This window comes from Indicator indicator, chromosome 34 (genome assembly GCF_027791375.1).
Source record: "Indicator indicator isolate 239-I01 chromosome 34, UM_Iind_1.1, whole genome shotgun sequence".
Classification (NCBI taxonomy): domain Eukaryota; kingdom Metazoa; phylum Chordata; class Aves; order Piciformes; family Indicatoridae; genus Indicator; species Indicator indicator.
Window position 1 is genome coordinate 2,014,348 of NC_072043.1, and position 66,843 is coordinate 2,081,190.

General features: G+C 54.4%; 5 protein-coding genes across 5 annotated transcripts in view; 4 read left to right on the forward strand and 1 right to left on the reverse strand.

Moving 5' to 3' along the window:
* Positions 1 to 5,157, forward strand: part of POU2AF1 (POU class 2 homeobox associating factor 1) — a gene marked incomplete at its 5' end in the record, with an annotated part of 15,263 nt that extends 10,106 nt beyond the window's left edge. Inside the window, 3 exons of the mRNA XM_054395564.1 lie at positions 1 to 89; positions 4,275 to 4,439; positions 5,140 to 5,157. The exon at positions 1 to 89 is cut by the window's left edge and continues 28 nt beyond it. Coding sequence (XP_054251539.1) covers positions 1 to 89; positions 4,275 to 4,439; positions 5,140 to 5,157 — 272 coding nt within the window. The remainder of the gene's footprint in view (positions 90 to 4,274; positions 4,440 to 5,139) is intronic.
* A 17,711-nt stretch (positions 5,158 to 22,868) lies between these two features.
* On the reverse strand, positions 22,869 to 35,561 carry POU2AF2 (POU class 2 homeobox associating factor 2). The gene is made up of 6 exons (XM_054395566.1): positions 34,852 to 35,561; positions 30,895 to 30,963; positions 29,626 to 29,785; positions 25,097 to 25,139; positions 24,050 to 24,348; positions 22,869 to 23,270 (listed from the first exon to the last, which is right to left on the reverse strand). Exons 1-6 carry the CDS (start codon positions 35,559 to 35,561, stop codon positions 22,869 to 22,871), a joined length of 1,683 nt encoding a protein of 560 aa, XP_054251541.1.
* Positions 35,560 to 41,653, forward strand: HINFP (histone H4 transcription factor). Its single transcript, XM_054395625.1, has 9 exons — positions 35,560 to 35,722; positions 35,937 to 36,163; positions 36,550 to 36,661; positions 37,674 to 37,826; positions 38,744 to 38,821; positions 38,915 to 39,035; positions 39,132 to 39,270; positions 40,161 to 40,285; positions 41,121 to 41,653. Exons 1-9 carry the CDS (start codon positions 35,560 to 35,562, stop codon positions 41,620 to 41,622), a joined length of 1,620 nt encoding a protein of 539 aa, XP_054251600.1. The 3' UTR covers positions 41,623 to 41,653.
* A 7,451-nt stretch (positions 41,654 to 49,104) lies between these two features.
* ABCG4 (ATP binding cassette subfamily G member 4) lies at positions 49,105 to 58,617 on the forward strand. Its single transcript, XM_054395634.1, has 14 exons — positions 49,105 to 49,333; positions 52,165 to 52,282; positions 52,467 to 52,599; positions 52,816 to 52,866; positions 53,573 to 53,718; positions 54,064 to 54,187; positions 54,426 to 54,540; positions 54,816 to 54,955; positions 55,246 to 55,344; positions 56,444 to 56,612; positions 57,555 to 57,655; positions 57,835 to 57,993; positions 58,160 to 58,278; positions 58,392 to 58,617. Exons 1-14 carry the CDS (start codon positions 49,105 to 49,107, stop codon positions 58,615 to 58,617), a joined length of 1,929 nt encoding a protein of 642 aa, XP_054251609.1.
* A 3,931-nt stretch (positions 58,618 to 62,548) lies between these two features.
* Positions 62,549 to 66,843, forward strand: part of NLRX1 (NLR family member X1) — a 7,489-nt gene continuing 3,194 nt past the window's right edge. Inside the window, exons 1-6 of the mRNA XM_054395567.1 lie at positions 62,549 to 62,554; positions 63,388 to 64,074; positions 65,005 to 65,128; positions 65,318 to 65,378; positions 65,515 to 65,612; positions 65,822 to 66,438. Coding sequence (XP_054251542.1) covers positions 62,549 to 62,554; positions 63,388 to 64,074; positions 65,005 to 65,128; positions 65,318 to 65,378; positions 65,515 to 65,612; positions 65,822 to 66,438 — 1,593 coding nt within the window. The remainder of the gene's footprint in view (positions 62,555 to 63,387; positions 64,075 to 65,004; positions 65,129 to 65,317; positions 65,379 to 65,514; positions 65,613 to 65,821; positions 66,439 to 66,843) is intronic.

A 66,843-nucleotide genomic window follows, 5' to 3' on the forward strand; every position in this document is an offset into this window, starting at 1 on the left:
ACTACACAGTCCAGGATGGGAACATCTCCCTGCTCAGGTACTTCTTGGAGCTGAATGCTTTCAAGTCCAAGGACTTTGTCAACAGCAAGGTGAGCCAGGCCCTTCATGGGCAGGATTTGTGTGTGAGCTCCCAGGCAGAGGAGGTGCTGGGAGCAGAGCTGTGCTGTGGTGGGAGCCTGCATGCAGAGAGAGATGTTAAGGGACCTGTGGGGTCCTGCAGAACCCAGGTGTTCTCTTTTCCTGGAGGGAAAGAGCCACAGTTCATGAATCTGAGCTTTTAAATTATTATTATTAACCCCCAACTGCATTTTCCAGCAAACAGACACTTCCCCTAGAAAGCAGTGCCTGGCTTCAGCTCTGAGTTGTGCCATCAAACACAGTCCCCCCTCCCAGCAGGCAGAGACTTACAGAATGAGACAGTGGGATACCCAGGGAAGAGGAAGGACATGGGAAGTGGTTACCCGAGGAGGAACATTAGGCTGAAGGTTGACAAGACAGATCTTCAGTGGTGCAATGGTTTGCTGCTGGCAGCAAGGTAATGCTGAAAGATGGCAGCCCTGGATCAAGTGATCTCTCTTGTCACCAATGCCATCCATGGGGAGGGTGAAGCTGCAATTTCAGGCAAGGGAAATGGTGATGCTCTGCCTTAAATGTTATTTACAAGTCTCCTGGCTCTGCTTGTGCCTGAGCACAAACTGCTTATTGTGGTGGTGGCCTGAGCCTGGAGCATCAAAATGTTCACAGGGTACACAAAAGCTCTGACAGCTGCCAGGAGCAGCAACTGGAGCAGGCAGATGCTGCAGGCAGGGAAGCAGTGACTGCCAGTGTCAGGCAGCTGAAGCAAGGGGACAGCAGCTCTCTGAAGTCAGAAACCATCCCTGCTGAGCATGCTTGAGCCTAGGCACTGTGGCAAGCAGACCACCCCTGACCTTGGGTGCTCAAGACCTTACTTCAGGCATTCTCTGCAGCCCTGCTTTAATGAGCTGAAGTTTTGCTCCCACTGATTCCTCAGTGCAGGCTTTCTGTAGGCACAGCCACCCCTAGACTGTGTCCATCAAGCTGCAAACCTCCCCAGTGCTGCTGTTGTGTCCCCCAGCCCCTTGCTGCCCCATGCTTCACCTCTCAGCAGATACCAAGCAGTGAGGCTATCTTGCAGAGATATCATCTCCCCCATGCTCCAAAGCAAAGCTCCTGACATTCCTGTGCCTCAGCTGAGACTGCACCATCAGCCAGAGCTTTGGCTCTTGGCTAGCTGACTGCTCTCAGCAGGCCTGAGTCATTCTGGGTGCTTCTGCACAAGGGTGCCCTTGAGCAGAGCAGGACAGAGAGCTCCCTGTTTTGAGAGGATCACTGCAGCAGCTTTTTGTTTCAACAGCTCCAGTCTCTTAGCCTTGCTTGTTCTCCTCAGAGAATCCACATGCTTGTGTTCATCAGAAAGGAACTGAATCACTGAATTGTTTGGGTTGGAAAAGCTCTCTAATATCATTGAGTCCAACCATCAACCCAACCCCACCATGGCCACAGGTTTCTTGAACACCTCCAGGGATGGGGACTCCACCACCTCCTTGGGCAGCCTGTGCCAATCCCTGACCACTCTTGCAGCAAAGAAATTGTTCCTCATCTCCAACCTAACCCTCCCCTGGCACAATTTCAGGCCATTTCTTCTTGTTCTATCACCTGAGACTAGAGAGAAGAGACCAACCCCCACCTCACTGCAGCCTTTTTCAGAGAGCACTGAGGTCTATCAACCTCTTGTTTTCTATCAACCAACTCAATTACTCCCTTGGGAGGTAGATGCTGGGCAGTTTCATTTGTGTTTTTCTTTTCTCTGCAGATCCCTGCAGGCCTGGAGCAAGCTTGTTTTTCTCTGTGTATGTGGGGAACAGCCCTGAGTTTCTGTCTTGCTGCCTTTTCACTGCATTTTTGCTGTATCTTTTAGGAGTCATTAGGCAGGTGCTAGCTTGTCTATGGGAGTCTGCTGCTGTTTTTTCATCACAATCCAGTGAGAGCTTCCTACTGTGATAGGATCACTTGGAGTCTTTAGTCTTGTTGGTGAGCTGTCTGAGACAGTGAGGAATATGCTGGCAAGGTTGTGTGATACCCATCCTGGCTTTTTAGCTCTTCCAAGTATGAAGATGGCAGGAAAGCAGGGATGCTGTGGTCCATGTTTTGTCTTTCCTGCTGTGATTGTCTCATTCCAAATCTGTTTCCTTGTGGAAGCTGCAGCACAGGAGGTTCCACCTCAACACAAGGAGGAACTTCTTTACTGTAAGGGTCACAGACCACTGGAACAGGCTCCCCAGAGAGGTTGTGGAGTCTCCTTCTCTGGAGACTTTCAAGGCCTCTCTGGATGTGTTCCTCTGTGACCTGAGCTAGATTCTATGGTCCTGCTCTGGCAGGGGGGTTGGACTTGATGATCTCCTTGGGTCCCTTCCAACCCCTGACATCCTGTGATTCTGTGATCCTGGATTTCACAATGAGAAAAATCACTGAAGCCTTTAAGGTATTTTTCACCTAAAGGCTTCCCAGAGACTCTGTATTGGTGCTCTGGCCCTGCCAAAGTCAGTGAGGGGCTTCAAGATCAGGCATGGTCAGATTCCTTTGTGTTCTCTAGTCCCATGCCTAGATTTCACAGAATCACAGAATGTTAGGGGCTGGAAGGGACCTCAAAAGCTCATCCAGTCCAACCCCCCTGCCAGAGCAGGGTCACCTAGAGCAGATCACACAGGAAGCTATCACCAGATCACATTTGGAAGCTATCAAGTGCTCCTGCCACAAAGATGCAGCAAACCAGTGCAGATGTTTCCATTTTAACAAGAAGTCCTATAAAGAGCTTGTAACCATCCCTTGGCTCTACAGGATGATAAAACTGACAAGGATCTGCCTGGCCAGGGCTTGTAAAATTGCCTTGTCTGAGAGCAGCAGCTAAGATTTTCCTTACTTCCCCTCGTGCTTTGATGTTTCTTATGTCTGGGTGGCAAATAGGAGCTGCAAACCATGAGCACTCCTTTTAAAAAGTGGAAGAGCAACAGGCAGTGCAGTTTGTGTCCAACCATTCCAAGTTCATGGCAGGTATGTGATTGCTTCTGGAAGATAAAATAAATATATATCTCTATATATATATCTCCAGCTGCCTAAATGAGCCTTGCTGCAGACTAAAACTATGAATTGTTTTTAGCCTGATGCATTTGGCTTGCTAGGTTGTGCTCATTTCAGACCCTTAGCAGTCACACCTGACTGACTAGGCAGGGACACTGATTTCTGCATGGTCTGCTGCCACCAGAGCTTCCCTGCAGCAAACTGTCCCCATCCTGCACCCCCAGCTGGCATCACAGCCACTTATGTCTGTGGCTGTGGAAAAGCTGCAGTCAAGAGAGGCTTAAGCACAGCCTGGATACCAGGACTCTGCTTAATGACAGCACCATGAAAATAAAGCAAAGCATCTGCAGCACTCTGAGAAGGGACCAGGAGAAAGCTTGGAGTGTGGCATGATTTATTTTTTTTTTGCCTCCTGCAGCCCTGTTTGGTGCTCAGTACACAAAGTCACTGAGGGACAGTGGCTGCTGGGCCTCTGGCTCAGCTGAACCAAAAGGCCAGCTTGGTACCTTACAAAGCATTGCTGCTTCATGCTATCAGTTTGGGCCAGCACAGCTGAAGATGCCTGGTAGCCAAGAGATCAATCTGAGCCTCACAAGCAGCACAGAAGGCAACCATGTCCTGGGCTGCAGCAAAAGTGGGACCAGCAGGAGGAGGGAGGGGATTCTGCCTCTCTACACTGCTCTGGTGAGACCCCACCTGCAGCACTGCCTCCAGCTCTGGGGCCCCCAGCACAAGAAGGACCTGGAGCTCCTGGAGAGGGTCCACAGCAGGCCATGAAGATGAACAGAGGGATGGAGAACCTTTCTTGTGGGACAGGCTGGGAGAGTTGGGGCTGTTGAGCCTGGAGAAGGCTCCAGGGAGACCTTACAGCAGCCTTCCAGTTCCTGAAGGGGCTCCAGGAGAGCTGGGGAAGGACATTTGACAAAGGCTTGTAGTGACAGGATGAGAGGGAATGGATTGAAGCTTGAGGAGGGCAGACTGAGACTGGAGATTAGGAAGAAATTGTTTACAGTGAGGGTGATGAAACTTCTTCAGCTTTAATTTCTCAAGATTCCATTTCTAGGACAGTTCAGAAGTGGCTCAGCTTATCAGGAGGTTTCTCTCTCTCTATTTTTTTTAATCTTTTTTTTATTTTTTACCTTCTTTTTCTTTTTTTTTTTTTTTCCCTGCATTAGGCACATGGCAACACACCTTTGCATATGGCAGCTGCACTGCCCTGTGACAAGAACCAGAAGGAAATCATTCAGCTGCTCCTCGAGCACGGGGCAGACCCAAGCGTCCGAAACCTAGACAACGATCAGCCCATCCACATGGCTCCTGCTGGGAAAGCTGGGGATCAGGTACATGAGCTGCACTCCTGCTGCTGCTGCTGCCCAGCACATCTGTGCACACCACAGCTGCCTGTCCTCACCAGGGGAGCAGTGAGGAGGGCAGGTTTAGACTGGAGATTAGAAGGAAGTTCTTAACAGTGAGGCTGGAGAGACACTGGAACAGGTTGCCCAGGGAGGATGGGGATGCTCCTCCTATGGAGGTGTTCAGGGCCAGGCTGGATGAGGCCTTGAGCAACCTGGGCTGGTGGGAGGTGTCCCTGCCCATGGCAGGAGGTTGGGACTGGATGATCTTGAAGGTCCCTTCCAGCCTAAGCCATTCTATGATAGGCTTATGTGTGTATTCAGTTACACATATGCCTGTATGCAAGGGGGTCTGCAAGCACTGGGGGGTCTGCAAGCACTGGGGGGTCTGCAAGCACTGGGGTGTCTGCATGCTCTGGGGGGTCTGCATGCTCTGGGGGGTCTGCAAACACTGGGGTGTCTGCATGCTCTGGGGGGTTTGCATGCTCTGGGGTGTCTGCAAGCACTGGGGGATCTGCATGCTGTGCAAGGGTGTCTGCATGCTGTGGGGTGTCTGCAAGCACTGGGGTGTCTGCATGCTCTGGGGGGTCTGCAAACACTGAGGTGTCTGCATGCAGTAGGATGTCTGCATGCAGTAGGGTGCATGCTCTGGGGGGTCTGCATGCTCTGGGGTGTCTGCATGCAGTAGGATGTCTGCATGCAGTAGGGTGTCTGCATGCTCTGGGGGGTCTGCATGCTCTGGGGTGTCTGCATGCAGTAGGATGTCTGCATGCAGTAGGGTGTCTGCATGCTCTGGGGGGTCTGCATGCTCTGGGGTGTCTGCATGCAGTAGGATGTCTGCATGCTCTGGGGTGTCTGCATGCTCTGGGGTGTCTGCAAGCACTGGGGGGTCTGCATGCTCTGGGTGGTCTGCATGCTCTGGGGGGTCTGCATGCTCTGGGGGGGTCTGCATGCTCTGGGGTGTCTGCAAGCACTGGGGTGTCTGCATGCAGTAGGATGTCTGCATGCTCTGGGGGGGTCTACATGCTCTGGGGTGTCTGCAAGCACTGGGGTGTCTGCATGCTCTGGGGGGTCTGCATGCTCTGGGGTGTCTGCAAGCACTGGGGTGTCTGCATGCTCTGGGGGGTCTGCATGCTCTGGGGTGTCTGCAAGCACTGGGGTGTCTGCATGCAGTAGGATGTCTGCATGCTCTGGGGGGTCTGCAAGCACTGGGGGGTCTGCAAGCACTGGGGGGTCTGCATGCTCTGGGGTGTCTGCAAGCACTGGGGTGTCTGCATGCTCTGGGGGGTCTGCAAGCACTGGGGTGTCTGCAAGCACTGGGGGGTCTGCATGCTCTGGGGTGTCTGCATGCTCTGGGGGATCTGCAAGCACAGTTTCAGACACTGTGTTATGAGGTTCTACATTTTCTTTTCTTTTTTTGGCAGGTAAGGCATTTGCTGAAGAAAGGGAGAGTTGCAGCTGCATTCCTTTCCTGCCACCAAAATGCCAGATTCTAGGTTGCCTGCAATGTCTGGAATGGCTTCAACTTCAGCCCTGCTGATTGCACAAGGCCCTCTTAAAAAATATTCAGAGGATTCTTAACCTCTGCTCCTAGAGTCCCTGCTCCTGGAGGCTTTATAGCAGAGGGAGACAGCAGCATTTCTCAAACTGTAGACCACGAGCAGCATGTAGGATGCCAGAAGATCAGATCAGAAGTGGCTGAAAACTCCATTTTGTTAACAAAGAATACTCACATACCTCAAGCACTGCTTGCAAGCAAGGAGGCAAACAAAGTAAGTGACTGTCACATAAACAATCAAATGTTCCACTGGCAGCCAGCCTTTGATTTGGTGCCTGCTGAAACCATGGTGGTGATGGAACACAAGGTGGTAGTTTGGCTCTGAAAGGTTGGGAAATACTGCTCTAAACCCTGTGCTACTTGTGGGTCCTGGACAGAGGCACTGCTTGAAATGAAGCCTTTGTGATGTGCAGTTGCCTCCATGGCTCCTGCTAGCCTGGGAATGGAGGAACCTGAGGGGAGGGAAGAGGCTGGATGCAAGAGGTGAAGCCAGCCTGAGGTGCCATTCCTGGCTGTATTTCACCTGTGTGAATGGACATCCAAACTCAAGAGCTCCAAGTGGTGGTTCCTACAAGCTGCTACTCCCCCACTTCTTAGCACTTTGTGGAAGAAAGCTGAAGCAGCTGCCCATTGCCACACTCCAGGAGAAGAAAAAGGATGTTCTTGAGAGCAAGCACATGGGAAAGTTCTCTGCAGGACAGGTTTGTGTGGCTCCTGAGAGCTTCCCAGCAAAGGGATTCCTCTTTCAGACATCTGATCCAATCCAATCCTCCCTCTCTGATGGCAAAGAATATCTTTGGAAGCACCTCAGAGTGGGGAGCTGAGCCCTCCCCTGTGTAGGGGACAGTGACTTCCTTTGGGTCTGGATGCTATTGAAAACCCTTGAGCCATGCAGACCTCTACACAGCAGCATCTGGGTGCCATGTGGTGCTCTCCTATTCCCCTTCTTGTCCAAGGGAGCATTTTAATAGATCCTTCTTATTCTTTCTGTGAAATGATTTGTGAATTGCTGTGCAATCAGCTGGCAGCAGTGCCTCTGCCAGGTCAGCCTGGTTGGAGGCAGATGCCTGGAGGGAGTGAAAGCTGTGTTTTGACAACCCCCTCACAAAGGCTGTCTCGTCCTCAGTGTCTCATCCTCATCCTCTGAATTCCTCCATGTTGCACAAGTTCTTTTCCCTCACAGGACTGAACAAAAAGATGAAGAGCAGACTTCAATCACTGCAGTGATCACCCCACTGACTAACTCAATGGGATGGAGTTTTCTAAAGCACTTTTGGCAGCCTTGCAGGCTTGGGCTGTCCAAACACCTCTGTAGCTGAACAGAAGCCCTTTCAGAGATGCAGAAAGGTTCTGCACTTCCTCAGCCCTCTTCTCTGCTGCTTTGCTGTTGCTTCTCACTCTGTCATATCTACAAACTGCCAACATCCACTGCCACACACATAAAACCAAGAAGCAGGAGTGTATTTACATGTGTTTGCATACATTTGCATGTCTCTGGGCACCAGCCAGCAGCAGCTTGTGCTTTCTTACTTGGAAGGGATGTCATAACAAGCCCTGAATTGAGTGCTAACCACATTGGTGTTTGTCAAGAGAAAAATGGTCAATAAAATGCTCATTTCCTGAACTTGCCAGCAACAAAAGTGTACAACTGTGACCAGCACGTGGCAGGTGATGAGTGAGGAGGAATGTAGAAAGCTTTTAGAAATGCCCCTGGGATGGCACAAGTCCTTCTGTAGCAAGTGACAAGCAAATACACAAGCTGGTTTCTAGAGGGGCTTCTCTCCTGACTGTTTCCTCTGTCTGCTGTTGGGTATTCAGTGCAGAGCAACCACCACCATGATGTTGGAACTGGATGATCTTCCAGGTTCCTTCCAGCCCAAACCAGTCTGTGAATCTATGACTTGTAGGCTGTGACCAGCACCTCCAGAATGTCAGGGGAAGTATCAGTGTGGGGAAAGATGGATGTGGCTCTTCCATTGAAAGCAGCACCCTGGTGTCACTCAGAGCAGATTTAGAGAGGAAAGGACTCGTGACAGGCCCAGGAAGGATTTGTTCTCTCATCTGTGCACAGCTTCCTAAAGCTGAGAGAGCTCTGAAGCCAGCCACAATTACCAAGCTGTTCATATTGCCTTTGGGCTGGATTCATCAGGCAGCTGGAGGCTGCTGCTTCCCCTTTCCCTGCACCTTTCCCTATCAAGCCAGCCAGTTCCTGGTCTCTGTACCAAGGAAATCCCTTTGCAGGCTCAAATCTTCTCTGCTGGGATGAACTTAATTGTTTTGAGCAATACTCATAGCTAACCCTTCAGTTTCTTCTGCCTGTTTCAGGGGAAATGTATCTTTTATAGCCTTAGCAGCACTGCCTTATTTGCTCAGCTTATCTCTTCCTACCTGTGGCTTTGGAAAAGTGACTCATAACAAAAGCTCCTTATCTCCAGACAAATGGGCTGAAGTGGAACCACAGAAAAGTCACCAGCAGGTTGGCAAGGAAATCTTTCTGATCAAATACTCTGTGCAGCTGCTAAAGAACCTGAAAATAAAAGTCCATTTTTATTCCCTCTGTAACTGTGAGGTTACTTCTGGAGTTGTTCAAGACTGAGGTGATCCTGGGCTTTGTGTTTATATAGGCTGGCAGAGCTTCACCTGGCAGGGGTAGATGAAATGCCAGCATTTCAGTAGTGCTGTGCCAGCTCTCTTGGAGATATGACCCAAGGTACTTTCCTTTAACCCCTCTTTTTTTTTTTTTTTATTGGAGGGAGTGGGTGGGCAGGGATGTGGAAGGAGGAAAGAATATGTTCTCCATAGCCAGAAAATGCACAATCAACCTTTGAATAGTCCTCCTCTGGCCTTTTTTTGGTTGGTTTTATTGTTGTTGTCTCTTTTCTTTCTTGTGTCAACAAGACATCCTTGTGTCAACAGCCAGCAAGCTTTTACTTGCACTGATGTGTCACCTGGAGCTATTGATGTGGAGCTGCCTGAAATACATTCCCAGTCCCTGGCATGGGAGGTTGCAAAACAACTAGAAGAACAACAGAGAACCAAGAAGAAGCTGCAAGGGATGGAGGGCAGCACTGCTTATTAATGGAAGCTATAAGAGTCCAGAGATCTCAGTGCATAGAAATATTTGAGTGGAAATATCCTCAGCCCAGCACTGCAGTTGCTGATGATATCAGAGCAGCTAGTCCCATGCAGTGTGAGGCCAGCAGCTGTTAAATATCTGCTGTCTGTAAGAGCATAGTGCATGCTCCCCTCTCAGCACCTCAGCCACCTGCAAGCCCTGGAAGTGGGGAAGCTCAGTGCTGAGGGCAGGCAGTCCAGGATGTAGTTTAGGGGTCTTGGTAGCTGGGTTACAGTTGAAGTGGAAAGTCTTAAAGGTCTTTTTCAGCTTTAATGATTCTGCCAGTCCATAATTTTATGATTCTATAAATTCATTGCAAGAGCCTCTCCATCAGCCCTTTGGCCTTTGCCATAGCAGGCACCTGCAGACTTGCAGAGACCTGCATCAGGTGATAGAAGGAGAGGAGATGGCCTGAAATTTGCCAGGGGAGGGTTAGGTTGGAGAGAAGGAAAAACTTATTTGCTGCCAGAGTGGTCAGGGATTGGCACAGGCTGCCCAGGGAGGTGGTGGAGTCCCCATCCCTGGAAGTGTTCAAGAAACCTGTGGCCATGGCACTTGGGGCCATGGTTTGGTGGCCATGGTGGGGTTGGGTTGATGGTTGAACTGGATGACCTTAGAGGCCTTTTCCAACCCAAACAATTCCATGTCTCTGAGTGCTCTCCTTGCTGAATGCTCACCCTTTCCACCTGCTCCTTGCTGTGTAAGAACACCTCTGGAGGCTGCACTGGAGGTAACAGCTCTGGTTTCAGGTGAAGGTGAGGACAGAAGGTTGAAGCAACTGGCTTGATATAAACACTTTTTCCATGTCTCATTAACAAAATGTCACACTGAGCTCTTCACAGACTTCACAAGGTGAGGAAATACTGGTTGGGGTTTTTTTGGTCAAAGCAAGGAAACCTCCCTACTACCACCAGATATCTTTGTTGCCTCCTTGGCCACGTGAGCAATTTCCTCTCTGGGCAGAGGAAAGCTTTGCAGTTAGCTGCAGCAGTGTCTGGAGGAGAAGGTGAGTGCACTGCTGGTTAAATGATGTATTTCTCCTCCCAGCTGTAGTTAGCCCTTGTTTGCTGTTTGTTTGTTTGTGGTGGACTTATTATGGAGAGATTCTTTCCCTTTCCAGTCTGGTTGCTCAGCTGAGAAACTGGTGGCTTGGCAGCCTGCCTCACCAAGTGCTGTTAAAAGGAGGTGAGACACAATCATAGAAGGGTCTGGGTTTATGCAAAACCCAGGGAATCCTCAGCTATGTTAACAACCAACCAACAAATGTTTAGCTCCTGTTCAGCTGATTATGCAGAAAACCTGATCTCAGCAGCTCAAACTTTACAAAAGGCAGCCCAGCTGCATCAGCCTCTCACTGCAGCTCTGCCTTCACAGGGAAGCTGACATTGAAGCAGCAGCCAAGGTAGTTTGGTTTGAAGCTCTGTGCAAGCCTGAGGGGCCCTTCTGGCACAGGAGCCATGGGCTAAGCCCTGAGCTTGCATGGCAAGCAGCAGCTTTGTTTCTCTGCAAGAATCACTAGGGACTGTCATGACAGCAGCCTCAGCAGGAGCAGGAACTAAGAAGCTGTGACCCATCCCAGAGCTGAGTGCTGCACAGTGGTTTTGGGGGTGGTTTTGATTGTGTGCTGAGTGCTGAGCACTAGAATTGATGGAGCTGGCTACTGGTTGGACTTGAGGATCTTGAAGGTCTTCTCCAAGCCAAATGATTCTATAGGTAAAGACTTTTTATCTGCTGGAAAGGGTAAGTGAGACCTTCCATGCTGCTCAGTAACTGTTCCTTGTGTAGGCTGCTGCTGAGAGGCTCAGGGCCAGGATCCTGATCATTAGCAGAAAGAGAGACTCAGGGCCAGGATCCTGATCATTAGCAGAAAGAGAAAAGCACTAACACAGAATCATGGAATTCCTCTGTTAGGAAGCTGGGTGAAAGGGAAAATAGGAAAGGTTTGGGGGAAATCCCTGCCAAGGACCTCCCTTTTCATCATCATCAACAGCAAGGCTACAGGTTTGTGTACCTCACCTACAGAGCTACTCAGGCCTGAGGACAGTGGGAATTAGAAAGCAAGAACTGGTCCATCTTCATTTAGATCTCATGCTTAAGAGAGAGCAGAAGATTTTCTAACTGACATCACAGAATTGTTTGGGTAGGAGAAGCCCTCCAAGATCATCCAGTCCAACCATCAGCCCAACACCACCATGGCCATCAAACCATGCCCCCAAGTGCCATATCCACAGGTATTTTGATCACCTCCAGGGATGGGGACTCCACCACCTCCCTGGATAACCTCCTCCAGTGTCTGACTATCACATGAGGAATGAAGAGGCTTCAGCTTGCATACCAAACTATTTATTTGTATCAAAAAGAGCTGGCTTAAAACATCTCTTTGGTAAGAAAAATAAACCCAAACAACCCTCCAAACCAAACCCCCCACCCAAACAGCCACAAGAATACCCCTGATCATACAAGACAGGACTAATGTAGTGACGGCATCATGTAGAAAATGTGTGAGTAGTGAAGAATAAACTGGCTGGTGCTAGGCAGTGCAGCTTTGCATAGTTCATGGGTAATTAATCTGATTTGGATACAGTGGATGTGTAAAACCACAGCCCCCACTAGCTATAGCAGATGTCACAGGCCCTATCCCTTCTGAAGAAGTCATCAGCCATGGGTGGGAGGTAGTCCATGCAGTCCATGCTGGGGCAGGAGAAGTACTGTGGGGCCCTGCTGTCCACTGGCTGGGAGCCACAGGCTGTGCAGCAGCAGGCAGAGGTGGGGTATGGGGAGGGGGTATGGCAGGACCACTCCTCTGCAGGGTAGCCATAGGTCTTGGTGTCGAGAGCAGAGGGGGAGCTGTGGGCTGGTGGAGTGAAAGGAGAGAGCTGAGGAGGAGAGCAGCTGTGGCTCAGTGGGCTGGGCAGGTCAGCTGAGCTGGGGGATCCTGCAGCCTGCAGCTGGAGAGGAAACAAAACAAACCAGGAGGTTTCAGGGAGTCCTGTGGGGAAATGTGGAGAGCAGCCAGGACCACAGGATGCCAGGTTGGAAGGGACCCTAAGGATCATCTGGCCCAGCTGAAACAATTCTATGCTTCAGTACCAAAATGATGACAAAAGGAGGGACAGAACTCAGCCACACTCTGCTTTTTGTTTACTTCTGCATCTGACTTGGGAGAACTTTGATCTTCACACAAAGGATTTCACTCCAACATGCCTCTGCCTTCCTCAGGAGGGTCTGGCTGCTCCAGGAGAACATTTGGCCCTATCAGGCCTAAGCCCAAAGGGTAATTTCTGTGACATTATTTCACTGGAACCTTCTCTGCAAGTTAGATGTCCACTAGCAGGACTGAGCTATTCCTTGCAGAACATTACAGGATCTGTAGAAGGGACATTCCCTATCCTACAGCCTCTCTCTAGATGTGGCTGAGCCTCCTTGTCCCTTGATCCTGATGGAAATCCAGGTAGAAGCAGCCTGCCCCCCAAAAGCTGCCACATTTCCAAACCATTTCACTGCTGTTCTGGCCCTGATGTGATTCTCTTCCCTCTGAGTGCTGCTACCCTGGGACACAAACTTACCAGGCCCTGGTTAAAGCAGAGTGGGACTGGCTGGAAGGCATCTGAGGTGTAGTGTGAGGCTGTCTGGAAAGCATTGAAGGCTGGGTCTAGAGGTGCTTCTGTCTGCAGACAGGAATCCACCAGCTGCTCCAAATAGCTGGGGCTCTCTTCACAGGAGAGGCAATTGGAAAACTGCCAGGATGGGCAGTGGGTGGGAACAGAAGAGATGGGTTCTGCATCAAGAGGTGCTAGGAGAGAAGGTAAACCAGACAGGGTTTAGTGGCTCTGTGGATTTAGACAAGGACAAAGATCCTTCAAGTTCAGTGTGAATTTTCTAGGGCAGCAGACACCAGGAGAAAGATGCTCAAGAGCATAGACAGAACGTGGGGAATTTTAGTTTCCCTGGAAAGCTCCAAAGCTCTTTAAATACTGCTAGGAACCCTTCTGGTCCCAGCCATTTTGGACAGGAATCCATCTGGAAGCTCCCTCAGCCTCTTGATTCCCTGACTTCCCTTCAAATGCCAACTGCTGACAGACCCAGGAGCTTGCCATGCAGTGATTAATGCTTTACAGCTTTGCCTCACCCAGACTCCAGATGCAAGGTAGCTATATCTGCTGGAAGAGGGGGAGAACAGAAGAACAACTTGCTCTTACAGTCTCAAAACAGCCATCCAGGAGGCAAAGCTTTGAGCAGACAAAATGAAGCATTGCATCCATCTAGGGTCACTGCTGGAAGTGCAAGTTCCTAGGAAGCTCTCACTGCTGCAGCTTGCTTGCTGGGGGATGAAAGCCCACAGCAGATCTGACTTAGCAGAAGTATTATCTTTTCATGCTCTGATCAATAATGGCTAAAAGAAAAACCTTGTCCAGGTGGAGGGGGACAGGAGTGAAGGCAATGGGGAAGCTCTGGAGGCAGTGGGGCAGCCTGTGGGCAGAGTCAGAGCCATGTGTTTGCAGGTGGAAGCTGGCAGTGTTTAGCTGGACCTGGGCAGGAAGTCAGAAGCACCCAAAATACATCGACAGATGGAGACTTTCCAGCCTGCAGAAGCTGTGCTGTGTCTCACATTTCTGTATTAACATAAGCAAATTGATTCCCAAAGATTGATGATTTAATGGTTTCCTTGTCCATGCAATGTATATATTCACACCTGCCCAACCTTTTAGGTCTCTCTGCTTTGGCTGCAGAATAATTGAAGGACCTGTGAACTAGTCCCTCACTCCTTTCCCCTCGTCCAGGAGGGGAAAACTTTGTCTTGCTGAAAATCTGAGGCTCCTCTCACTCCTATGGATGCTGCAAGGAGAGTAAGAACAGAGCTCAGCAAAGTGCCCCAGGGCCACCTGACCCTCTAGCTCCAGTTGGACCCACAGACTGCAGCCTGGAGAAGGGGACACCAGCAGTGTTATTCCTTAGGGAAGGAGCGTTCCTTCCTGAGGGGAATCTTCCTCCTTGCTGTGGGGAAAAAAAAAAATAAACTGCAGAAATGAGAGCAGGCTCCTGAGCAGAGTGATTTGTACCCTGCTGGCCTCACGGCATCCTCATCTGCATTTCATGGGCTCCTTTCAGGTGCTGATTGGCTGCACTGCGGTTATCTGGAACTGCCTGCCTCAGCCAAGGGCTGGGAAGACGCTGGGCTGTGAGGAAAAAAAAAAACAATTGGGAAGGGGGTGGGAAAGGGGCGATGTGAATAGGCTTTGTACCAACCTGGGTGAGGAGGAGACACAGACTCTGGAAACTGGATGCTGCCACTGCTGCTGCCCCAAGAAACCTGAGCAAAGCCAAGGGAAGAAAAAGGAGCTGTAGATACAGTTAGCCATTTCCCTGCATGCTGAGGTAAGTTAGGACTTTTCTTCAACCTGTTTGTCTAACTCTTATTTACCTGTGAGATGGAAAACTTCCCCGGCACTTAGAGAATGAGATTAACATGCACAGTGTGATTGCTCCCTCAGCCTGAAAGGACACTGGAGGAGCCATCAACCTGCTGTAAAACCTTTGACACAGCACCTTGCTGGAGTGCTCTTCCTCCTGTATTATTGCAGTTAATTCGGGGGAGAGGTGGTTTGCCCCTAAAACTAACAGGTGGTAATTACTAGGATCACTAATACCACAGTGGAGGGATCCCAAACAATTTGTAGGGATAAGTATGATGGGGAATAACTAAAATTTGTAGTGGTAACTCTCCAAACATGACTGAAGACAACTGCCCAGAGCTGGGCATCAGACTGGGTTGCCCTGTTTGGTGTTGATGCCATTGGAGAGGCAGCTCTGACACTGCTCCCCACAGCCTCTGCAAAGCCAGTCAGTCCCATTCCCCAAGGGATGCTGGAAGCTGAAACAACAGATCAGTCTGTTCTAGGAAGCTGACCAGCTGGAGGGGAGAAATCCACCCCAAAAGCAACTGGAATTTTGATGCTGCTTCTTTGGGACCAGGTTTTTACTCTGCAAATACAAAACCTGTTTTACTTCATAGAGACTTCCCCTGCATTGCCTTTATTCAAAATGCTCTCAAGTCAGTGACTCATTTCCCTGGCAACACCTTCCTAGCAGATCCCCATGCATTTAATTAATTAATTAATTAGTGACTATTCTGGGCTGGAATTGCCTGCAGGGTTGCTCTTGTCTTTGGCTGCAGATGTGTCAGAAGGCAGACACAGCCATTCCACCAGCAGCAGAAGCTTTCAGGTTGAGCTTTTCCTGCTGGCCCCAACCTTTGGAGCCTCTCCAGGACAACGTGTACCTACTGCAGATCACAAAGGTAATCTTCTGCTCTGCCACTTCTCACTTTTGTGTGAGCAAAACAAGCAAAAACCAGTTGCATGCAGCCCTGTGCCACCTGGCTGTGATGAAGAGGCTGCTCCCATTAGGGCTGGAGGGGGAGGAGTGCCCCAGCACTCCCAAAGCCCAGCAGCTGCACACACAGCTCAGCCAGGCCTCCCTTCCTGTGCCTTGTAGGCTGAGCAGCTTTTTGTGCAATCAGCTGCAGTGAGGTGCAGGAGGTGGCAGACGAAATCTGAAAGGCATCCAAAGCTGTAATGTCATGAACCAGGAAGAAGTGCTGATTTACCAACCTCTTCATGCAAATCCCTGGAGTGGCCTGAGCTAGAGGACTCCTACAAAGACTGGAAGAGTGAGTGAGAGAGTGTGTGTGTGTGTGTGTGTGTGTGTACACAGATCTCTATCCCCTCCTTTAGAAGGGTTGGGGCTAGTTTCTGCCCAGGTGGCACTGGAAAAGTTGGAGACCTAAATTCAGTCAGGCACTGTTGAATCTTGTGCTAAGGAGCCCTGATGGAGCAGGATGGAGCCCTGCTTAAGAGGTCTTTTCCCATACCTTTTTTCCCTTCCTTTCTGCTAGCTAAAATCTGGGGCTGTTGCTGAGTTTCCCAAACCCTCTCCACTGCCTGGGAGCTGCTGGAGCTGTGGCACCCTTGTTGCCCTCATTTTCTGCTTGATCCAACTGGACAAGAGAAAGCCTCCATCAGTAAGGGTGGTTGAAAGCAGCTTCCTGGAAGGCTGAGACTTGGGGAAAAGGGGGAGGCTAAGGGAGCTTTAGTGTGACAGAGCTCTGCACTGATGGCTCCTCAAAGCTGCACAGCTCGAGTTGAAAGCATGTCCTGGACATGTGCCTGACTTGATGCTGTAAAACAGTGTGGTGCATGCTTCAGCCTGGCCAGGCCACATCTTGAATGGGAGGCAGCTGCTATGATAACTGAAAGGGGATTGAATAAATATCTGAGGGCTGAGGGTCAAGAGAGAGGGGACAGGCTCTGCTCAGTTGTATCCCGTGACAGCACAAAGGACAATGGATATAAACTACAGCCCAGGAGGTTCCACCTCAACATGAGGAGGAATTTCTTCACTGTGAGGGTCACAGAGCCCTGGAGCAGGCTGCCCAGAGAGGTTGTGGAGTCTCCTTCTCTGGAGAGTTTCAAGCCCCATCTGGATGTGTTCCTGTGTGACCTGTGCTGGATTCTATGGTCCTGCTCTGGCAGGGGGGTTGGAATTGATGATCTCTGGAGGTCCCTTCCAACCCCTAACATCCTGTGAGCCTGTAAGTTGGGCTGAAATTTGTCCACCTGGGCTTCCCTCCCAGAGTGAGTCATATTTCTGGACATCCAGCTCTGCTTTTCCCCTGCACTAATGCCTCTGAGCATCACCTGTTTAGATCACTGCTGCAGCTACCCTGGCTGAATGTTCTTCCCCTCCATCCTGACCACCCTGCTACACTTGGACTGACAGTCTCCTTGGCCCAGAGATCAAGGGAATAAACAAACAAAAAGATGAAGAGAGAAGAGACAAAACAGACCCCAAAAGAGTTTTACTTACTGCTGCACTGGTTGCTGCTTGCCTTGCTCTTCTCTGCTGCAGTAACTCCTTCACTGTAATCTTGACTCTAACACCTTGATACACCTTGGGCTTTCCTGAAAGGAATTTGTGGGGAAACACTTTATAAGGTGGGGAACTTTCAGAGCAAATCCAGCAGGTTTCCAGGCAGAGTCTCCTTGGAGCTCACCTGTTAAATCATTTGTAATCTTTAACTCCTGCTATTTAAGCTTATGAAGAACTTGGTGTTGATTGTATTTCATAACCATAAATGTTTTGTTGTCTTTTATCTCCTTCTCTACCCCCATTTCCCCTCAACTTCCAGGTTCCCTAATGCCAAGCTCTCCTCTGGTGCTACTGTTTGAATTTATTTCTATTCCTATCATATTTGCCACACTTGGGACCTGAAAATAACTGTGGGAAGCACTTCAGCTGGCAGAAGATGAGGAATGAAACAATGGAAGTGTGTGGGCAGAGATTCAGAGAGCTCCACGAAGCACAAATAAAAGGACTTCTTCCATTCATCACTTCTTGCACAGTGTAGATGATCTCTCTGTGTTTCCTTCACTCTGCACAACTGCCTTTCAATTTCAAACACGCATTTAGGAAGTCCTTAATCCACCCCAAACCAATCAGCAGCCAGGCACTACCTGATGGAGCATTTTTAGTACAGGAAATAGTAAAGAATTTACCTCCTCTGAAAATTTGCTGTGCTCATGGTAAAATACTTAGAGCCCCTGGCAGTTCTGCTTCTGTTCTAACTTCCTGCTGTTATTTTTATCCAGCAGCAAATCCTACCAGCACCAGTGCCATCTCAGCCTGCAGTCAGCTGGTCCCCAGCAGGGGCAGCTGCTTGCAGGCTCCCTGTCCTGGTGTTGCTGCCTGCAGCAAGGTGACAGTGCTGGATCTGCAGGTTCCCTCTGCATATCCAGCAAATTCCAGGCTGCAGGCATTGTCATTTTCTGCTCTAACCTCTCCCTGGTGCTGATGGCTATACAGCACCCTCAGCCTCCTGTCTACCCCTTTGGGGCTCTGCTTGAGAGCAAGCTTTGGCAGGCACACAGGTCCCTGCAGGAAGGCTGAGCTGGGTTTGCCTTGAGGGGGTTTTGCTCTCAGCATCTGGGGATTACTAAGGTCACATTTCTTATGTTTTGGGGGTTATTTAGCAAAACAAAGATGAGGAAAATGACAGGAGGGAAGGGTTGGATTTACTAAGAATACCTTGTTAGAGCCAGCCAAGACCCTGACCTAGCACCCCTTCTGCAGGTTTGGCTTTGTGCTGCCAACAGCCTCTTAGCTCTGATCTACTTGGAGAATCCCCTGCTCCCTGCAGGGGATTTGGGCAAGATGACCTTTGAGGATCCCTTCCAAACTGATGCAATCTGTGAATTTGCTCAGGTAGCTGGACCAGGCAAGGGGCTACACTATGACTAACTTAAGCTAGCAGGTGAGGTATGGATGCATCTGTGAGCCAGGGGCTGGCTGGCTGGCAGCCCCCAGCTCCAAGGCAGATCACTGTGCCCCAAGGATCCTGCTCCTCAAAGCACCCCGAGTCTGTGTGCAGCTGAAACATCCAGAGCAGGGCTACCACGGCCAGCACTCCTGCCCTGACCACGGGGTGGGTGGAAGTGGCAGGGTGGTGAAGCTAAGGTCAAGGAGCAGGGTGGTCAGGCTGGGCTGGGAGTCAGGCGATCTGGTGGGCTGGGAATTAGGAGCAGGGTGACAAGGCAAAGCCTTGGGGTCAGGGAGGATATGGGGTCGGGGAGCAGGGCGGTCAGGGCAAGCCGAGGCTCAAGAGCAGCGTGGCGAGGGCAGGCTGTGTGCGGGGGAGGGGGAGCCACGGCGCCCACCGAGTCGCAGGGACTGGGGACCGCAGCGCTTCCCCGCCGGGAGCGCCGGGGTGCCGCAGGGCTGGCAGCGCCGTGCCGTGCCGTGCCGTGCGGGTTCCGCTGCGCCCCGGCTCCCCCCGCCGGCCGCTGCGACCCTGCCCGTTGAGCTCCGCTGCGCCGCGACCCGCCGGAGGTCCCACGGCGGCGGCGGCGCCGGGGCTGGCACTTGGCAGGCAGCAGCCCTTCCCTTGCCGCCTCCTCCCCGCCCTCCCCGCTTCCTCCTGCCTTGGCAGGCGAGATTGCCTCACTCGCGAAGTGACCCCGGCAACCCCCGAAACAGCCCCGAAACGGGGTGGCGGGGGCGGGAGGGGAGCGGGGTGCAGGGGGGCTTACCGGACATGCTGAGCAGGAGCGGGCAGCACCTCGTCGGCTGCCCGGTGCGGCGGCAGCAGTGGCCCCGGCCCTGGCCTCAGAGCAGGTTGAAAAGGGGGCAAGAGGAGACAGGCTTCAAATTTGGGGGCGAAGGGGACCTGCTTGCCCGGTGGCAGTGCCAGGTGGATCCCGGCAATATTAAGGTTTTATCCCCACGGGTATAAGTTTGAGTTTTACTCTCCTAATGCCAAGTATTTAAAACCTCTAGAAACCAATGATTTGACAATCAATGATTGCGCGATACTTTCAATTTGAATATTCAAAGGCTCCACAAAATGGGCTATCTTTTGGTGGAACTGAGCACATCCCCATCTAGCAGAGGTTCTGGGGGAATAGGATTCGGTGGGGCCACCCTTCCCACCCTCTGCTTTTGGGGACATTTGCAGGGTTTTAGCCATCTTTCCCCTGAATGAAGCAGATGCCTTCGAATCAGCTCAGTGTTTTCCCCTCAGATGCACAGGCTGGGCTCCAGCCCTCTCGTATTTCATTTGCTACCTGCAGAGAAGGCTCTGCCAAGGACTCAGCTGCTTTTTGCACCTCTTTGTCATGTTTTAAGGCTAAATGCTAAGGTTTTGGGGCCCAGATGGCAATGTGTGGGCATGGTGTAAGGAAAGAGGCTGCCCTGGGCACCCAGGTGGCTGTAGCTACCTGACCCCCACTTCTTTCACAGCATTCCCTTTCCTCTGACCAGATTCTGGGCTCATTTTAGAGTTTATTTGCATTTCCCCCCCCCCTTATTTCAGACTGTTTGCTCTTGCTTCACAGGTTTGTCCCTCTCTTCTTGCATGCTTCAGTGCTGGCCTGCCCTGAGTGCTGTGCAGCTCCAGTGTGGCAGGATGACACAGGGTTTGGGGAACTTTTCATCACTCTAGTGACGTAGCTAGGATTTTTTTTGTTGTTGCTGTTGTTGAGGTTACAATTAAACTTTTCCCCTGATCTCCACAGTCTTTGCCATGCCCCAGGAGCTGAGGCAGAGAGCAGGCCAGGCTGTTAATAATCTACCAGCAGCTCAGTCTGGCTATTGTTGCAGCTGGATTTTTTTCCCCCTCTCTCTCTCTTTTCCTTTAAGCTGAAGGAATATATTTGACTTCTGTGGGAAGTGGTCACAGTGGCAATGTCATCCCTTGAGCTGAAACGTGTCCCTGCAGCTCCTGGTAGGCCAAGCCTTGCTCAGTGCAGCTCTGAGGGATGCTTCCCACTGCCCCCCGTGGAGAGAAGCCCTCTCCTCACACCTGTGATACAGCAAAAAGGAGAGTGCTGTGCAGGGGTCTTGCAGAAGGGGGGAGGGTCACAGGGGAGGACCAGAGGTTTGTCCATGCTGAATGGTTTGAGACCTAAAGTCTTCATGTTGCTGAAGCTTCTTCAAGCTGAAGCATGGGTGGTGGGTGGGTAGAGCCCAGGGAGGCCATGGGTGCTGTGCTGGGGAGTTGGCACTCCTGGGGTAATGTTTACCTCTGTAACCAGAGCCCAGAGAGCAGACTGTGCAAGGCTGCTCAGCTCCAGTCCTGCCTGAGCTGTGTGTGCCTTAAGGAAATATGAACCACCCATGCCCAGGCTGTTCCCACATCCCCTGCCCAGGCTCACACAAACCCTGCCTTAGTCAAGAGCAGAATGTCAGAGTGGGTCAAAGGTTTCCAAGGCAGCTCAGAAATGTCTGTCCCTGCTTCTCCCCCAGAGTCTGGCAGGAATGCAGGCAGCCCAACCCCCTGCTCCTGTCCATACAAGGCCCTTGCAGAAGGCACAGCTGAGATTGGTGATGGCTGCTCTGCCACTGTGTCAGACAGCAGCTGCAGACAGCAATGCAGCCTGGTGGTGCTGTTCTTTCTGGTGTGGAAGAAGGCTGAGGGCTCATGCAGGCCTCAGGTTTGGGAGCATAGGGGCTGAGTGTGGGGCAAGGAGACTTTCACACCCCCTGAGGTACTCTGGGGGTCTGTGCCTTGCCATGGCCCATACTCAGGGGAACAGCCTGAGTGAGTGAGTGCTCCCCAGGGTTGCTCTGCACCTACCTTTAGTGCCCATGGACCAAACCAGGAGGCAGCCAGGCTCAGCTCACCCTGCACTTAGAACACATGCAGAGGAGCTCTGGCTGCTGGCTCTTTCCCTGGGCTGAGCTTTCCTTATCCCTCCTGAGCCTAACCTACAGCAGTGACCCTGAGATGGCTCCCAGGCTGCTGTGGGGCCAGTCCCTGATGCTGCAGGATCCATGGGAAAGAAGTGGCAGCTGTGCCAAGCTCCTTTAGGCACAAACAGGCTCTGCCAGGCACGTTGCAGCAGGGCTGCTGGTGCTCTGGCTCTTGCAGCTGCTGCTCTGCTGTGCTGTGAAGGGTCAGGGTGAGAGGCTATCAGGGCAGGCTCTGTGGAGCCTTCCCTTTTGGGGCAGCTGCTGAGAACTCTGGGAGCTCCCCTTCTGATGCCAGAACACATCCTGGATAGGCTGCAGGTGCAGGAACCTTCCTGGGCTGCAGGCTGAGGAGTGCCAGGGCTGGTGCTAGGTGGTGTCTGCAGAGGGAAGGGCTTTGCGTGGAGGGCTGGCCTGACTCTCTGAGCAGCTCTGCAGTGCTGATTCTAGGGGTTCTGGCTGCAGGTGTAGGGCTGTGTGCCCGCCTTCCCCTGCAGGCAGCATGGCACGAAGCAATGCTCTCGGCCTGGTCCTATGACCCCAGTGCCACTTGTGATGCATGATGGGTGCTGAGAAGGCTCCCAGTGCTCTATGAGGCGAAAAGGAAAGGTGGGCCTTAGAGCATCTCATCAAGACACACTCTCAGGTCCTGGAAAGCTCCTGTTCTTCCCCAGACAGGCTTCCGCGGGTGCCAGGTTGGGGCCTGAGCTGGGCAAAGGGGGTGTGAGCGCAGCGGGTGGCACTGGCGGCACCCAGGGAGGCTGCAGGGCGCGCCGGGTGTGTTCGCGTGTGCAGAGCTCCCTCTAGTGGCCGCCGGCTCCGGGACTTCAGCCTTGCTCCAACCTCCAACCCCGGGGGGTGCTTCTTGGCAAGGGGCTGCCTCATGGCAGCTCACTGGCACAAGGCTTTGGGGCACATCACTTGTGTTGATCTGTAGGTAAGAGGGAGAACAGCTCTGTGTTTTCTTCGGGGCAAGAGGGACATTGGAATCATCAAAGAAAGAAATTCTGGACAGTGAGGGTGGGGAGACACTGAACAGGCTGCACAGGGAGGTTGTGGATGCCTCCTCCCTGGAGGGCTTCAAAGCCAGGTTGGATGAGGCCTTGAGCAACCTGGGGTGGGAGGTGTCCCTGAGAGGGCTGGAACTGGATGATCTTTAAGGTCCCTTCCAAGCCAAACTATTCTGTGAAACTATGAAAAGAAGTACCCGAGGTCCTTGTCTGTAGTTCCTGAGATCCCTGCCTACAGGCTGCAGCTATTTTTCAGGCTGGGTATTTTACTTGTAGCACACTGGGACTGTGAGCAATGACTTTGATAAAGCACTAGAAGGCACGACCAGAAGCTAAATGTGCTATTTCCAAGTGATTGTATTTCTAAAGAGAGCATAAAGCATTGCATGTTGTTAGCATCCTCTGCTTGATGGACCAGCTTTAAGGAAAAAAAAAGCAGACAAGTAATTAATTTGCTTCAATTTCTCCTTTCCTCCAGCTATTACCTCTCATCAGTAAGTTCTCCTGCCTTCATAAGGCCCCCAGGTGGGACTCCCATCCTCTTTTGCCCAAGCAGAGCTATCATGAAGGGGTGGTGTCTCCGAGGACTGCTCTGGTGAGAGGTGGCTCATCCTGGGGGGAAGCTCATTTGCCACAGTCATGAATGGTGAGAAGGAGTAGGGTGAGGTGGCAGAGTAGCTGGGAGAGTAGTGGACATCTTCAAGAGGGTGCAGAGTGTAAGGCTGGGCTCCAGGGATGGCTTGGGTCCAGCCTGAGCTTCGGTATGGGGAAACACCTCCAGAGTCGTGTGGGGAGAGGCAGCTGGCACTGGCAGGCAGTGCTTGCAGGGGGTCTGGGCAGGCACTGTCTGACTGGCTGAGGCTGTCTGGTGAGCTTTGCTCCCAGGGCTCTCTCTGCATGGAAGAGGGGAGAAAAGGCAAGAAAGACTCTTAAGAATAAAAGCTTGTCCTGGAGGTAATGGTACATCTAGCTTGGCTTCCCCAGGCCAAGCTCTGCCTTCATCAAGCTAAGCTATCCCCAGAGCCTAGCTGAATCTGACAGAATCAACCAGGATAGGCCTCCAAGACCATCAAGTCCAACTGATCACCCAACCCTATCTAATCAACTAGACCATGGCACACTCAAGGACTTCTATTGCTCTGGAGCAGTATTTGGTGTTATAACTGCTGAAAGGAATCCTCCATGCTGTCAGTAGGGGTGAAGGTCTACAAGAGGCTCCTGGTGAGACTGACCAGCCCTGGCCCTACAGGCCCCAGGAGCTTTGCCTTGGGGATGTGAATGGAGCTGGCTCCTGGGAAGTGGCAGGCATGGGGATAGGTAGCAGCCTGGAGCTGACAAAGGATGTTTCTAGAAACATAAGGAGCTTAATGGAGTAGTTGTGTTGGGGAGCAGGGAAGGTTGCTCGTTTAGGAGCTGGTCTCCTAAGGGACAATTACAGGGAGGGTGGCAGAAAAGAGGCAAAATGTTCCTCCTCAGCCTTACCCTGGCTGCTGTGTGCTGGATGGCAGCAAAGAGGCAAAATATTCCTCCTCAGATTTGCCCTGGCTGCTGTGTGCTCCTCTGTGGCTGTGTCCTGCCATACTCCCATCTTTGCCAGAGGAGTGCCCCTGGCTTCACCCCAGCCCTGGGTTGGGTCCCCTTTCAGTGGGGACAGAACTGCAGGCTCACTCACGAGTAGGCAGTGCGCTGTGTCACTGGGGAAGGATGGCAGGAGAGGGGGCACAGGAGAAGGGCTGAAGAAGGAGCTGGGACCAGCTGTGAGGGCAGCTGCACGGTAGTCCCCATAGTGGTCGCTGAGATAGGGGTCCAGGAGTGCTGAGTGACCCTGAGTGGCAGAGGAGTCACAGGAGAAGGTCTTGGGCCCTAGAGGGGATGAGTAGGCATCACTGACAAATTGCTTTGTGTGGGAGAAATCCAACTCAGCTGTCAAGGATCTCCTGATGCTGTAGTAACCAGCCATGGTAGGTGAGCCTGTGGTAGGCAGGGGGGAAAAAAAAAAAAAGAGTTGGCTAAAGGGAAATCAAGACAGCAGCACCTGGGGAGCCACAGAGCTGTGGGAACCTCTGCAGGTGCAGGGCAGAGCCCTTTTCTCTCTAGCATCAGCCAGGGCAGGAATCAATCCTGACTTGGAACAGGTGTGTCAGGCCAAGAGCTTTTAGCACCTCGGGCTGCCCTGATCCATCTGATGACCTCCATCTGCAGCAAACCAAATGTGTCTTGGGAGGCTGCAAGTATGAGGCTAGGGGGACTGAGCTTAGCCTTTGCTTCTTCTTTGCTCTGCTACCACCCTTGAGGAGGAGGATGAGGATGGGGCTACAGCTCCAAACCCATCTGCCTCTGGTCTGGACTTACTCCCCATTCCCTGCTCAAGAGCTGAAGGTACAGAGCAGCTTCTGGCTTCCTACTTTCTCTCCAGCTCCATGGGAAACTGCAAGATGAAGAGGGAAAAGAGAGGATTCAGTGCCTATCAAAAGAGGTGGGAACTGCTTTAATTACCTCTCTTTCCCCTCTTTGGGAATGTCATACAAGATACCAGGAGTCTTTCTTTTATTATATTGTTCCTGTTTTGACTCTTTCAATTACTTTCCTCCTGGAACTTTTTTTTCAAGGGGGGGTCCTGCCCTAGTGTTCCTTTGCTCACTTTGGAGAAGGAGAGACAGGAGCAGTGTTAAGTGTGCAAGCTGCATGGAAGGGATTTGTCAAAGGAGGAAAACCTCACCTGGCATTTGGACAAAGGGAGACTGTGGTGTGCTGGTACTGCCCTGCAAAAGATGAAGACATGTTAAAAATGTCTTTCCAAAGCAAGTCAGCTCTCTGAGCATGTGGTTTGGGAAGATGGATTGAAGCTTGTGGAGAGCAAATTTAGACTGGAGATGAGGAAGAAATTCTTGACAGTGAGGGTGGGGAGACACAGGTTGCCCAGGGAGATTGTGGATGCTCCTTCCCTGGAGGTGTTCAAGGCCAGGATGGATGAGGCTCTGAGCAACCTGGGCTGGTGGGAGGTGTCCCTGCCCATGGCAGGGGGCTGGAACTGGATGAGCTTTAAGGTCCCTTCCAACTCAACCCAGTCCAGGAATCTGTGCTGGTATAATTCAGATGCACTGTTTGAGCTTTGGTGTTATCAGGATGAAGATCTTAACTGTAAGATCTCATGACTGATGCCTCTCAGGTACTGGCAGATGTAGGCTAGGGAGGTCTTGTGTAGAGCTGGTAGCAGCTGGCTTCTTACTGCTGTACTGCAGGGTCCCTTAATGCAGCCATAATGCTGAGCAACCATTCTGCTGTTGGCACAAAATAAGGGCTCAAGAAGCAGGCACCTAAGCCCTCAGCTGGTCAAAAGAGGCAGATCCTGCACTGCCCCTGTTCTAGCCTAGCTCTCCTGTGCTATGCCTACCTGCACAAAGCCACCTTAGCTGCCCTGTCCTAGCAGAACCAGCTGGCAGTTGTGTCTAGCTCCTGGTTGGGTGCTGCAGCAATGCTGATAGCAATAACCTTCTCTTGGTCTCTAGGGAAGGGAGAATTGGCTCTGAGTGACCCTGGTGCTCACGGTGGCTCACTTCTTACAAAGCAGTGTGGCAAAGGCATCTTCTCCTCTGGGGCAGAGCTCATGCATGGGAGTCTCATTAAGTTCTGCCTGCAGACCTCCAAAGCCATAGAGCAGAAATGCAGTGCCCGTGGCTGCAGCTCCTCCTGCCCTGGCCAGTGATGGTGCCCTGCTATTTCCAGTTTGCATTGTGCAAACAGGAGGTTCCTGCCATAGCAAGCAACCAAATTTAGAGGTTTAGATTTGAATTAAATTTGCCAGGGCTAGGACTTCCTTCTACTGCTGGGGGAGGTTTGCAGCTGCTCCATCATGAAAATGAGCCCTGAGCCCACACCAGTCACAGAGGTTGCAGGAGTGACACAGAGGTGTCAGGAAGGAGCCCTTTGGCTTGTGGGCAGATGAGAGCATTCACACTGCAGGGTCAGGCAGGGGCTTGCACCTGTCTCCATCTGGGCCCTTTTCAGCCTCAGACCTCAGTGAGGATCAGAGCACACTGCCTGGCAGATCTAAAGCCTCCACATGCAAATCTGGGCTCAGCAGACACTCCTCTCATCCATGCCCTTTTAGTAATACCTCCTGCTGCTTCAGGGTTCTTCCCCACTGTCTCCTCTGCCTGCCCATGCCCATCATGTCCTGCAGCCAGCTTCTGTCTGCACTCACTGAGGAGGAGTCCCTTTGACAATGGTGGTGCAGAGCTCTGCACTGGCATTTAGAGCCCAATCTAAACACCCCCCTGGGAGGCAGTCTAATGCTGTCCCCTGGCACCCTTAATCCTGTATTTGAGGGGAAGCTATTTGAGTTAGGAGCTGCAGGAAGCACAGATGCTGCCTGCAGGTCCAAGGGCTGCAGTGATGAGAGCTGGGATGCTTTGCTGGTGGGACAGGAAGGTCTCTGGGTACAGCTTCCAGCCTCTAGTATGGAGCATTTCAAATTCTCAGTGCATCTGAAGTTCATCTTTGATTCATCTGTTTTTCAACAGCCACTGAAACTCTCTGTCACAGGCAGCAGCCCACCTTGCACTCAGCTGTGATGCACAGCACAGAGCTGACATTAGCTGAAGGGCTTGGCCTGCCTGAATTCCATTGCAAGAGCCTCTCCATCAGCCCTTCTTTGGCTTTTGCCATAGCAGGCAGCTGCAGATTTGCAGAGACCTGCATCAGGTGATGGAAGGAGAGGAAGTGACCTGAAACTGTGCCAGGGGAGGGTTAGGTTGGAGAGCAGTGGTCAGGGATTGGCAGAGGCTGCCCAGGGAGGTGGTGGAGTCCCCATCCCTGGAGGTGTTCAAGGAACCTGTGGCCATGGCATGTGGGGTCAGAGTTTGATGGCCATGGTGGTGTTGGGTTGAAGGTTGGACTGGATGATCTTAGAAGCCTTTTCCAGCCAAAATATTCTATGATTTCTCTTGTCTCCTAGTTCCATATCAGGGGATGATGGCCCTGGCTTAATTTAAAAACTAATTAATTCATTTCCTCCCTGCATTGCTTCCTTTCAGTGCTGTAGGCCTTGGGCAGCTGGACCTTCTGCAACACATCAGTGTGTCTGTTTAGCATCACTTGAGTCCACAGCAGATTCAGCTGTTGAAAAGCTTGGTCTCAGCCTGCCTTGCACGTGACTGGGCAGAGATACTGGGTGGGAGGTACTGCAGAGAGCTGTGTTGCTTTATTGCCTCTCTAACCCAGGAGTGGTCACCAATGAGGCTGCCTTGGGGGCTAAATGCAAGAATCCAGGTCAAAATAATGACCTGGCCCTGCAGTGAGGCTCTGTGGTGCCCTCTGACCACACTTTGGCTTCAAATCTGGGTTCAATCTGTAGCACAGCAGCTGAAGTAACAAAAATTGATACTAAAAGCCAAGCTTAGTCTGGGCAGGGCACCTCACTGGGTTGCTTGACAGCAAGTTTGTCCCTGGCCTATGAGTGCTGCTGAGCATAGTGCTTCATCCACGTGCCTACCAAGCTCCCCACCTGAGAAAAAATATCAATGCCCATGGCAGGGGGGGTTGGAACTAGATGGTCCTTGAGGTCCCTTCCAACCCTAACAATTCTATGGTTCTATGATTATGCAGACAGTAACTGCAGATTCATGCCTATGGATGAGCCAAAGGAAAAAAGCCAGACACTTTCTCCAGCCCAGGACCAAGCCTCTCTGCCCTGCAGTTGGTGGGGAGCCCAAATTGTGTGGCTTTCATCCCAGCACACATAGAATCATAGAATTATTAGGGTTGGAATGGACCATGGGCAGGGACACCTCACACCACAGCAGGTTGCTCACAGCCACATCCAGCCTGGCTGCAAAAACCTCCAGGGATGAGGCTTCCACCACCTCCCTGGGCAACCTGTGCCAGTGTCTCACCACCCTCATGGTGAAAAACTATGATTTTCCACACTGGTTTCCTATCAGGGCCTGTCTGCCATCGAGCTGTTGCTGTTCTGCTGCTTCACTAAACAGCCCAGCAGCTCATCCCTGATCAGCAATGTCCTTTCCTCAGCAGCATGGATTCTCCTCCATGGACCTCCCCTTGCACACACACACACACAAAACAAAACAAAACAAAAGCTTAGTGATTTTTTTGGAAGCAAAGATCAGGTTGAAACAAAAGATGCAGCTGAATTACTCTGCACCATGAATATCCAAAGGTAAAGGTTCAGTTCTCTCCTGTTTGCTTTGATTCTGGGTTGCATTGTGCCAGCCAAACAGAGCTGCCCTCACAGCTGTGCTCTTCCTCATCCCGGCAAATACGGATGTTTGCCCTGCACGATCATTTGCCATCTCTCGGAGGGGAATTAGCAACAGTGCTGATTTTGCATGAGATACAAAGGCAACTGTAAAGCTTTGGAATACAAAGCAAAGGGCAATAAAGCAAAGCAGCAAGGGTTCTACAGGTCCTGAGGGCTGTGGTGTTCAGCCGTTGAAGCTGCCGCCTCCAGAAAGGGGACAGGTAAAGCACAGAGTCATGGACCTACAGAATGGTCTGGGTTGGAAGGGACCTCCAAAAGGCATCCAAGGCCAACCCCCTCTGCAGTCAGCAGGGACATCCTCAACTAAATCAGGTTGCCCAGAGCCCTGTCCAGCCTCACCTTGAATATCTCCAGGGATGGGGAACCCAACCACCTCCCTGGGCAACCTGTTGCAGTGTTCCACTACCCTCACAGTGCAGAACTTGTTCCTAACATCCACTCTAAATCTGCTCTGCTCTAGTTTGAAGCTATAGTTCCCTGTCCTATCACTCCAGGCCTTTGTAAACAGTCTCTCTCCATCCTTCTTGTAGCCCCTTTCAGGTACTGGCAGGCTGCTATTAGGTCTCCCCAGAGCCTTTTCTTCTCCAGGCTGAACACCCCCAGCTCCCTCACTGTCATCACAGCAGAGGTGCTCCAACCCCCTGATCATTTTCATGGCCCCACTCTGGACCTGCCTCATCATAGAATGGTGTGGGTTGGAAGGGACCTTAAGGATCATCCAGTTCAAACCCCCCTGCCATGGTGTAGTGGAAGGTGTCTTTGCCCAGATGGCTCAAGGCCTCATCCAACCTGGCCTTGAACACCTCTAGGGAGGGGACATCCATGACCTCCCTGGGCAACCTGTGCCAGTGTCTCCCCGCCCTCACTGTCAAGAATTTCTTCCTAATCTCCAGTCTCAAGCTGCCCTGCTCAGGTTTACAGGACAGGACTCCTCTGGCTTAGAGACCCCAGAGCTGGAAGGGACTTACACTGCAGTGGGAGCCACTGCTCTGCCTGGATCGTTTCTCAGCAAGCAGGTCCTTGACTGTGTGCTTCACTCTCACTCCCTGGTACACACGCTTGCCAAAGTCTGTAGGCACTGAGGGGATGAAAGGAGCATTAGAAATGGTTAGTGAAAGCAGGGAGCAGCTAGGAGGGGTTGTTAGAGAAGCAGCAAATGCCTCATTTTCTGTAATAAAATGCAGTATTCCTGTAATAAGCAAATGCAGCACCTCTGGACACTGAGTCAGGAAGTGTGTAAGACTGCTAATTAGTAATGCAAGGTCATCCTTTAGGATGCCTCACAGCAGAGGCTGCTTGTTTATAGAGGACGAAGACAGAGCTGCCCTACCCCCTATTTTAGCATCCAATACCAAGTGGTTTCCATGCAGCTCCCTCTGTACCAAATGCATAGAATGGTTTGGGTTGGAAGGGACCTTCAAGATCATCCAGTTCCAATCCCCTGCCATGGGCAGGGACACCTCCCACCAGCCCAGGCTGCTCATGGCTTCATCCAGCCTGGCCTTGAACACCTCTAGGGACAGGGCATCCACACCTCCCTGGACAACCTGTTCCAGTGTCTCCCCACCCTCACTGTCAAGAATTTCTTCCTAATCTCCAGTCTCAATCTCCCCTCCTCAAGCTTCAATCCATTCCCCCTCATCCCATGACAAGAAGCCCTGGTACAAAGGAAGATATGGCTGGCTGATGGAGTTTGGCTTTTGTTTTTCCAAACAGAGCTCTGGAGGATCCAACACTTCCCCTTTGTGTCAGCAAAAGTGGATTTCCCCACACAACCTCTGTTGCTTTCAGCAGAGATGCTGTGGCTTAGCCCCTTCTTGCCCTTCTGGTGTTGCTGGCTTTCAGCACATCACTCTGTGAGCTTTGATCTCAGTGCAGCAAAGGTGGAAACACCCCAGACAGTTGGAGAGGCTCCTCTGAAAAGTGATGTGAATCAGAGTGCAGATCTCAGCAGAAGAAAAGGAGCTGACTGCCCAAGTCTGCTTTGTTTCTCCAGCAAACAGAGAGAGGTGCCCTTGTTGGTGATGGAGGAAGGCACAAAAGCAGTGTCTCAGCCAAGAGGCTGATGGCAAGCCTGGCTCTGTGTCCTTGCTGTGCCTGCAACACAGGCAGCCTGTCTACAGGCTTTGTGTGACTCTTGGTGAGAGGCATCTGCTCTCTTGCCCTGCCTGGATAAAGCTTTGTGAGGCCTGCCCTTGTGTGCAGGCATTCTGGCAGGAGGGAGGGTGGAGAGGTACCCAGGTACAATGTCCAGGATGGCTCTTTTATCCTGGCTGGCAAGCTGTGCCTGAACAGAGAGCTCACACCTGTGGAGCCAGAGAAACGTGCCCACGTGGGCTTTTATTGGGATCTTCCAGGGAAAAACTTAGCTTTGAAGTTAATCCCTTGGAAAACACACAGCCGTATCCTCCTGGGGGAACACAAACAGCCACTCCACAGCTGATGTGTTTGATCTCTAAGCCTGTGATTTATCATTCTGCCCTTCTGCTTTCCAGGATGTGTCATTTGGCTCCATTTATCGCTTTCATCCATGTCAGATTGTGTCCCCAGGTGCACATACACATGGAGAGCTTAGAAAGGGAAGAGCACAGAATTTAGACAACACAGAATCTCAGTGCTGGCTTGGGATTAGTCCAAGTGTTTTCTGTTGGGCCATGGAAATTGCAGGTTTGGAGCAACTGCAACTTGGCTTTGGTGTTTGAGTACTAACCAGAGAGACTTCAACTAAGACTGGGCACAAGGCAAGCAAATTGCAAGAGGCAGTGCCCCAGAAAGCTTAAGATGAGGGTGGTGAGACACTGGAACAGGTTGCTCAGGGAGGTGGTAGAAGCCTCATCCCTGGAGGTTTTTAAGACCAGGCTGGATGTGGCTCTGAGCAACCTGATCTAGTGTCAGGGGGGTTGGAACTGGATGATCCTTGAGGTCCCTTCCAACCCTGACAATTCTATGATCCTATGGAAACAGCCAAGACAGAAGTGAGTGCCCAGTGTGCACTGCAAGCAGTGAGCATCTATGGACAAGCCAGGACACAGCCAGGAGCAAAAATCAATTCTTGCAGCTGAGAGGAATCTATATGCTGAGGATGCCACCTTTTCATGGCCCCAAGAAGGAGATCTCCCTCCTCTAGATCCTTTTCAGGGCTCTTTTTCCTGAGTGCAGTTGGAAGCACAGGTACTCAGTGTGCACATCTAGCTGGAACTCCACAGCTGTGAGCAGAGCAGGGGAGAAACAGGATGGGAAGCTTCACATCTTTGCATGAGAGTTCCTTTAGAGGAATTCAAATCCTTCTGAGTAAGAAATGGAATGGCTGTGTCCTCTAACCCTGATTCTTAACTTAGCAGCCCAGCCTCATGTAACTAAACTTGGTGCTCTCAGTGGAGCTATTCAGACTCTATCTAACTCTGCTGTTGGCAGCACTGGGGAAGAGAATGTTCAGTGAGGCCCAAATTTCTATCATTTTCAAGCAAATTGAATCTTTTTCTTTTTTTTTTTCCCCACATCACTTTGATGCCTTTTGGAGAAGTGCTGCTTTCTGAAGGAATATAAATTCAGCCTCTTCAGATGCTATTAAGTCCTTGAAGCACTGAAGATGCCACATGGAGATTTTTGACACAATTCTTGTTTCTGATTTGTATTTCCTGTGAAAAACTGTGAGCCCAAGGCTGGCACAGTTTGTTCATTCCCTGCTTATTGCCATGCAGATGCCTCTTAGTGCTTGTGAAAAGCCAAGCTGCTGAAACTCACCTGTTTCCATTGTGGTCACTGGTGGCAAGTCCCAGCTCTCAGATCCTGCAGGGCTTTGCAGCAGGGTTGCCTGGCATGAGCTTTCCAGAGCAGAGTGAAGTCAGTGCTCATACTCCACTGGTAAAGTTCCAGCTGAGCCTGGCAGAAATGCGTTTTCTACATTTCAGTGGCATTTCCATGATACCTCTTTTGGGATTTGTTTAAATGCAAATCTCTTGCTCTTGTCTCTCACTCCCATTTGCATGGTCAGTGTAGATCATTCCCCAAGAGCTTCTTTCCTGTCAGAGCTGGAGGAAAACTGAGCTGAGGTTTACCAATGGAAAAAAAATCTTGGGTCCAAGTGAAAGCTTGGTAAGTCCTGCAGTGATGAACCAGCTCCTGGCAGAGGAGGAACCTGGCTGGGAAAACAAAGCTTGGGGCATGAGCATCTTGTCCTGTGTAAGGTGAGGCATCTGTGGAAGATGCACACAGCAGGCCCTGCCTGGGGAGCAGCACTGCCTGTGTGGGACACCATCAGGACAGAACTGGAACTGGATCTCTGGACACTGTGAACCCAGGAGGCTCTGCATGGCATCCACCTTGGAGGAGAGGGATAGCTCTCAGCCAAGGACAGCATGCTCCTGGGACTGGCAGGAACACCCTTCAGCAAACCCACATGCTCCTGGAGGGGAGGCCAGGCTTTGGCTCTCCATTATCAAGCACGGAGTCTCCTTTCTGAAGGTCTGAGGTGCCAGGAGGGGAAACAGCAGCCAGGAAAGGACCTTTTCTTAAACTGCTGTTGGACCTAGATTGAAGTGACCTTTGGCCAGGCCTGCTTTAACCATTCCTCTGGTCTCTGCTTCCAAATGACAGCAGGTCTGTTTCTGCAAAACCAAAAAGCAGAGTTAAGCCTTTAGACTCTTCTTTAAGCCCTGCAGCTCATCTCCTAGTTCTGAGACACATCTGCATTTGCTGCCAGAGAGCCATTTTCCCTGCAGCATGGCCAGCACCCCCTGCTAGCGTGGTGAGGGCAGGCTGGGCTGAGTCAGATGATCTCTGGAGTATTTTGTGCACCAGCAGAGAGGGCTGGTGCCCAGCTTTGCCTTGCTCATCTTACATGACCAGGACAAGACTGGCGCCAGTGCCTTCCTGATAATTAAATATTGCTCTTCTTGTGGAGTCTGCTGCCAGCTCGTGGGTCTGTGAGGTAAGATCCATCCCTCTCTGTAATTCCAGGCATATCCCCCAGCATTTTCCTGGAGAAGAATTTGACCTGTCAAGTGAACTGCCTGCCTGGGGAAGGCTATTAGGATTTTAAGTAATTTTTTTCCCCTTTTTCTTTGGAGGAAATATAAAACACAAGGAGCAGCAGCTGGCAAAGGCTGCATCTGCTGAGGCTGTTGAGGCACTTGGGGAAGGCAGAGCTAACATCCTGAATACCTGTAGCCAGGTGGGGGTTGGTCTCTTCTCCCAGCCAACCAGCAACAGAACAAGAGGACACAGTCTCAAGGTGTGCAAGGGGAAGTTTAGGCTGGTCTTAGAAAGAAGTTCTTCCTAGCAAGAGAGATTGCCCCTTGGAATGGGCTGCCCAGGGAGGGGGTGGGATCAACATCCCTGGAGGTGTTTAAGAAGGAACTGGATGAGGCACTTAGTGCCATGGTCTGGTTGATTAGTTAGGGTTAGGTGATCAGTTGGATTTGATGATCTTGGAGGTCTCTTCCAACCTGTTTGATTCTGTGATTCTACAAGCCCTCTTATGTAAAACAAATCTTATTTCAGCCTGGCCACTCCTGGCCACCCCCTCCTGATACCCACAGGTGTCTCAGCTATGGTAGGTGAGGTACCAGAATGGGCAGGAGCACCAGGCAGGTTGCAGAAGCCTGGGCAGATGTGAAGTTGCAAGAGAGGAAGGCTCTCTTGAGCAACAGCTTCTTTGCCACCTGCCTCCTGGCAGGCTTCCCAGATGGTTTTGTCTCCTGTGCAAGATGTTTGTATGCTTTGGTGAGGGTATACAAGCTGAATGCCAGTCCAATTCCAGCTTTGCACTCTGCAGCCAGTCCAGGAGTTTTCTGCACTGATTACAAACAGAAACCGACAGATTCCACAGAAAACTAATAAGAGGGAGACCAGAAAGTCATTCAGCCTTCTTTGAGATGAGATTCGTCTCTTACCACACATTTTTCATTTGGAAAAGCACCAGACCTTGATTTTTCTCTGTGTTTTAGTGAATCTGGGCATGTACTTTCCATCCCTACCAGAGGGGAGAGCCAGTGTGTGTGGCAGGAGCTATAGAAGCAATTGTGCACTGGCAAGCAGGCTTTGGGAAGTATTTTACACAATCCCATTTGGTTTTAGCATGGCATTTACCTGTGCCAAAGCAAACTTTCTGAGAGCTGTGTCCCGATTTTGTGTTACAAAAGCCCAGGAGAGCAGAGGTAACAGTCAATGTGTATTCGTTTAATTCAACCTGCCATTCCAAGCTGTCTTCTCGTTTCTGAGTCAAGAGAACATGCCGCATGGATGGGGTTTGTGTTCGCCATTTGTCCGAGGTGCTCAGCTGTGTGGATTTTGACCGCAGTCTTTGCACTGCGAGGACTTTCTTGTTTACGCAGGAACGATCCTGGAGGCAGCAGCAAAGCCTGTGCTGTGCCAGCACCGCAAAGCCAGCTGCCGTGCAAACATGAGATGAACGCATCTGTTGCCGGTTCCTGGGATTGGGGTTCCCTGAAACCAAACGGAGTTCCTGGCGCTGCTGTAGGAGCGGATTCGGCTGCCCCCAGCGGCTTAGGAACCTTTGGGAGCTGGCGCCGTTTCCCGGCGGGTCTGCCTGGCCGCTGCACGCCTGCAGCCGGGTCCTGCGCAGCGATTGGTCGGCGGCTCGGCACGGGCGGCAGCTATTGGCCGGCCTGGCTTGGTCCTTTGGGTTGCGGCGCCCCCCCCCCGGCGGAGCAGGGGCGGCCGGAGTGCAGTGGTCTCCAGCGCCCCGGGGCTCGCTTCTCTCCGCCCGCTGCTTTGGTGCCGCTGGGCCGGGCTTTGACCACCGCTGCGGGGGCTGGGGGTCGCTCCTGACCTCGCCAAGGCCCGCCGGACGGTGCCCGGTTTCGGGCAGCGAGGAACCGCGGCGGGGAGGGGAAGGCTCGGCGTCTCCTCGCTGCGTTTCGGGGCCGGTGGCCCCGGCCATGCCTCCCTCCAAGGCCGGCGGCAAGGGGGCTTTGGTGCTGCAGTGCGAGTGGGGAGTGTGCACCTACGTGGCCTCGAAGATGGAGGAGTTTTGCGAACACGTGTCCCAGCACCTGCAGCAGCACCTTCCCGGAGAGTACCGGGACGAGATGGATCCTCTCGGTAAGGAGTTCGCAGCCTCCACTGCTGCGGCTCATCAGCCCTCCCTCTTCTCCGGGATATTCCGTGTGAGAGAAGCTTCCTGTCCTGTCCCTGAGGAGCACATCGCTGCCTGTTGCAGGACCAGAATCTCCTGTTTCTCTCCGTGGGAACCAGCTTTACCTGGAGAGTTTCCATCAGAGCACTAAGGCCTATCTGTTTCCCGTTTGTGTTGCAGAGGAATACACGTGTCTGTGGCAGGAATGCGGTTTCTGCTCCCCAGAGAGCTCAGCTGACCTCATTCGCCATGTCTATTTCCACTGCTACCACACCAAGCTGAAGCAGTGGGGGCTGAGGGCCCTGCAGAACCAGTCAGAGGTCAGCCATTGCCAGCTGGACTTCCAGAGCCGCAACATCATCCCTGAGATCCAGGAGAACTTTCTGTGCCTGTGGGAGTACTGTGAGGTGAGAGAACAGGAGACCTGGGTTTGCTTTCCTATGTGCTACTTAAGCTGTGGCAGCCAAGGAAAGGAGAACTGCAGTCGTCCTGCAGCTTTCCTGCACACTTGCCTCTTTGTCCTCCACTGAGCATGGAGAGACACTGGAACAGGTTGCCCAGGGAGGCTGTGGATGTTTCCTCCTTGGAGGTGTTCAAGGCCAGGTTGGATGAGGCCTTGAGCAACCTGGGCTGGTGGGAGGTGTCTCTGCCCATGGCAGGGGGTTGCAACTGGATGATCTCTAAGGTTCCTTCCAACCCAAACCAATCTATGCAAGTATCTGCTGTGCTCTGGCTGAGGCCAGCTCATGCTGATCTCCGCACCCTGTTCTGTCTGTCCTTGCTCCCCTAACAGAGATCATTTGATAATCCTGAGTGGTTCTACCGGCACGTGGAGGATCACAGCTTCTGCTCTGAGTACAAGGCATCAGGGAAGGAGAACCATGTGGTCCTCTGTGGCTGGAAAGGTTAGTGGGTGCATGCAAGGCCTGTCTAGAGAGTTTTGCAGAGGGATGGATTGCAAACACTGTAGAGAAGAACTCTACTCCTTGGCAGAGTTTCAGTGAGCCTCTTGAATTTAAAAGATCCACTTGCACAACTCCCACAGCGTGCACTGCTCCTGTAGCATTTCCTCCATGGGCTCCAACTGAGTGCTCAATATTGACCTTCTCATTTATATTCCATTAGCACCTAGAAGAAAAGGCTCCAGTTAAGTTTTTTTCAGTACTTTCTCTCTCCTGTCTTTGTGTAGCTTCTCAGCTGCTTGCCTTGGGGCCACACCAATTGTCCACCAGTGCCATCAGCCTGCTGTGTCCCTGCTCTGTGAGCTCTTTTGGAGCAGGGGTTTGATCCTGGCTGGTCGAAAAAAGCAGCATGGAGGCTGCCATTCTGTGGTAGTTTTAGGCTGTGCCTAGAAAATTTTCCACAGGTCTCGAACAGAAAGTAGTAGAATGTAAATAAATCACCATGGATGTAAAAAGGAAAATAATCATAAGCTCTAAATAATCCCATTGGACAAACTGCCAACATAAGCTAGCTGTGCATACTGCCTTTCTCTCTTTTTGCTTCCCCTGCTCTGGCTGGTGCTTCTGTTGGCTTTGCTGACCTTGGCTGCATTGCTTTGTTGTGGCTAGGTACTAACAACCAACCCTCTGCTCTTCTTCTCTCCCCTAGCATGTACAGGGTGGAGTAGGAGCAGGAAAGGGGAAGCTATTAGTAGCCCTCCCCCTGGTTTTGTCCAGGGGGGGTTCTTGTGCTGTTTATAAGTTGTAACTATTGTCTCTTGTACATACTCCTCGCATTTCATTCTAGATTGTAGCTCTGCTTGTGAACACAGCTTCATTTGCTTCCATGGCTTGGCAATTTAAAGTTGGGGGAGGAGTGTGGGGGGTGGGGGGAGTTTTCAACCCACCACACATCCAGTCAGGTGGCAAGGCTGGGGCTGGTGTGTCAGTGGCAGTTCTGTTGTTTGTCCCCCAGACTGCGACTGCAGCTTCAAGGGGCGCTGCAAGCTGCGGGAGCACCTCCGCAGCCACACGCAGGAGAAGGTGGTGGCCTGCCCCACCTGCGGGGGGATGTTTGCCAACAACACCAAATTCTTCGACCACATCCGCCGCCAGACCGCCCTGGACCGTAAGCTGCCCTGCACAGGGACCCTGCCAGGCTGGAGACATGGGCAGAGCCCCAGGGCATGAGGTTTAACAGATCTTAAGTGCCCGGTTCTACACTTTGGCCACAACAACCCCATGCAGTGCTGCAGGCTGGGGACAGAGTGGGTGAAGAGCAGCCAGGCAGAGAGGGACCTTGGGGTACTGGTTGGCAGTAGCTGAACATGAGCCAGCAGTGTGCCCAGGTGGCCAAGAAGGCCAATGGCATCCTGGCCTGCATCAGGAATAGTGTGGCCAGCAGGAGCAGGGAAGTCATCCTGCCCTGTGCTCAGCACTGGTTAGGCCACACCTTGAGTGCTGTGTCCAGTTCTGGGCCCCTCAGTTGGAGAAAGATGTTGAGATGCTGGAATGTGTCCAGAGAAGGGCAGCAAAGCTGGGGTGGGGTCTGGAGCACAACCCTGTGAGGAGAAGCTGAGGGAGCTGAGGGTGTTTAGCCTGGAGAAGAGGAGGCTCAGGGGAGACCTCATTGCTCCCTACAACTACCTGAAGGGAGGTTGTAGCCAGGTGGGGATTGGTCTCTTGTCCCAGGCAACCAGCAGCAGAACAAGAGGACACAGTCTCAAGCTCAAGCAGGGGGAAGTTTAGGCTTGATCTTAGAAAGAAGTTCTTCCCAGGAAGAGAGATTGCCCCTTGGAATGGCTGCCCAGGGAGGGGGTGGGGTCAATATCCCTGGAGGTGTTTAAGAAAAGCCTGGATGAGGCACTTAGTGCCATGGTCTGGTTGATTAGTTAGGTTGGGTGATCAGTTGCTGTCTGCCTGCTAAGAGAAGGGCCTAGCTCCACTGTACCTACCCCTTTTTCTCCCTTGCTGCCCTTTGTGCTGTTCTCTCTGCTTTGATCACTTTTCTCACCATCCCCTTCCTCCCTGGCTCCAATGCTGCAGAGCAGAGGTTTCAGTGCTCTCACTGCTCCAAGAGGTTTGCCACCGAGAGGCTGCTCCGTGACCATATGAGGAACCACGGTGAGTAAAGCCTCCTCCTCCCAGCTGCACCTTTGAAGAGCCTGTGCTCTGCCCTGCACTGGGGTGATGTTTGCCACCCTCTCTTTGGCACAGTGAACCATTACAAGTGCCCTCTGTGTGACATGACCTGCCCTCTGCCCTCCTCCCTGCGCAACCACATTCGATTTCGGCACAGCGAGGAGCGCCCCTTCAAATGTGACTACTGTGACTACAGGTGAGCAGCAGGGCTTTGCACCTTCCCTGAACAGGGATGGAGAAGCACCCAGAGATAATCTGTGTCCCCCTTTGTTCCTTTATCATCTCCTTTCAGCTGTAAGAATCTCATTGACTTGAGGAAACACCTGGACACGCACAGCAAGGAGCCAGCCTATCGCTGTGAGTTTGAGGCTTGCAGCTTCACTGCACGTTCCCTCTGCTCCATCAAGCTGCACTACAGGAAGGTCCACGAGGTGAGAAGGCAGCAGAGGGCTGTTCTGCTCTGTGCTCTCTCCCAGTGAGGTTGATAACATGCAACAGTGCAACATGCTCTGCAGAAGCATGAGGGGGGAAAAAGTTGCAGTGATGTTAAGTGCTCTAGGCTGACCAGGCCTGTAGGAATGTGAGGTAGGGTTGCATTCTTCACTCACTGCTGCAATAATGCCTCTTGACAGTCTTCTTGGAGGACCTGATTCCCATATCCTTCCATTCCCATGCATGGATACCAGGCCCTCTGGTCAGGCTCACAGAGAGCCACTGGTATCCTGGGATGCATCAAGAAAAGTGTGTCCAGCAGGTCTAGGGAGATTCTTCTACCTCTCTACTCTGCCTGGTGAGACCACACCTGGAATACTGTGTCCAGTTTTGGGCTCCCCAGTTCAAGAAAGACAGAGACCTGCTGGAGAGAATCCAACAGAGAGCCACAAGGATGATTAGGGGACTTGAGCATCTCCCCTATGAAGAGTGACTTGAGAGCCCTGAGGCTGTTTAGTCTTGAGAAAAGAAGGCCGAGAGGGGATCTGATCAATGTGTATAAATACCTGAGGGGTGGGTGTCAGGTGGAGGGGGCCAAGCTCTCTTTGGTGGTGCACAGTAATAAGACAAGAAACAACAGGTTCAAGCTTGAGCATAGAAGATTTCACCTCAACATGAGGAGAAACTTCTTTACAGTGAGGGTATTAGAGCCCTGGAGCAGGCTGCCCAGAGAGGTTGTGGAGTCTCCTCCTCTGGAGACTTTCAAAAGAATGCATTCCTGTGTGGACTACCCTTTGGCAGGGGGGTTGGACCTGATGATCTCTTGAGGTCCCTTCCAGCCTCTGCTATACTGTGAGACTGTGTTCACATCCCTCTCTCTGCCTTGCAGGGTGACTCAGAGCCCCGCTACAAGTGTCATGTCTGTGACAAGTGCTTCACACGTGGCAACAACCTCACTGTGCACCTCAGGAAGAAGCATCAGTTCAAATGGCCCTCAGGGCATCCTCGCTTCAGGTACTGCCCATCCTTAGCTCCACACCACCTCTCCTCTCGTGCAGGAGACAGCTGGAGCTGTGTGCTGCATCCTGCTGGAGCAAAGGCCTGACAGTGCCTGGGCTCTGATGTTTGCTTGTGATGTGCTCAAGATATGTTTCCCAGTGGCTGGGAGGCACTAGGCAGTAAACATCAGGTAGGATCTGGCAAAGCAAAGAGCAGTGGGTCAGAGATCAGGGACAAGGGCAGCAGTGGTGTCATCACAACTGCTTCTGCAGGACACTTCTGAGCTTGGCAGGGGCCAGGTCATGGTGTCCTGCTCTAGAGAGAACTGCTGCAGGTATATCTCTTGACAGATGCCTTGGCTGCATCCTCTATAGGACTCTTCTTTTGGTGGTGGAAGCCTCGTCCCTGGAGGTTTTAAAGGCCAGGCTGGATGTGGCTGTGAGCAACCTGATCTAGTGTGAGGTGTCCCTGCCCATGGCAGGGGGGTTGGAACTGGATGATCCTTGAGGTCCCTTCCAACCCTGACAATTTTATGGCTCTCCAAAAGGTTACTAGAGCCTAAAAGCTGGAAGGAAAAAAATGGATGGACCTCAGATGCTCCCAGTGAAACTGAGTGGTGGAAAGAGATGGGCTTGTGGCATGATAAGAGGCCTGGCAGAAAGCTCAGAGCCTGCCACACGTGGGGGCTGCAGGGGTCTTACCTTGCTTTCCTGGTTTCATTTATTTAGCACTGGGTATTGGAGCCTAGGCTGTAGTGTGCCTTCCTTGGCTGCTGCTTCAGGCTGCTGGCTGTCCCTGGGCAGGGCCTGCAGTGAGAGTGACTCCATCTGCCCTGCCTCTCTTTGCTCAGGTACAAGGAGCACGAGGATGGCTACATGAGGCTGCAGCTGGTGCGCTACGAGAGCGTGGAGCTGACCGAGCAGCTGCTGAAGGACAGAGAGAAGCGAGGGGAGGCTCTGGATGGCTCAGCTGAGTGTGTGGTGCTGTCTGAGGGGGAGGGCAACCTGCAGGGCATCATTCTGGAGGCCCCAGCAGAGGCTCCCCCAGTGGAGAACAGCTCTGCTGAGCTGCCAGCAGCCCCACTGGCCCTGCCGCCCTGCTCTGCTGACAGCTCTGGGCCAGGAGCAGCAGAGTGCTCAGAGCAGGAGCCCAGCGGCCTGGGCAGCCCCATCGTGCGTGTGGTGAACAGAACCAACGAGCAGGGGCAAAGTGAGACTGTCTATTATGTCATGGCCAGCACCCCCTCAGAGGAGCAGGGGGCAGCACCTGGTGGGCTTCCAATGGAGCTGGAGGAGAATGTCATGGACCGTCTGCAGAGGACAGCGGAGGAGCTGGGCATCCACATCCTGTGAGCTGCCTGGCTGCACGAGCAGGACTTGGGCCTCCCTGGGCTGTGGAGGAGGTTGGGGACTGCTTGGGCAAGGAGGCTGAGATTGTCCTCACCTGCCTGCAGCTGACTGACTGCCCCCTCTTCTACCCCAATCTCAATGGCTGCCAGCTCTGGTCAGCATGGGGAAAGGAGAAGGACAGGTCCTTCTTGGTTGTGGGTCAAGTGACGAGCTGGGATGACCTCTCTGTCCCCTCCTTTGGGGATTAGGGACTAGCAAGCCTCTCCCACCCCTCCAGACCTTCCCCTCTTGGTCATTCCTGGGTGATGTGGTCCCTGCTGCTATGCAGCTAAGTTGTCAACTATTGCTGAGCATGGTGCTCAGCTAGGATCTTCCCAGGCAGAGCGAGCAGAACCTGTGGTTGAAGCCCCTTTCCTCTGGAGATCTTTGGCCCTTAGCAGGTCTGTTCCTCTCTCTATTTCTGCCTGCATTAGCACTTGCCTGAGCATCATCTTTGGTGGTGCTGTTGGGGGGGTTTGCACTACTGATGCCATGGCACTGCACTGATGGAGGGGGCTGGAGGTGCTGTCCTTTGCAGGCTGCTGTTGCCCTGCAGCACTGGGGGACTGGGAGCTTCCTGCTGCTTTTGTCCTTCACTGAGTTTCCTCCCCACATTGGGGTTTGGCCTCCTGGTTGGGCAAAGTGTACTTTGGTCAAGCAAATAAAAGTCAGACTGCCAGGCCAGCTGCTGTGCTGTCTTTTTCAGCCCCATCCCTGCCAGCTGTGCTGTGTTGTGGTGGGAGGGTGAAACCAATTTGCTTAGGGCCTGCAGGGTGGGAGGTGGGCACCCAAGGGGCTGCCAGGATCTCTTGCTATGTCCAGCTGGTGAGTGCCTTGGAGAGTGCTGCTCCACATCTCCAGAGGTGGCACTGGCAGGTCAGGCTGAGCTCTGGCACTCTTTCCCTGCTGCTTCCTTCAGGGTGTGAATGTCAGCTCCCTGCAATGTCATTGTTTGAGCATAGAGAGCAGCCTGGGCTGGTGAGCAGAGCCAGCTTGCCCTTTGGAGAGGGATTTGGATGAGGACAGTGAGAAGATGGTGTCCCTGGAGTGAGACTCAGGCTCTCACTGCCCCGTGTGTGGAGGTGATGTGCACAGATGGGGGCAGGGAAGTGTCCTGGGCTGGACACTGGATTTTTTTCCATTGCTTCCTTTCTCTGCAGTTGCAATTCTGTGTTGATGGAGGAAATACTCAACCCTTGGTCGTCTGCTTGCTTTCTGATTACAAACACGGTGGGTGGGAGTCGTGGCTGTGCCCTTGGGGTGGGGTGATGAGAGCAGCCCCTTAGGCCTGTGCCCTGGGGGTGAGGGCAGTGTGCCCTGCAGTTGCCATCACAGGGGGTGGGTAGGGAGCAGGGATGAAGGGGGCAGAGCTGTGTGGGAAGGTTTCCTGGGGCTGCTGACTCTGGGGAGAGCATCCCTGGGCTGCTGGCACTTGATGTGGTCAGGCCTTACCCAGCCTTCCTGTCTGGCTCTTGCTCCCTGGTGCTTGGCAGAGCTGGGCCAAGGATACCTTCAAGAGAAGGGCCTCCTGCCAGCTTTGCATTCACAGCACTTCCAGCCTTGCCTGCTTTCCAGCATGCAGGCCTCAGGCCAAAGCCATGCTTGCCCCTGCATCATCCTGGCCTCTGGTGCTCCTGCCCAGCCTGAGTGTGAGGTGTTTGGAGCAGTGGCTGGGAGGAGTTGTCCCTTTAAACGCTGGGTCCAGGGAGGGTAATCTGCCAGAGATTATCTGCTGGGGAGAGGATTGGAATTAAAGGGAATGTCTCCTCCCTTCCCCCTGTGTGCTACAGCATCCCCTGTCCTCTGTGTATGGAAATCAAGTTCACTTTCTCCTAGGCCAGCAGAGAGGAGGCCTTTGATTTGAGGGGCAAGGGGAGGAGGATGGTGTGTGCTGTGGGACTGGGCCACCTCTTCCTTGCCATGCTGGTCTCCTGCAAGGACCCAGAAGGTAACGGGGTGTCTGGGGCAAGAGGGTGCCAGAAAGCTGCTGCCACCTGGCCACACAGGTCTTCCCCAGCAGGGAGCAAGGCCTTGGTCACGTCCCTCTGCCAAGCCTTGGCATAGAGAAATCTGGAGCTGGTTTGCAGAATTGCTGGGAGCAGCACAGCAGGGATTGGGGTGGGCTGAGGTGAGCCTTTGCTGGGCTTCCACCACCTCTCTAGGGGGCTCTGAGGGCTGGGGAGCTGGCAGGAAAGGTAGTCCATAGTCCATGGTAGTCCAGTCCTGCTCTTCCTTGCTCTTTGTGGCACCAGGAGACCTGGATACCTACTGGTCTGGCACAGCACCCATCTGCTTGGGAGGCTGCACAGGGAAGCACAAGGAGCTGAAGAGGAGCCAGTGTGGGAATGGCAGCTGCTGCTGGCTGGGCTATAAGTCCTTCTGCAGAGGTACAGCCAGAGAGGGGACACTGGTGGGACCCTGGGGGTGGCTGCAGGGCTTGGGGAGGGCAGGTTTTGTGCAACACACATCTGTGTGGAGTGTCTCCAGCAGCTCATCCTCGGGCTGTGACAGGACACAGCCCAGGGCACCCATGGATCCTGCCCAGCACCCAGGTCCTCACCCAGGACCCACAACCTTGTCTGGGTGCATCCTCCTGGACTGGTTTCTGCCAAGCAGGCTGCACAGGGTGCTAGCCCACGCTGCTGACAGGAACCTCCCTGTCCCCAGTGAACTGTGGGCGCCCAGAAGCAGACTTCAACTCCGTGGTGCACGGCAATGACTGGTGGGTCGGCTCCGTGGTGCGCTACAGCTGCCGGCCTGGCTTCCTGCTGCTGGGGGACCCTGCCAGCGCCTGCCAGTCCAATGGCCACTGGACCCCCAAGCCCTCCTGCCTCCGTGAGTACCCAGGAGACCCCCTGCCTGCATGGGAAGCAGGTGGGAGGGCTGCAGGCAGGTCTCTGATCCTCCTTTCCCCCTAGACTGCCATGGGCAGGTGGGCACCCAGTGAGGTGCTCTGGGCCTGCTCTTGCAGGGATCTGCCTGCAAGGTCGGATCGAGATCAGCGAGTGGGACATTGCTGGGAGCTGCTCTTCATCTTGCAGCACCCAGGCCTACCTGGGAGACACCCTCAAGCATGGCTGCATCAAGATCTCAGCCTGTGTCACCAAGCAGACGGGCTGGGTGCGCTGGTTCCTCCGCTGCGACGTCTGCGAGTGTGACTGCCACGTGCCGTGTGGTGAGTACCACCAGCAGCTGCCCACCTTCAGGAAGGGCCTCCCTCAGTGTCTTGTGGCTGGCACTGAGGGCTGCCAAACACTTCAAGATCTGCTGCTCTTGCTCTCCTCGCAGCTTCCTCCATCTAGAGGTAGGTGATCTGGGATTGCAGCTGCTGGCCCCATGCAGAGCAGTGCTCCCACCCTGGATGTCTGCTTCCTTTCACCACCTGGCTCCATTGCTGTGCTGCTTTCAGAAGCTCCATCCATCCCAAGGCTGTCATCAGGGAAAGGTGTTCTGGGCTCCCTCACTCTCCTGCTTGGCCCCAACCTCTGACTCTCGAAGGGTATGCTCTGTGAACAGCAGGCACTGGGGATCTGCCCGTTTCCTGCAGCTGGGCTTGGGGACATTGCTGTCTTAACCTCTGCTTGCTTGGCTGCTTCCTAGAGGAGACTCATATCCCTTTTTGGGGAGTGTCTGTTCCATCTGTGCTGCAGGTTGTGGTTTCTCCCCGCCAGGTATTTCCTGCACTTGGGCCAGGCTCTGTGCTGAGTGGTACAGCTGCCCTCAGTGCTTGTTGCAGCCATCAAGCAAAGTTTGAGTGGGCAGAGCTCTAAGGGCAGAGCAGCCTGGCCAGGGCTGCACCACCTATTGCTGAGGAACCCAGGGTTCCAGTGGGACAAACTGCTTCAATCAAGGGTTCCAGTGGGACAAACTGCCCTACAGCCTCCCTGGGACCTGTTGGCCTGTGCATGTGGCCCTTGGCAGGAGCAGCCATCACAGACACTGCTGCAACCCCATGCTATGCCACCTTACAGGAGGGAGTTTCTGACCAGACTCCCTTTCCTAAGCTCTTTTTTCTCCCTTTGTGCTCCCTGGGCACTGCCCTGGCTTCCTCTGAAGCAGCAATGGAAAAATTGGAGTTTTTATTCCCTCAGGGAAGGAGAAGGTTGTCTGCAGCATGTGTGCTGGGATTAGCAGGGGCGCTGGAGGACCAGCAGCACCACCATGGGTAATTAAAAATATCTTTACAGGAAATTGCACAGGTTGTTCAGTTATGAAAGACATTCAGCTGCCTGCTCTGTCCCTGGAGCCCTGGACATACCTAACAGAGGCAGGACAGCCTCCCTCTGCCCTGGTACTGTCCTGAACATGTGAGCTACCCTGGGGACACAGCTATGGTAGGAAGGTTCTGATGGGGACCAGATGGGTGCTGAATGTGCCCATGGGACTGCCCACCAAGCCCTTCTGGCCACTGGACTACCATCTCTGCTGGACTTCTACCTTGAAATGAGTCTGCAGCAGGAGGCTGCAGTATCTGCTGGTCTCAGGAGCTCCTGACCCAGGCTTGAGCAGTTGAGAAGGAAAGGGCCTTAGCAGCAAGGGGGTTCACTACCAGGCCCTGCTTGTTGCCCACCTGCAGGGAAGCAGCTCTGCATTGCCCTGGGCAGGGAAGGTTTGGACTGAGTCCTGTTAATGATGAGAGCCCTGGAGCTGGGAGTCAGCCCAATGAGCTCAGAGCCCAAACTGGATGGATCCAGAGTGCCTTTTCCTTCATGAGGACATGACTTGAGACCTCCACGCAGACTTGACTCCATGACTACCTCCTGATGCCTTCCTCCTGCCCATCCTGTGGGCTGGTTCCTGCACTGCCAAGGAGCCAAATCACTGCACTAAGCTCTGTCTGAGCCCAAATCTGACTGTAGGAAGGGAAAACTTTCCTTGGCTCAAGAGCTGGTTCTTTAATTAATACTTTTGTCAGTGCCATTCATTTCCATATGTCTTTCATGGCTAAATGCTGGGGTGGGTGAGAGGTGTGAGTAACAGCAAGGATGGAGCCAGGCACGGTGCTGCAGGGGAAGTGGAGGTGTGGGAGGAGGGCAGGTCCTGCACGATGAGCTGCAGCGGGGTGTGCTTGGGGTAAAGCCCTAGGGAAGCACCCTTCTGTCAGAGCACTTTGCAGACAGCTGTAACCCCACCAGCTCTGGCTCCTGATGCCTGCTGTAGGCTTCCCAGGCAGTGCTTTCTTTTCACCCAGCTGTGCCCACACTGGGGTGTCTGCATGGTGGTGCAGCCCCAGTCCCGGATCAGTGCAGGGCTGAGTGGGGCAGCAGTGTCTCATGCAGGAGCAGTCTTAAGGGATGCTGAGCTCATGGAGTTTGGGGCTGAGGCTGCAAGCAGTGAGCTGCAGAAGGCTCTGCCCCATCCGTGAACAGGAACAGCCAATGGTGCCGGGGGTTGTGGAGTTTGGGCTGGCAAACACCAGGCTTGTGTGCTGGGGATGCTGAGGGCCAGCTGGTTTGCGGGGAGAGGAAATAGGGCCGGGCCCTTTAAGAGGATTTTTTGCTGCCTGGCACTGCTGCCTGGCTGGGCAGCCCGTCCTGCCGCCCCGACCGGCAGCAGCAGCAGCGGCGGCGGCGACAAAGCTGGCGGAGAGGGGCACCGCCGAGCAGCCGGACCGAAGGGGCTGACAACCATCGCTGGGCTGGGGTCGGAAAGCTGCCCTGCCGCCCTGCCCACCCGCCGCTCTACCAGCCCAGCCCGCTGCCTAGCCCAGCCCTGCGGAGGGATGGGGAGGAGACCCCGACTGGGGACCACCCGCGGGGACAGCGCCCAGCCCGGGGCCTGGCGCTGAGGACCGGGCAGGCTGCAACCGAGCCGCTCCCTGCCTGGCAGCGTCCCGCAGCCCCCGCCGCGGGCATCGCCCCTTTGTCTGCGGGAGGAGAAGGCAGAGAACGGAGGGCGCTGCCTGCGGGGAGAGAGGAGGCGCCGCGCCCGCAGCTTCCCAGGTGAGAGAATCTGCGGGGAGAGCCAGCCCGGAGGAGCCCCGGCCCCGGGAGGAGCCCCATCCCCGGGCCGGGCAGGCTGCGGGGGCAGTGGGGAGCCAGGGATCGAGCAAGAGCATCCTGCACAAAGCTGCCTGCCCCTCGCCTCGGGGCTGGGCTAAGCCGCGCAGAGCGGCTTGCGGGGTTTAGCTCTGCTCGTAACGCTCAGCCCAGGAGTCAAGGTGAGCCCGAGGGCGCTCTGTGCCTGCTGCCCCCCGAGCCCCCTTGGGGCTGCGTGCCACGGTCGTAGCCGCCGTGCTAAGCGAGGGTCCGAGACAGGGGTCTGGGTGCTGCCATCGTTGCCACCTCTTCTTCCGAAGGGCTGGGGCCGGCTTTCTCCAAGCCCTGGAAGGATCTGTCTGCAGCGGGGAGAAGGCTGGGAAGATGTCGGCGCAGCTCCTGGCAAGGCCAGGGGATTGTGTGAGCACTGCAGCGGTGATGAGGAGCTGCAAAATGTAGGTTAGCAAACATTGCCGTCCCAGCCCCGGAGCAGAGATGGGTGATGGGCCCAGCCTGCTCAGGAACAGCTCGGACTCCTTCAGCCAGTATGGGGATCCCCAGCTCCCCCAAAGAGTCTTTGGTGCCACAATGGGACCTGGGGTTCGTGTGCTCCACACCCAGCGCTGCAAGAGTCATCAAGCCAAGCAGAGATGCAGGGAGCTTGGTTGTGCTGCAGATGACTGTGGGAAGGGCTGCAGTCAGAATATGCTGCCCAGCAGGAGAGCATTTGGGCAGGGGTGTCCCTTAGCATCATGCAATGGCCCCGGGTAGATACTGGCCTGGTCTCTGAGGCTGTACTGCCTTGAGAAAAGGTAAAAAGGTAAAATCAGCCAAGGAAGGTAGAGAAGGACTGGAAACAGCAGGGCCACCTCCCTGTTCTATGAAGAAAATCCCAGCAAGCTCAGGGGGACCCCAGGCACCAGCTGAGGGATGTAATCTGGCTGAGGCAGCTCTGCCCCAGAAGCCTGGGTGAGGCATAGCTGTGTCTGAGCAACTAGCAAGAGCATCTGCGTGCTTGGGACCCCAAACGTGTGTCCCCCGAGCCCTGGCCAGGACAGCAGGGGTAGTTCACAGTTCAGGACAGATCAGCTTTCCCCCCCTGCACTGACTATGGCAGAGAGGAGCAGGGCAGGGAGGCCAGCAGCCGTGGAGCTCAGGGAGCTGAAGAGCTTTCCAGCTCTGCTGCCAGAGCCAGACCCAGCTGCAGGAGGTTGCATCAATTATTGACTGTTGAGCTGAGCAGCTGCTCCTTGCCATAAGTCCTTTGGTGCAGGTTTGACTGCACTGGCCAGGTCCCTCCTTCCATCCAGACCACAGCTAAGCAGGCTGTCACAAGGCAGAGTGGGGCAGTGAGGCCTGAAGTCAGCAGGAAAGAGTGTGAGAGGACCTGCTGTGGGCTGATCCCTGGTTCCTGCAGTCTCTGGCCCACTGAGAGTTGATCTCTGTGCGTCTCCCACAGAGCAGCAGGATGGCAGAGAAGGGCATGGACCCTGCCTGTGTCTCCATTGCCCTGGAGGACACAGTGTGCCACACCAGCCCTCCAGATGCCCCACTCCTCACCACCCACTTGAAGAAGGTGGAGAACCACATCACAGAGGCTCAGAGGTTTTCCCACCTCCCAAAGCGCTCGGCTGTCAACATTGAGTTCATTGACCTGTCCTACTCTGTGCGTGAAGGTTCCTGGTGGAGGAAGAGAGGTAGGAGCTGCCAGCTGGGGAAGGGCAGGGGAGGGCTCTGGGAGGGCTATTGGACCCCTCTCCATTTTTGTGTGCCTCTGTCCAGGGCTGCATGGGGGAGGCTGGGCAGATTTCCTGGTTCAGGGGCAGCCAAGGTGGATAAGTTTTCCCAGCACTGTTGTTTGGGATGTGATGTGCTGACAGCAAAATCCCCAAAGAGGTGTTGCAGCTCAGAGCCTGGCAAGGAGAATGCATGTGGTTTGCAGGGGATTTCCTCTCCCTGTGCAGCCGAGGCCATGATCCCCTTTCCTGTGTGTGACTCTGGCCAGGAGCTCAGGGAGGGAAGAGGGGAGGCAGATGGTGGCTGGTGGGTGGTAGTCTGCTTTAATTAGCTTTCTCAATTACTGGGATGGTAATCAGGCAGCCCCATGAGATGGAAGGGGAGCGGATCTGCAGAAGCTGAAGGCAGGCAGGGATGAGCAGAGACTTGGGGTATGGAGACTGAGGATACAGGGCTGCTCAGCAGGGTGCCCTGCCAGCCCGGAGTGCCAGGTGAGACCTGTGTCCCTGTCCCCAGCCAGGCTCTGCAGCTAGGGAAACTGAGGCATTGAAAGACAGTGGGATCAGCCCCAACATCCCCAGGGATCACAGGATCCCAGGATGTTAGGGGTTGGAAGGGAACTCCGGAGATCATCCAGTCCAACTCCCCTGGCAGAGCAGGACCATAGAATCCAGCACAGGTCACACAGGAACACATCCAGATGGGGCTTGAAAGTCTCCAGAGAAGGAGACTTCACATGAGGTTTGCCTGTTTATCTGGGATGCTTCCTCAGCAGCCAGGCATCCTGGGCACCCAGCTGCTTGCCCATGGGCTTGTACTCTGCAGAGGAGAGGAAAAGGCTTGGGCAGCTGGACTGGACAGAAATACGCCAAGGGGTGCTGGGATCCCGGGGTGGCAGTGAGAAGGACTCTTCTGTCCCGCAGGCCGGGCACAGGTGGAGGAGCTGGCAGGGAGCTGCCGGCGCCTTTGGTGCCAGCCCCCAGGAGCGAGCGGTGCCGAGGCAGGAGGTTACTGGCAGTCAATGACCGCCGGTAACCGCTGCGCAGGCTGCAGAGGCGCCGACGTGAGCAGCATGCGCGGTGCGGGAGCCATGTGCGCGGTGCCGGGATGCGGGGAGGAAGGCTTCTGGGCAGCCCCTGCTCCGCTGTCGTCATGCTCAGCCCCCTGCCCTCCCAGCCCTCCCCTGCGCTCGCTCCCGACTGCGGGATGCCTGCCGCCGAGGGATGCGGAGGAGGAAGTGGGAGGCTGCGGTGCTGGATGCCCTGTCCTGGGGAGGGACAAGCCAGAGGGGCTGCCTGCCTGCCTGCCTGCCTCCGGTGGTATCAGGATTGTCACCTGCTCTGAGGCTTGCCCCAGTCTGTGAGTTGGATATGAATGTGTTGGTCTCACCCAACACCAGCTGCCACCACGGGGCACAAGGCAGGGATAGGGGGAGGGCATATTTCCAGCAAGGAGATGCTCAGATTTGGCTGTGGTTCAAGCAGGGTCCTAACGCAGGGACCATAACTGGAGCAGAGTAGATTCAGGTTGGGCATCAGCAGGAACTTCTGAACAATGAGAGTGGTGAACAGGTTGCCCAGGGCTGTGGTTGAGGCCCCATCCCTGGAGACATTCAAGATCAGCTTCGATGTGTCCCTGTGCAGCCTGCTCTAGTTGGAGGTCTCCCTGCTGCCTGCAGGAGGGTTGGACAAGATGCCCTTTGAGGGTCCCTTCCCACCCGATGCAATCTGTGAATCCTGTAAACTGTTGCTCTCTTGCCAGGGCTGTGTTTTGGGGGCAGCTCCTGAGAGCCTGAGGCTGTACCTGTTCCCTACTCCCAACACACTGTATTCCTTCTGCCAGAAAATGCTAATCAGCTGCCTTTAAAGCAGAGATAATTCCAGGTCTGATTAGCAGTGGCTGCTGCGAGTGCCACAACTTGAATGCCAATGAAGGCAACCACAGGGCATCCAGCAGGCCTGAGGACTCTGCCTGCCCATGCTGCCCTGTTTCCTGCAGCTCCTCTCCACTGTCCCTAAGGATCAGGATCTGACAGTGTGCCCAGGGCTAATGTTACAGCCTGGTAATCTTCCTACATGCCCTAATCCAGGGATTTCCCTGGTTTTTTGATCTCATCTAGGGCATGTGCATCTTTGGCACTGGAAATCAGTGGGGTCAGCCAAAGACCAGGGTCAGGGCTCATGCTGGAACTGACAGGTGCTGTGGCTACAGCCCTGGGCATGCCTGGAGACAGTTTCCAAGTGCATGCAGCCCCTGGTGCAATGCATGGAGGTCCCAAGGGCCCCTAGGTGCTGGGATGGCATCACAGTCCCTGTAGTGCTCACAGGATGTTAGGGGTTGGAAGGGTCCTATGGACATCATCCAGTCCAACCCCCCTGCCAGAGCAGGGCCATAGAATCCAGCACAGGTCACACAGGAACACATCCAGATGGGGCTGGAAAGTCTCCAGAGAAGAGGACTCCACAACCTCTCTGGGCAGTCTGCTCCAGGGCTCTGTGACCCTCACAGTCAAGAAGTTCCTCCTCATGCTGAGGTGAAACCTCCTGTGCTGGAGTTTCCATCCATTGCCCCTTGTCCTATCCCAGGGTGCAGCTGAGCAGAGCCTGTCCCTGTCCCCTCCCTCTTGACCCCTAGCCCTCAGATATTTATAAACATTTATTAAATGCCCTTTCACTTTTCTCTTCTCCAGACTAAAAAGCCCCAGGGCTCTCAGCCTCTCCTCCTAGGGCAGTGCTCCAGTCCCAGTGCTGCAGCTTTGGAAAGCCAAACCTGTGCTGTTCTCTCCCTCCAGGGTACAAGACTCTGCTCAAATGCTTGTCAGGGAAGTTCTGCCAGCGAGAGCTCATTGGCATCATGGGGCCCTCAGGGGCTGGGAAGTCCACACTGATGAACATCCTGGCTGGCTACAGGTGAGGCTAAGAGGAAGCCAGCAGGGCTAGGGGGGGCAGGGCTAGGGTCCCTGTGCTACCTTCCTCCCCCAACAGCTGTTTCGTGCTGGCCACAGGTGAGGCTAAGGGGAAGCCAGCAGGGCTGAGGGTGCAGGGCTGGGGTCCCTGTGCCACATTCCCCCTCCCCAACACCTGTTTCCTGCAGGGAGACTGGGATGAAGGGGCAGATCCTGGTGAACGGCCGGCCGCGGGACCTGCGCACCTTCCGGAAGATGTCGTGCTACATCATGCAAGATGACATGCTCCTGCCTCACCTCACCGTGCTGGAGGCCATGATGGTGAGCAATGCAGACACCAGGCAGCCTGCTGGGCTCTGTTGGGCACTGAGCCCACACTGACATCAGGCATTTCCAAGGGCTCTGGGACACGGGGACAAAAATCCTGCTGCTCTTGCTCCCTTCATCCCCGGGCTGGGCAAGGACAGGGCCACGGTGCAGCTGATTCTGGTCCCTACATCTGACAGCTCTGTCTCCCTGCACATCCTCTCTCTGCAGGTCTCTGCTAACCTGAAACTGAGTGAGAAGCAGGAGGTGAAGAAGGAGCTGGTAAGTGCAGATGAAGGTGGACCCAGGCCCCCTCATCTCTCCTCAAGATGGGGATGGTAGAGAAGGAAGGGCCTTGAGGACACTGGGGGATGCTGAGGGACTTAATATGCATTTAGCAGAATTTTCTTATATTAGAATATGTTTATTAGGTCCCACCAGAGAGTACTACTGAACTTCAGTGTACCTGGAGGTGCTGGAGCACTTCCAAAGAAGGGCAACAAAACTGGTAAAGGGTCTAGAGCATAAGTCTTTTGAGGAGCAGCTGAGGGAACTGAGATTGTTCAGCCTGGAAATAAAGGAGATGTGGGGGAGACCTCACTCTCTAAAACTCTCTGAAAGGAGGTTGGAGCCAGGTGGGGGCCAGTCTCTTCTCCCAAGCAACAAGTGACAGGATGAGAGGAAATGGGCTCAAATTGTGCCAGGGGATGTTTAGATTGGCCATTAGGAACAATTTCTGCTCTGAAAGAGTGGTTAAGCCCTGAAACAGGCTGCCCAGCAAAGTGGTGGAGTGCCCATCACTGGAACTGTTCAACATTGCAGATGTGGTGCTGGCAGATGTGGTTTAGGGGAACAGTTGGACTCGATGATCTTGGAAGTCTTTTCCAACCTTCATGATTCTATGACTTCCAGTGATGGAGGTCTGAAGAGAGATGGCAGGGATGGGATGAGGGTCCCTGGGAGCCCATGGTGAGCCCATGTGTTGCAGGTGAACGAGATCCTCACAGCCTTGGGGCTGCTGGAGTGCTCCTACACCCGAACCAGCTCGCTGTCGGGGGGGCAGCGCAAGCGCCTGGCCATCGCCCTGGAGCTGGTCAACAACCCTCCAGTCATGTTCTTTGATGAGCCCACCAGGTGAGACCACAGGGGCCAGGGCTCCTCAGCACTGCCTGCCCAGCTGGGCTTCCCCTGCTGGGGGACATCAGGGTGGGTGGAACCCTCTGGAGCACAGCAGGGCTGAGAGACCTGAGGGTGGGATGTGACTGTGCCCCACCATGGCTCCAGGAGGGCTTGGGGCATGGCAGGGCTTGGGACATGGCAGGGCTCGGGGCTGCTCTTTTCTATTGATCTGACAGGAGGGTGCCCACAAAGGGAGGCACGTGGAGGGGGCATCCTTAGGATGTGCTTCTTTCCCTCTCAATTCTCCCTTTCTTTCTCTGCTGTCTTCTTTCTCCTCTACCCCATCCTGTGTGGTCACAGCGGTCTGGACAGTGCCTCCTGCTTCCAGGTGGTGTCCCTGATGCGGTCCCTGGCTCAGGGTGGGCGCACCATCATCTGCACCATCCACCAGCCCAGCGCCAAGCTCTTCGAGATGTTCGACAAGGTTTGGGCTAGGCTGGGACACAGAATTCTTCAGGGCTGCTGGGTCCCTCTGGTCTCAAGACCCAGGAGGGAGGCCAAGAGCTGCAGGCATTTGACCTGCTGCTTGCCAGGGACACAGCCCCAGTGGCTGGGGTCTGGCAAGGGTGCCCTGTGCCACCCTAGGGCAGGGATGTGGGTAGGAGCAGGTGACAGTGACCCTGGCTGCTCTGCATCTGCCATATTCTGCCCTTTTCTTGCAGCTGTACATCCTGAGCCAGGGCCAGTGCATCTTCAAAGGCATCGTCACCAACCTCATCCCCTACCTGAAGGGTCTGGGCCTCCACTGCCCCACTTACCACAACCCTGCTGACTTCAGTGAGTGCCTCTGCCCCAGCTGGTGAAGCTGTAGGGGGGAGCAGAGGGTGGCAAGGTCCAAACCCATTTCCCAAGCCCTTGGTGCTGCCTGGCATTCCCCCAGGCTACCCAGGGAGCAGGGCTGGCCATACCATTCTTGTTGAGCGCTGGCTGGGCAGCACTGCAGGGTGAGGGTTGTGCTGGGCTCCCACCCTGTGCCCCACAAGGTCCTGGTCTGGGCAGGCCGAGCAAGGGCTGGCTCAGCACCTCTCAGGGGTGCCTGTCCTCCTCCACAGTTATTGAGGTGGCCTCAGGAGAGTATGGGGACCTGAACCCCATGCTGTTCCGTGCTGTCCAGAATGGCATGTGCACCATGGCTGAGAAGAAGAGCAGCCCTGACAAGTCAGACCCCTCGTGCCCAGCACACTGTGTGACGGTGAGTGGCAGTAAGAGGAACCTCCTGTGGTGATGGGGAGCAGCAGGTAACGGGGTGCTCATCCAGGGACACCTTGCACAGCTATCCTGTGATGCTTACTGTCCCTTGGACACAGCATGGAGGTGTCCTGCCAACCCCTGCTTGTCTCAAGGACCAGCTCTGTGCTTGCAGTGCCTGTGCTCACCAGGAGTGGTCACAAACAGCTCCCTGGAAGTGCTTGGGTGGTGTTCCAGGAGGGTCCCCATGGTGTGAGCTTGCCCTGTGTCCCTGACTTGCCTGTGGTCTTGCAGGACGTGGACCACATAGAGAGCCACACGTTTGCCACCAGCACTTCAACTCAGTTTTGCATCCTCTTCAAGAGAACCTTTATCTGCATCCTGAGGGACACGGTGAGGTCAGGGGAGGCTGGGCCAGGGCTGAGGGATGGGATCTTGTCTGTTACTGGGGGCAGGCAGAGACAGGACTTGAGTGGGGGCTGGAGTGGGGCTCAGCCTTGAGGAGCAGGCAGGCTGCCCTCTGCTCCCTTGGGATGAGTGGGGCTGAGATTTGAGGAGCAGGCAGGCTGCGCTCTGCTCCCTTGGGATGAGTGGGGCTCACCCTTGAGGAGCAGGCAGGCTGCCCTCTGCTCCCTTGGGATGAGTAGGGCTCACCCTTGAGGAGCAGGCAGGCTGCCCTCTGCTCCCTTGGGATGAGTGGGGCTCACCCTTGAGGAGCAGGCAGGCTGCCCTCTGCTCCCTTGGGATGAGTAGGGCTCACCCTTGAGGAGCAGGCAGGCTCCCCTCTGCTCCCTTGGGATGAGTGTGGCTCACCCTTGAGGAGCAGGCAGGCTGCCCTCTGCTCCCTTGGGATGAGTAGGGCTCACCCTTGAGGAGCAGGCAGGCTCCCCTCTGCTCCCTTGGGATGAGTGTGGCTCACCCTTGAGGAGCAGGCAGGCTGCCCTCTGCTCCCTTGGGATGAGTGTGGCTCACCCTTGAGGAGCAGGCAGGCTCCCCTCTGCTCCCTTGGGATGAGTGTGGCTCACCCTTGAGGAGCAGGCAGGCTGCCCTCTGCTCCCTTGGGATGAGTGGGGCTCACCCTTGAGGAGCAGGCAGGCTCCCCTCTGCTCCCTTGGGATGAGTGTGGCTCACCCTTGAGGAGCAGGCAGGCTCCCCTCTGCTCCCTTGGGATGAGTGTGGCTCACCCTTGAGGAGCAGGCAGGCTGCCTTCTGCTCCCTTGGGATGAGTGGGGCTCACCCTTGAGGAGCAGGCAGGCTGCCCTCTGCTCCCTTGGGATGAGTGGGGCTCACCCTTGAGGAGCAGGCAGGCTGCCCTCTGCTCCCTTGGGATGAGTGGGGCTCACCCTTGAGGAGCAGGCAGGCTGCCCTCTGCTCCCTTGGGATGAGTGGGGCTCACCCTTGAGGAGCAGGCAGGCTGCCCTCTGCTCCCTTGGGATGCCCCTGAGGTGCAGCCCTGCCTTGCTGAGCCCCTGCACCGCCTGTCTGCCCCCAGGTGCTGACCCACCTGCGGTTCATGTCGCACATCTGCATCGGGGTGCTGATCGGGCTGCTCTACCTGCACATCGGCAACGACGCAGGCAAAGTCTTCAACAACACTGGCTTCCTCTTCTTCTCCATGCTCTTCCTCATGTTTGCTGCACTGATGCCCACCATCCTCACCTGTAAGCAGCTCCTGGCCCCGAAACCCATTGGCTGCTCCCAAGCCTTGCAGAATGCTCCCAGCTGTGTTGGGAGTCTGTCTGCTGGGTGGTGGAGCAAGAGGAGTTGAACAAAGGAGAGGAGATAAGAGAGGAGAAGATAAAAGTTCAAACAAAAATAGAGGGGGGAGAAACTCCTGTTTGGGTGTCTTGCAGTTTTGCCTTTTATTTAATGTTAGAATTTTTATCTTTTACTTAATGTTAGAAATTTTATCATTTACTGATGGAATGTTAATCATTTCCTTAATGTTAGAATTTTTTTATCATTTGATTCTTGTTAGATTTCTTTTATCATTTGCTTGATGTTAGAATTTTTTATCATTTACTTAAATGTTAGAATTTCCTTTCTGGCTCAAAGCAGAATGCTGGAATTTTTTTTTTTTCTATTGTTTTGTTTCTGAGAAAAATCATAGAACCACAGAATTGTTTGGGTTGGGAAAGCCCTCTGAGATCATCCAGTCCAACCATCAACCTAACACCACCATGGCCATCAAACCATGTCCCCAAGTGCCATGGCCACGGGTTGCTTGAACACCTCCAGGGATGGGGACTCCACCACCTTTCTGGGCAGCCTGTTCCAATCCCTGACCACCCTTGCAGCAGAGAAATGTTTCCTATCTCCAACCTGAATCTGCCCTGGCACAGCTTCAGGCCCTTTCCTCTTGTTCTCCAAAGCTGTATTTTTAGCTGTTTCCCTTCTCTTTCACTTCCTCAGAAAATTTGCCTAAACTCCCCCCCAGCCAAGCTGACTTTTGGTGAACATTTGAGCATCTGCTTGTGGTGCAGGCAGGCAGGAGGCTGCCTGGTGCTCTGTGCTGGGCCAGCATCCTAGCTGCAGGAGGGAGGTGGAGCTGGAGCAGCCCAGAGCAGGGCACTGCTGGCAGCTAGCTGCTTGTTTCCTTGCAGTCCCTCAGGAGATGACAGTGTTCCTGAGAGAGCACCTGAACTACTGGTACAGCCTGAAAGCCTATTACCTGGCAAAGACCATGGCAGATGTGCCCTTCCAGGTGAGCTTTCAGCTGGACTAAAGCATGGCCCTCTTGGCACAGCCAATTGCTTGGCTACCCCCAGTGCCCAGGGCTGGTCTTTGATGCATCCCTGTGGTTCTCCTTGCCCCAGAAAGGGTCTGTGGGGTAAGGATGGCCATGGGTCCAGCAGAGTGGTCTCTTTGCCTGCCCCTCTCCAGGTGATCTGCCCCATTGCCTACTGCAGCATCGTGTACTGGATGACAGGCCAGCCACCCGAGGCCACACGCTTCCTCCTCTTCTCTGCCCTGGCCACTGCCACAGCCCTGGTGGCACAGTCCCTTGGGCTTCTCATCGGAGCTGCTTCCACTTCCCTGCAGGTCAGACAGAGCCCTGGCTTCCCCTGTTCCATGCAGACGGAAGGAGAGCTGCAGGGTGTCCCAGGACAAGGAGGGGTGGTGGGAAGTGTTTCCCACAGGCAGGGCTGTGAGTGCCACAGTGTGCCTGTGGACAGGGACATGACACCCTGTGGCCTCTGCTCCCCAGGTGGCCACCTTTGTGGGACCTGTCACTGCCATCCCTGTCCTGCTCTTCTCGGGCTTCTTCGTCAGCTTCAAGACCATCCCCACCTACCTGCAGTGGAGCTCTTATGTCTCCTATGTCAGGTGGGATCTCACACTCTGGCCAGAAGCTTCCTGTCCCCTGGACTCCCACGGGCTGGGGAGAGAATGGGGCAGCCTGGGGCATGAAATGATTCTTGTGGTGTGCTCTGCCCTAGGTATGGCTTCGAGGGTGTCATTCTCACCATCTATGCCATGGAGCGTGAGGACCTGGAGTGCCTCGAGGACTTCTGCCCATTTCAAAAACCCATAAAGATCCTGCAGGAGCTGGATGTGGAGGAGGCTAAGCTCTACCTGGACTTCCTAATCCTGGGCATCTTCTTTGTCATCCTGCGGCTCCTGGCTTACCTGGTCCTCAGGTACAAAGTCAAATCAGAGAGATAAAGGGGCCCTGGGGCCCTGGCCTGCTGTGAGAGAGGTTCTGCAGGTGGACAAAGTGCTCCTAGCAGGTCATGGACCAGAGTGGAGGTGTCTGTAGATGCCAGCCAGGCCTGACTCAGTCGAGAAGGGTTTCAAGACATCTCGGAACTGTTTTAACCTTTCCACACACTCTTCATTGCAAAAGTTTTGTACAGCCCTGGCGTGTACATCCCTGGCACAGGACTGCCAAACCTCATGGAGCTTTGGTCCCCTTTTGTCACTCATGCCCAGTGCTGCCCTTCTCTGCCAGACACTGGGGATGGTCCCATGGAGGTGGCTGTCTGCTGAGCAAGGCTGAGAGGAGCTGGCTGCTCGGGGCAGGAGGGGGAGCAGCACCCTGGGGCTGCCTGAGCCTGGGGAGGAAGCCATAAGGAGACACTGACAGAAGATGGATGCAGCTCACCTGCCCTTTGCTCTCCCTGGCCAGCAGCATGAGTCTCAGTGTTGGAAGAGCCCAGAGATGCAATAGGCTAAGTTGCACAAGGCTGTTGTGTTTCCTGTTGCAGCAACAGGCACAGAAATTGCTGCATCCTTTTTTTCTGTTGGGGTAGGGTTGGGTTTTTTGTTGTTTTGTTGTAGTTTTGCATTTTTTTCCCTTTTTCCTTCTTTTTTTTTTTTTTTGTTTTGGTTTGCTTGTTTGTTTGTTTGTTTGTTTTTTCCTGTAAACCCTACTGCTTCCCAGCCTGCACAGAGGGGAAAGAGCCAGCAGGAAGAGAAGGACTTGGGGGTCTGTCTCAGACTTCATCTTGGATGCCACCCTCAGAGATGGGATCTTCAAACCTGGGGATGTGGGCAGTGTCTGTGGGAATGGGACAGGACTCTCAGACCTCAGGGAGCCTGGTGTTCAGTCCCTGTTGTCCTTGGGGTCTAAGCCAAGAGGATAAAAACCAGCCTGCATGGAGTGAAGTGACTGGTGCCTTCAAGTGCTGCACTGAGCAGGGTTTAGGTTCCCATACTCTGCCAGGCTGCTGAAAACCAGAGCTGGGCTCAGCAATTCCATCTCTGGAGCCTCCACTGCATGAGAAGAGCTGGCCCTGAGCCTTTTCCTTGTGACATCTTGCTCCTCACCCTTCTTCCCCTGGCATGACTGTGGCTGTCTCAGCAGAACAGGGAGGACAAGCCTCACTCAGCAGCTGTGCAAGGAGGGGATGCCAGCCTTGGGGATACCCAGCCTTGTCACACTGAAAATGTCCCTGGGCAGAAGGGGGTCCCAGCAGTGCCAGAACTGGAAAGCAGGTGAGGTCTTGGAGTGATTTGTTGGTGTTGGGTGACCCTAACACTGGGAAAGGCTCTGCGCTTCGTGGCTGCTATCAAGAAAAGGTCCCTTTTGGCAAATCTTTCTGGTGGCTCCTCCAAAGTCACCTGCCTCTCCACAGCCCTTGCAGAGGAAAGGCATTTCAGGACCTTGCTGGCTTTCCAAAGGAGCAGAGCTGAGACCAGAGCTGGTGGGGCATCGACACACGCTGCTGTGCAGGGAACAGGACACTGCTTAGCTCCACTGCACAGGCTGCCCCTGTGGCTGTGCTGGTGCCATGGGGCTGTGCACATGGGAACCCTCTGCTTTCTAGTGAGCATGGACATGGGGAAGGCAGCTCTGCTCCATCCTGGCACGCTGGGCCCTGGCTCAAGTGCAGTCTCTGAGCAGCAGGGGACTGTAGGCAAATGCCAGGTTTTAGAGAATCCTTCAGGCTGTTCTTTGCTTTCACTGGCTCCTGTTGGGACTACTTCACACAGCAGGGTCTGGCTGGCCTGCAGGAGGACAGCAGACATGGCAGCACTGATGCTGGGCACCAAGCAAGGTCTGTTTTCCCCTGCCTGGACAGCATTGCTGTGAGGATTGTAGTCGTGGAACTCTCCTTCACAGAAGGTCTGGAAGCAGGACATACCATGATGCCCCTTCATGCTGGGTTTTCCCCAGGGCTTTTGTCTGATTTACTGCAGTTCCTCATGAAATTCCCCTCTGCTCCTGGATCTTCCTTCACTGCCAGCCCTGTGCAACGCCCTACAATGGAACCATGCCAGCTTGGAGGGGCTGCAGTCTCCTGGGCATGATGTTGCATGTTCAGGTGGGGAATGGTCTCTATGTCTGTTCTGTCACAAGGTGAATGGATAGGTAGGGGCCCAGGGGGATGGTGGAGCTGTGCCCTGGCACCCTTCTCCATGTCATTGTCCATGGGGATGGTGGGGCCAATGCCCCACTTCTGTCCTGCCCTTGGGCTGTGGCTAATTAAGCCTTGACCAACACAGTGTGCACACTACTGGGCTGAGAGTATCCCCTGGATGGGTGCCAAGGTGGCAGGAGGTACCAGTGGTGCAGATTTGCACAGCTTCTGCCTCCTGCCCAGTCTGGCAGCAGGAGCTCTCGTGGTGGGTCCTGCTTCCTGCACACCAGAGGTAGTTCAGTCCCTAGCACTGTCCTGCTGCTGACTGCACCCAGCAAACTGTGCCTGCTGGGCACCCCTGTGCCATCACAGCCAGCACCTCTACTACTCCCAGAAGGACCAGGCTGAGACAGACTGGCAATGATTCATGTGTGGAGTAGAGAGAGCTACTAGGAGGCACCAGTGACTGCCACTGCCCATGTGCCCCTGCACTGGGATGCTGCAAGAGCAGCTTTTGCTGGCCAGCCTCTCCTGCTTGCAGAGAAACTCCATGGGACAGGCTGTCCGAGCTCAGCTTGGCCAGAGGGAGACTGCCAGGGCAGGTAGCTCCACAGCTGGCTGCTTGGACCAACCTGTCTGGGATGGGGCAGTTGGCAGCACCTCCAGAATCTCCAGCACAGCTCAGCACAGCCCAGGCCTCCTGTGCTGGTGACTGTGCAGGTTGCAGAGCCTCAGCTGGGCAGGTATGTGGCCACTGTGGGGTAGAGGAGCAGGGCAAGCCCTGCATATGAAGGATGGCTGTGTCCTTGTGCTGTGCAAGGACGCTGGGGAGTGGGGACTGTGAGTGCTTCTGGCTGCAGGAACCCCACCAGGGAATGCGTCTGGATAATCATGAGGAGTGTGATGGAGCAGAGCAGGTTTCTTCCTCCATGCCTCCTCTCTCCTCCTGCCCCCTGCCTTCCCTTGTCATGCACTTTGGATGTAGATGTGGTTCAGGCTGTGGCTCCAGCTCCCTGGAGGCAACATTTGAACCTCAATCTATCTAGAACTGCTTTAGCCTCTGAGCCTGGCTCCTTCAGCCCACAGGCATGGCCATGTCAGGTACTGCCTCTGCCCTCACACATGCAGTAAATGCAGGCAGGGGGATGCCCTCTCTCCTAGTACAGCCAGGCCACCTTTGTCACATGCACAAGAGCAAATGCATCATCACCCAGCTGGTGCTAGAGTTTGTTGGAAAGCAGACTGGGCTAGAACAGGGAGAGGGGATGAGGTTCCTTGCAGGGTTTCACCCCTCTCTCAAATCAGGCAATAAATCAGTGGTGTATGGATACCATTTGTCCTTTCCCTCTGCCATGGGAGTTCCCGGTGTGGCAGCTCCTGTGGCTGCCTGGGCTCTGTGTGTGTCCCTACCCTGCTGGACCTCGTGGCTGTCCAGCCTTTGCCATGTCTGTGTGCAGAGCAGGTCATACAATGGGGTGCATATGTGACAGAGGGCAGAGAGGTGCAGCTGAGGAAACCCAGGCTTCCAGATGATCAAAGGTGAGCTCTTTTTTTCTCATGGGACTGTTTGCCAAAGGCTGAAGCAGTCTGCTTGCTGCTATGGTAGCCACATGTGGGTGGCATTTCTCTGTCTGGGTCTTTCTGCCTTACTGGAGAAGGCTGCAAAGCAGGGCCAGGGCACCACTGCCCTGCAGCCTGGCAGGAACCAGGCAGAGTGGAGGTGATCCCCTGCACTTTGTGGGGAGCACAGGGCTGCTGGCAGGGCCCTCCTGGCTCTCCAGGCTGTGCTACACATGCAGGTAAGTGCCCCACAGGGACAGGGTCCCCAAATCCCAGCTTGCTGATAGTGCTCACTAGTGTCTGGGGGTGCCCCAGGAGCTGTCAAGCAGGTGGAGATGTTGTGGTTGAGATGCCAGCTGTACTTGTTGGATTTCACACATCAATAAAACTTATATTTATAGTGTACTGCCTGGATGCCTCCCCTCCCTGAGTGGCCAGAGAGCGTGCTTGTGAGGGGACACGTGTGTGCCCGGGTACACCACGGGTGTCCCTCTGTCCAGGTGGGTGCCAGAGGGGCAGCACTCGGGCAGGTGGCTGCACACATTGTTGGGTGCCAAGTATGTGCAGAGCCATGCAGGGATGTGTGTCCCTGTGGGCTACGTGCAGGCCTTTTTGGGGTGGAAGCCTGGGCTTTGGAGACCGGGCTGTGAACCCTCAGCCCCAGCATCACCAGGTCAGTGCTGGCTGTGGCTGGCAGAGGGGGTGACATTTCCTGGGGCAGCACCCAGAGACTGAGCAGGGTGCATGCAGCCTCGGAGACACTGCTGGCTCTGGGCTCACCACCACCTTATGGTTTGCCAGAGCAGATCCTGTGTGTATGTCCCTGCACAGCCAGGCAAATTGAGGTGGTGCTGGCTGCCCTGCCAGCACGGCGTCCTCTGGGGCTGCTGTTGTCGTGCTCCCTGCACCGTGCAAGCAGGGGCGGATTTTGCTCTGGAGCAGAATTTGTCCTTGCGGGCTCCTATCGCACGGCCGGGCACCAGCTGGGGAAGCGTGTCCCGAGGAAACCCTTCCTCACAGCACTGCTGGTAAGAGCCCAGGACCCTGCCATACCCTGTGCTTGAGGGTACAGGCGGTTGCCTTGCCACTGCGCCTGCCAGCTCCTCTGCCGTGCCTCGGAACCGGGGCCGTGGGCACCCTGGCAGCCTGCTCGGTGGAGCTGGCAGCGGCCGTGCGCGGGGCGGGCCGGGATGGCGCTGCAGGAAGTCAGAGCTGCGAAACTGCCGCCTCCGGAGGAGCCTCTGCCCGGGACAGCGATGGAAGGAGGCAGCTGAGCAGCATCAGGCCCTCCTCCCCCGGCCCTAGGAGCTCGGCGCCTTCAGAAGGAGCCGGAGCAGAAGGAGCCGTGGGCTCAGCCTCCCTGCACGGAGTCCCGCTGGAGGTAACCCCACGGCCGTCGCTCGCCATTGCCCCGGGCCCCTCACCGCCATGGCCGCGGCCACCGAGTCGCTGTGGGCAAGGAGGCAGGAGGGCTCAGGAAGCAGTGCGTATGGGCCAGCCGTGCCCCGGGGGTGCCCAGAGGGGGCTGCGGCAGGCGGGCGGTGGGGGGCTCTCGCTCGGCGGTGCCCTGCTCAGCCGAACGGGCCGGGAGGGGACCGGGGGCCGGCCATGGGATACGTCGGGTTTGCTCGCTGCGAAGACCTCGAGGCCAGGACACCCAGGTTCAAGGTCAGCCCCACTGCCCCCACTGCCTCAGTTTCTCCATCTGAGAGCCTGCCAAAGCCCTGGGCTGCGGGAGCTGCCAGCCAGCCGCTACCCGGCTCGTCCTCTCCTAGGGGAAGCCCCGTGTGGAGAAATTTGCAGGCTGTCCCTTCCTATCTGTTGGAGTTTGCCTCCAGCTTCCCCACACTTCGTGTCTCAGTTTCTCAGGATGTTGGGAGCTGTAGCTCCTGCTCCTGAAGGATCATTCTCGGGGTGAGAGCTGACTCAGTGCTGGCACAGCCGGTTCTGCCAGATAGGACCGAGCCTACTCGGGCAGGAAAGGTTGGGCGGGGCAGGGCACTGCCACACCACATCCCTGGGGAACAGAGCTGCCAACCCCATCCTGCCATCCCCACAGAGCCAGGTCCATGGGGGACAGCTGCCTGAGCACCCTGGAGCTACTGAGCCACATGTCCACCTCTGGAGGTGGGGACTATGCCTGGCGGGGAAAAGTACTCTCTGCTAGGCTGGACCTGGTGCAGCTCTGAGGGACCAGCTGAGCCCCAGCAGCCCTTGCTGGTTTAAATGGGAAGAGGCTCTGCTCAGTGAGGATGGCACTGCTCACCAGGACCAGCAACCATGGGCAGCCCCAGGCCATGTCAGGGCCAGATGGGTGAAGACACCATGCATATGGAAATGGAATCACCTTCATTTTCTGCCTTTCTTACTGTCTCTTCTCTCCCAACCCTAGCCCCTGGTTTTACTTGGCAGTTCAGGGAAGGCAGTTGGTTAGTTCTTAATGTGAAGCCTTAAAATGATTGAGGTGGGCTATGCTTCTGCCAGCTCAGCTCCAGCAGCCACCCTGAAGCCAGCCTACTGCTGCTCTCCATGGCAGATGGGTTTTGTGGGGTCAGATGTGGGAGGAAGTTGTTCCTGATCCCGGCATCGCTGGGCTGGGCTGCGGGGAGGGAAGGCTGGGCTGAGGCAAGGAACCGGCCTGTCTAGATAGCCAGCCTGCCTCATGGGCTGTGGCCTCTCTTGCAGGTAGAGGATGTGGAGGACTGGGTGGTGCCAGAGCTGCCTGCCCTGGGGCAGCTGGGCACAGATGCATCAGTCCCTGCCAGGCAGCAGGGTGACCCGAGCTGTGCATCTGTGTGCTTCTTCAGTGCCAGGTAAGCTGGGCTCTGTGGGACTATGACCCTGACTCTGTCCTGCCACCAGGGAAGCTCTGTGCCTGGTGGGTGTCCCTCCCCAGCTGCACTGTGCAATCCATGGCTCACCCCAGCAAGACATGAAGCTGGTGGGCTCTGCTGGGCTGGAGAAAGACATCCCTGACCATTTGTGTTCTTCTTTCCCTACAGGCACTCCAGGTAGTTACTCCCTCAGGAAAATCCTTTGTGCAAGCAGCATTTCCCACCCCAGGTACAGTGCCACACAGCTGGGACCTGGCCCACTTTGCTCTGTGGCTGCTTGCCACAGGACCTGGGTGGCTGCTTTGAGACCACTGAGGCTGTTGCTGGCCCCTTCCCAGTTCATGATGCACTCCTTCCTGTTGCAGGAGCTGTGTCCGTTACCAGGGAGGGTCCCAGGACCACTCTGTCCAGCCCAGATCCTCTCGCTATGGCACATCCCAGCTGAGGAACGTAGCCTCTTCTGGTAGGCTTGCAGCCCTGTGCTGAAGAAGATGGAGGGTCTCACAGCGGGTGGGGAGCAGCTGTGGGTCTGGCCAGTGTGAGGGTTAGCAAGAACTGGGTTCTGTCCTCATTTTCTGCAGCCCCATCACTGCAGTGGCTTGGGGTAGGCAGCTTCCTCGGTCCCTTGGTATGGAGAAGCCTTTGGTTTGTAAAGCGCCTTCCTCTTCCCAGATGCCATCAAGAAGCACCAGAAGAGCCTGGCTGCGTGGTTCAGCCACCAGCCCAATGAGGAGAGGCAGTTTGGACCTTCCTTCTCACTGGATGCAGTCCATGTGGATCCAGTGATCCGGGAGAGCTCCCTGGAGCAAATCTTGAAGCCCTCACCTGACTTAACCATCCAGAACCAGCTCCAGCAGTCCTGCAGCCAGGTTATCAGCCTCCAGAACCTTTTTGATGTGGATGCCTGTGGGCGCCAGGTGAAGAACGTGGTGCTGTATGGCACGGTGGGCACGGGGAAGAGCACGCTCATCAAGAAGCTGGTGGTGGATTGGTGCCATGGGCGCCTGCCTCGCTTTGAGGTGGTCATCCCCTTCTCCTGTGAGGACCTGTCCCATAGTCATGCCCCCATCTCCCTGCGGCGCCTCATCACCAAGAAGTACCAGCACCTCCGGGACGTGGTGCCAGTGCTGGGCACTTCCAACCTCAAGGTGCTTTTCATCCTCAACGGTCTGGAGCGCCTCAGCTTGGACTTCCGCCTGGCTGGCACGGAGCTGTGCTGTGACCCCAGTGAGCCTGTGCCCCCCTCTGCCATTGTGGTCAACCTGCTGCGAAAATACCTCCTGCCAGAGGTCAGTGGTATCCCTTCAGCTCCTTCATGCTGGAGAAAGGTTTGGGGCAAGGCCTGGGCCGTTGCAGATGAGGGGCATTGTGCTTGTTGCTCATAGACCACCTTGGCTGTGAGTGAGCATGCAGCCTCCATTCCTGGAGGATCTCACCAAGGTGACCTCATGTCACTGATATTGGTTTGGCTCTGGGGGATCTTTGGGCAGGCCTGGTAAGGCAAAGAGAACAGCCTGCTGCACTGTGGTCTTCCAGACTTGACATTTATCTAGCAGGAGATGGAGAAAGTTCTTCTGTGCCCTCTGCCTGGGCCAGATTGGAACCAATGCCCTTTGGGCTGCAGCTGCTTGAACCCCAGGCCCTGGGTGGTGTGATCCTGGTGCACCCATCTGTAGGTTATGTGCTTGGGGCCC

Coding starts and splice junctions, on each gene's coding strand:
- ABCG4 (XM_054395634.1), top strand. CDS start 49,105: ATGGCAGAGAAGGGCATGGACCCTGCCTGTGTCTCCATTGCCCTGGAG. Junction 54,188..54,425: donor TCTTCGAGATGTTCGACAAG/GTTTGGGCTAGG, acceptor CTTTTCTTGCAG/CTGTACATCCTGAGCCAGGG. Junction 54,541..54,815: donor CCACAACCCTGCTGACTTCA/GTGAGTGCCTCT, acceptor CCTCCTCCACAG/TTATTGAGGTGGCCTCAGGA.
- HINFP (XM_054395625.1), top strand. CDS start 35,560: ATGCCTCCCTCCAAGGCCGGCGGCAAGGGGGCTTTGGTGCTGCAGTGC. Junction 35,723..35,936: donor GGACGAGATGGATCCTCTCG/GTAAGGAGTTCG, acceptor TTTGTGTTGCAG/AGGAATACACGTGTCTGTGG. Junction 37,827..38,743: donor CCGCCAGACCGCCCTGGACC/GTAAGCTGCCCT, acceptor CCAATGCTGCAG/AGCAGAGGTTTCAGTGCTCT.
- POU2AF2 (XM_054395566.1), bottom strand. CDS start 35,561: ATGGCCGGGGCCACCGGCCCCGAAACGCAGCGAGGAGACGCCGAGCCT. Junction 25,140..29,625: donor GCAGTGGCTCCCACTGCAGT/GTAAGTCCCTTC, acceptor CATCTTTTGCAG/GGCAGTACCAGCACACCACA. Junction 24,349..25,096: donor TCCCTTTGTCCAAATGCCAG/GTGAGGTTTTCC, acceptor TGCCTACCACAG/GCTCACCTACCATGGCTGGT.